The sequence below is a fragment of the Oncorhynchus mykiss genome, chromosome 13 (assembly GCF_013265735.2).
Source record: "Oncorhynchus mykiss isolate Arlee chromosome 13, USDA_OmykA_1.1, whole genome shotgun sequence".
NCBI lineage: Eukaryota > Metazoa > Chordata > Actinopteri > Salmoniformes > Salmonidae > Oncorhynchus > Oncorhynchus mykiss.
In genome coordinates this window covers 64,710,473-64,781,892 of record NC_048577.1, presented here as the reverse complement: position 1 = coordinate 64,781,892, position 71,420 = coordinate 64,710,473, and the positions used below count along the sequence as shown (strand labels likewise).

General features: G+C 42.1%; 5 protein-coding genes and 3 pseudogenes across 11 annotated transcripts in view; all 8 read right to left on the bottom strand.

The window, feature by feature from the left end:
• LOC118938354 (zinc finger protein OZF-like) overlaps positions 1-5,940 on the bottom strand; it is a 12,125-nt gene extending 6,185 nt beyond the window's left edge. Inside the window, exon 1 of one of the 2 annotated variants that reach the window (XM_036941937.1) lies at positions 5,689-5,940. Coding sequence is in view for 1 of the 2 variants with exons in the window: in XM_036941936.1 (XP_036797831.1) it covers positions 524-532 (9 nt within the window). In the remaining variant the exon portion in view is untranslated. Of the gene's footprint in view, positions 1-523; positions 800-5,688 lie in introns of those variants that run through there. The other variant, XM_036941936.1, reaches the window with a different exon arrangement.
• A 2,058-nt stretch (positions 5,941-7,998) lies between these two features.
• On the bottom strand, positions 7,999-13,529 carry LOC110485290 (zinc finger protein 85-like). Its single transcript, XM_036941943.1, has 3 exons — positions 12,318-13,529; positions 9,572-9,755; positions 7,999-9,170 (listed from the first exon to the last, which is right to left on the bottom strand). The coding sequence occupies exons 1-3, from the start codon at positions 12,324-12,326 to the stop codon at positions 8,119-8,121; spliced, it is 1,245 nt and encodes a 414-aa protein (XP_036797838.1). The 5' UTR covers positions 12,327-13,529; the 3' UTR covers positions 7,999-8,118.
• Positions 13,530-18,306: 4,777 nt separating this feature from the next.
• Positions 18,307-23,569, bottom strand: LOC118938355 (zinc finger protein 2 homolog). 2 transcript variants are annotated; one of them, XM_036941947.1, is made up of 3 exons: positions 23,249-23,539; positions 19,990-20,170; positions 18,307-19,170 (listed from the first exon to the last, which is right to left on the bottom strand). In XM_036941947.1, exons 1-3 carry the CDS (start codon positions 23,255-23,257, stop codon positions 18,671-18,673), a joined length of 690 nt encoding a protein of 229 aa, XP_036797842.1. In that variant the 5' UTR covers positions 23,258-23,539; the 3' UTR covers positions 18,307-18,670. The 2 variants fall into 2 exon arrangements, with proteins under 2 accessions (XP_036797842.1, XP_036797843.1); XM_036941948.1 differs by having other exon boundaries at positions 18,844-19,170; positions 19,976-20,170; positions 23,249-23,569.
• Positions 23,570-25,519: 1,950 nt separating this feature from the next.
• Positions 25,520-32,922, bottom strand: LOC118938352 (annotated as a pseudogene).
• Positions 32,923-37,687: 4,765 nt separating this feature from the next.
• Positions 37,688-43,779, bottom strand: LOC110511878 (zinc finger protein 2 homolog). 3 transcript variants are annotated; one of them, XM_036941918.1, is made up of 4 exons: positions 43,493-43,779; positions 40,462-40,642; positions 38,796-39,642; positions 37,688-38,711 (listed from the first exon to the last, which is right to left on the bottom strand). In XM_036941918.1, exons 1-4 carry the CDS (start codon positions 43,499-43,501, stop codon positions 38,039-38,041), a joined length of 1,710 nt encoding a protein of 569 aa, XP_036797813.1. In that variant the 5' UTR covers positions 43,502-43,779; the 3' UTR covers positions 37,688-38,038. The 3 variants fall into 3 exon arrangements, with proteins under 3 accessions (XP_036797813.1, XP_036797811.1, XP_036797812.1); XM_036941916.1 differs by having other exon boundaries at positions 37,688-39,642; XM_036941917.1 differs by lacking the exon at positions 43,493-43,779 and adding an exon at positions 43,364-43,407 and having other exon boundaries at positions 37,688-39,642.
• A 1,981-nt stretch (positions 43,780-45,760) lies between these two features.
• Positions 45,761-53,182, bottom strand: LOC118938353 (annotated as a pseudogene).
• A 4,765-nt stretch (positions 53,183-57,947) lies between these two features.
• LOC118936398 (zinc finger protein 2 homolog) lies at positions 57,948-64,039 on the bottom strand. 3 transcript variants are annotated; one of them, XM_036941921.1, is made up of 4 exons: positions 63,753-64,039; positions 60,722-60,902; positions 59,056-59,902; positions 57,948-58,971 (listed from the first exon to the last, which is right to left on the bottom strand). In XM_036941921.1, the coding sequence occupies exons 1-4, from the start codon at positions 63,759-63,761 to the stop codon at positions 58,299-58,301; spliced, it is 1,710 nt and encodes a 569-aa protein (XP_036797816.1). In that variant the 5' UTR covers positions 63,762-64,039; the 3' UTR covers positions 57,948-58,298. The 3 variants fall into 3 exon arrangements, with proteins under 3 accessions (XP_036797816.1, XP_036797814.1, XP_036797815.1); XM_036941919.1 differs by having other exon boundaries at positions 57,948-59,902; XM_036941920.1 differs by lacking the exon at positions 63,753-64,039 and adding an exon at positions 63,624-63,667 and having other exon boundaries at positions 57,948-59,902.
• A 1,970-nt stretch (positions 64,040-66,009) lies between these two features.
• Positions 66,010-71,420, bottom strand: part of LOC110514160 — a 209,545-nt pseudogene continuing 204,134 nt past the window's right edge.

The following is a 71,420-nucleotide window of genomic DNA, read 5'->3' as shown; positions in this document are numbered from 1 at the left end:
ATGGCCAATACATAGCATCAGCAATACAGAGTTTATATAAATCACTGGTGTGGCCTCTCAATGGCCAATACATATCATCAGCAATACAGAGTTTATATAAATCACTGGTGTGGCCTCTCAATGGCCAATACATATCATCAGCAATACAGAGTTTATATAAATCACTGGTGTAGCCTCTCATTGGCCAATACATATCATCAGCAATACAGAGTTTATATGCATCATTGGTGTAGCCTCTCAATGGCCAATACATAGCATCAGCAATACAGAGTTTATATTCATCACTGGTGTAGTCTATGCTTAATTATTTCTCCATGGTGCTGACTTAACCTGCTAAACATTGCTTGTATCATCAATATGTGTGCGATTGACTAGTGGGCTACTTTGCTGAAATAACCACCCTGGTTTCTTTTGTCTAGACGTTCAAGTGGAACGCATAGATGTGGAAGGTCAAAGGAAACGAGACCTAGACATTGTATACACCACAGTAAGGAAACTGTTGATAACAGTCAACCAAACTTACCCGATCCATTTTGGAAGCGATTCTTTCTTCAAATAAAAAAACATGAAAGTAAAGGTGTACGGTAGAGTTACGTTCCTTATCAAAGCGTTCAGATAAAGAACAGTTAGACCAGCGCAATCAAACGTCCTTTTAAATATCAAAACTGGATTTAAGTTGTCACAAACAAACGTCTCATTGAGACTAATTTTTACATCAGAACGACCCCGTGGAATTTTATTTGGTTTGAAAACTCGATAGACGGCAACAAAGTACTTCCTGTTGATGCTTTTCAGCTTCTTCTGTGGTGTTTGAGGTGCCGCCACCTACTGTACTCACCTTCAAGCGGGTGAGGCGGTTCAGGGAGTATAATTTATTGCTAGAAAATAACTGTTTGTATTCCCTCATATATAGTATGTTAAATCAATGACAAATGTAGACGATTTTTGGTATAATCAGTATGTAATTAATCTATTTAAACTGTAAATTATTAGATGCATCACTTGGTCAATGATAGTAAATGCATTTTGTCCACGTGTGGTCTTATTGTTGGCAAATACAATAAAAATCACAAATCCTAAGGTATTTATATAAACAACTAAACTAGCTTGCAGCCTCTGACTGGCTGTGGTTTGCTGGAAGGTGGCAGGCTGAATATGAGATTAGAGAAATTCCTTGTTATTGTCTTTCAAACGGCAAGATGGCTTTCTATGGTTTATTTATTATGGATCCCCATTACTTCCTGCCAAGGCAGCAGCTACTCTTCCTGGGGTAAAGCAACATTAAGGCAGTTATATACAATTTAAAATATTACATGACAATTCATACCACTTTTCACAACACATTGTGTTCACACTATGATGTGATTTTCAATTGCATATGATGTCAAACACTTATCATCAAGACAGTATCATGCTTTTAAAACTCACTTCACTGTGAAAATACATTTGAAGAAAGAAATTCAACAGCAGGTTGTTTCAAAGCCCAACACAACAAAATGGACAGCCTTTAAGGTGATGATTATTTCAAAACATCTATATGCATATTAGAGTTATGAGTCCAAGCCAAACCCCCCCCCCCCCCCCCAAAAAAAAACGGTATAAAATGATGATTGTGCCTTTATACAATACTTAGCCTACCACATATTACACACGGCAGACAAACGTGAAAATAAATGTTAAAAATAAACATTTAAGATCTCTTGTGTGTTTGAGTGTGAATTGTATTATTATGCATAATAGATGAACTGATCACCTTATGCTACATTCCAACATCTGTGAGGAAATGTATAGACCTAGGCGATGCGGTTGGTTCATTGATAGTGCAGGGCGGCTTACAGTTAGCCTACAATTATAGTGAATTTGTTTTTAGTAGGGACTTTTTTCTATTCATATTTTTCTTTAATAGGATGACACATTGTATTTACTTTGCCACCATGGCCTTTTTGCCTTTACCTCCCTTATCTCACCTCATTTGCTCACATCGTATATAGACTTGTTTCTACTGTATTATTGACTGTATGTTTGTTTTACTCCATGTGTAACTCTGTGTCGTTGCATGTCGAACTGCTTTGCTTTATCTTGGCCAGGTCGCAGTTGTAAATGAGAACTTGTTCTCAACTTGCCTACCTGGTTAAATAAAGGTGTTCTCAACTAGCCTACCTGGTTAAATAAAGGTGTTCTCAACTAGCCTACCTGGTTAAATAAAGGTGTTCTCAACTAGCCTACCTGGTTAAATAAAGGTGAAATAAATAAATAAAATAAAAATTCCCTTTAGCTATACAGAATATCTCAGTCCCATATGTTTCCATCTCCTCCTCTCTCTCCTTTATTCCTTTCCTGAGCGCCTTCTTCCTTCTTGATGTTCCCCAACAGATTTCACTTGGTTTCCCAAATGAAGCATTGGGTAGCTACAGGAACAGGGTTGGAGAGCCCATGGCATACAGTGTTTGGGGGGGGGGGGATAACTCCTGTTGCGCAGAGAGCACATGCTCCTCAAACAGTGGTTGATGTGTGGAGTGAAATAAGTGTTTTTATATTTATTTCTCAGCTGCTCATATTAAGCACATGCTCTGCAAAAAAGAAAGAAAGTAGCCTACCTGGTCGGTGTGCTGCCACCATTTGCTGTTCAAGTGTGTAAGGATGACATGTCTGTTTCCCCCCGTTCCTGTTCATTTGATAATGGGCCATTCTAAATCAGAACCAATTTTACACATTAGTAAAGAAAATATTAAATTGAGAATAGTCTGTTGGGTGGAAATCTGACCACTTGATGTGAGAACAGCTGTGCAGCCTGAGGCAAGGAACAGAGCACAAGCTTCTTTCTTCTTTTTTGTAACTGCCCAAAATCATCAACAGGCTACAGTCACATTGTTCCATCCCATATATGTTTGGATTTCAAATACATTCTAGAAGGTTTATCAATTCAGTTCAATTTGCTTTATTGGCATGATGTAACAATGTACATATTGCCAAAGCCTATTTTGGATATTTACAATATAAAAAATGAGAATCAAAATGGTCAACAGGACAACAGTAACAACAATAACCAAGGGTCAAAATAACCATACATTCAACAATAACAATAAGCATACAGTAGAGGACATGTGTAGGTTGACTGGTCTGTCAGACACTGTCCCTCATCTTGTGGCAGGCAACGATGTAGTGCGCTGCCAACCCACAGCTCTCTGTGTCCTCTCCCAACAGGACGGGTAGCCTACTCTCATCAGAGGGGTCTTTAAAGCCTTGAATAAGGGTTTCAAATGTGGGGAAATGACGCACTAATTGTTTTATATTTTTGACATTTTGTCAGGAAATGCAGCTCCGTCTCAGGTTCTGCTGTTGTGCAGTGGTTGCACAGCCTTTCCTCTACAGGGAGCCAGGTTTTCCTGTGTCTACCCTTCTCAATGGCAGGCTGTGTTCACTGAGCCTGTACTTTGTCAAGGTTTTGATCAGTAACTATGGTCAAATATTTAGCCACGGTGTACTGTCGATTTAGGGCCAGATAGCACTGCATTTTGTTTTGCTTTGTGCTTGTTTTTCCCAATAACAATGTAGTTCTGTTTTGACTGTGTTGTAATTTGGTTTATTCTGATTGATTGGATGTTCTGGTCCTGAGGCTTCAGTGTGTTAGTAGAACAGGTTTGTGAACTCAGCTCCAGGACCAGCTGGATGAAGGGACTGAGGCTTCAGTGTGTTAGTAGAACAGGTTAGTGAACTGAGCCCCAGGACCAGCTGGATGAGGGGACTCTTTTCTTTGCTCAGCTCTTGGCATTTATCATTTACAACTAAAGTTGCCAAATAACTCCAAATGTAGCATATAGGACCGGTTTCAAATGAACACTTTTACGCTCAAGATGGCCGCTCCAGAATGGGAAAAATATCCTATTTTATTCAGCTAAGATCAATTATATTCTTCTTACTATAAAAATTATTTACAGTAAAAGAACGACATGGGCCTTAAGTATATTTTGTCAGCTAAATGAACAAGCCTACAGCCTTTTCCAGCAGCATACCACACTGCGTCTGAAGCTAAGCAGCTTTGGTCCTAGTTGGTCCCTGGATGGAAGACTGGATACTGCTGGAAGTGGTGTTGGGAGGCCAGTAGGAGGCACTCTTTCCTCTGGTCTAAAAAAAATATCCCAATGCCCCAGGGAAGTGATTTGGGACATTGCCCTGTGTAGTGGGACATCAGCTGACTGGAGTAAGCTAGCTATTTACAGAGGCTAGCTGCTGGATTTTGGACAAGCAAGCTAATAGCAGCTATATTGTTGATGACCAGTTTAGATAACCTCAGAATTTATAATTCTCAGAAATTCTACAAAAAAAGGAACTCATTGTTGGTTCCTAACGTAATGCATGGAATGTGCATGTGAGCCATACATTATGAATTGTAATCAAATCTGTTGCACCTACAAAACTTAGTCAATCCATTTTTTATGGTAGCTATATGCTGGTTTTAATCTGACTTCTAGACTTTGAGCTTGGTGGGCGCAGAAAATACTCTGAAAACTCACCCAGGGAAAGTTGGTTTTCTATTTCAGACATTCGCCAAAAGCCATTTAAAATGGCAAATTTCAATAACTAATGCATTGATCGTCATAGAAACAAAAATAGATATGGTGTATTCTATAAATGTCTAGCATACTTTTACAACCTTTGTTTTGATCTGATATAAATACATAATCTATAAAATGCCATTTAAAGTGGTATAAATCAATAACTAATTTGATACAGGCCCTCTATCAAATCAAAACTGGAATTTCTACTCAAAGCAAAGGTTGTAAAAGTATACTGGACATTTCTAGAATAAATCATACCTAGCTTGATGATTGTCATAATCAGTGAAAACGTTGATTTATATAGATTTTATGTATCTATATCCAATTTAAACTGTAATGTTTACTCAAAAGGTTGTAAAAGTATGCTAGACATTTCTAGAATAAATCATATCAATTTGATGATTCTGTGGCAAACGGTGAATGAGATTTATACAATTTTAAATGGCTTTTGGAGAATGTCTGTCCGAATGTGTGAATATAAACTCCCAACTTTCCCTTGGTGAAAACTCAATCGCTAAAGACCCTACTAGAAATCCGGTATATGGTACTCCGTAACCGCTGGACAGATCATGATGTGGGGAGTGTGTTGTGTATCTCCAATCAAGTTCATTTGCGAGATTTCGTCGACATTGGCGTCATAATGGCTTTGATATGATGGTAGGGAGATTGTACTTTATCATTGAGCTTCAACCAATGTATACTCAGCGTGACTACAACATAATGGAATAGAACTAAATAATATGAAAAATGTTGCAAAAGTGAGACGTAACATGCATCATTGGTGTAGCCTCTCAATGGCCAATACATAGCATCAGCAATACAGAGTTTATATAAATCACTGGTGTAGCCTCTCAATGGCCAATACATTTAATCAGCAAACCAGGATTTATAAAACATCACTGGTGTAGCCTATGCTTAATTATTTCTCCATGGTTCTGACTTGACCTGCCGGTTGCGCATTGCGTGTATCAATCTGTGTTCGATTGGCTACTTTGATGAAATTACCACCATAGTTTATTTTGTCTAGCTGTTCAAGTGGAACGCATGGATGTGGAAGATCAAAGAAAACTAGACCTAGACGTTGTATACACCACAGTAAGGACACTGTTCATAAGTCAACCAAACTTACCCGATCCATCGTGGAAGCAATTATTTCTTCAACGTTTCTTAAAATAAAAAACATGAAACTAAATGTGTACGGTAGTTACTTCGTCACGGCGTTCAGATAAAGAACAGTTAGACCAGCGCAATCAAACGTCCTTTTAAATATCAAAACTGGATTTAAGTCCTGACAAACAAACGTCTCATGTAGACTAATCTTACATCAGAAAAATCCTGTAGAATTGTATTTGGTTTGAAAACTAGATAGAGGATGGTCACAAAGAACTTCCTGTTGATGCTTTTCAGCTTCTTCTGTGGTGTTTAAAAGGTGCCGCCACCTACTGTACATAGTCATCAACACCTCTCTTCAAGTGGGTGAGGCGGTTTAGGGAGTCATTATGCTAGAAAATAACTGTTTGTATTATATCATGAATCTATTGAAACTGTAAATTACATGTTTCACTGTTTTAGAATCATCCTGAATGATAGTGAATGCATTATGTCCACGTGTGGTTGTATTGTTTTTATATCTGCAAATAAAATCTAAAATCACAAATCTAAGGTATTTATAGAAACAACAAAAACAGCTTGGTTAGAGAAATTCTTTGCTATTGTCTTTCAAATGAGCTCATGGTTAGATGCCTTTATAGGGCGTGACCACAGACCACAAGTGACCACAGGAATCAGAGGTTAGTTTGTTTAATATGGTTTGCAACCCGGAGTTTACACTTACAGCAATTTACAAACAAGACACTCAGTTCTCAAGATGGTGTTCTCTTTATATCCCCTACTATGGTTCACCCCGCCCAGGGTGACATCTCTTAACTTTAACACAATATAAACTAATAATTAATAGTTGCTAATACAAAGATGTTTCTGCTAGACGGAGTTCAGCTTATTGTTATTTGCAGATTCCCAATCCTCCTCCTACTTGCCTGACCGAGCCCCCTGTCTCATTGACTATAAGAACTACAGATGAATTGTTAATTTTAAAATATTAAATCAATGTATGTCTATACATTTTTTCCCAATCCTCCTTCTTCTTGCCCCCCCTGTCTCATTTATTTTTTTCCTTTATTTAACCATGCAAGTCAGTTAGGAACAAATTCTTATTTTGAATGACGGCCTAGGAACAGTGGGTTAACTGCCTATTCAGGGGCAGTTAGACAGATTTGTACCTTGTCAGCTCGGGGGTTTGAACTTGCAACTTTTCGGTTACTAGTCCAACGCTCTAACCACTAGGCTACCCTGCCGCCCCATTGAATGTAAGAACTACCGATGAATTGTTATTTCATTTTTTTTTATATCATCAATGTATGTGTCTATAACTGTGTGCTTGTTTGTGTACGAGTACAAGGGCTTAGGTTTGTGTGTGTGGGTTTGTTATTGGTGGAGGGTGGTATGTGCATTAACATTGGTGAAGTAACACATTAAACATTGGTTTAGGTGTTATTACATGATCGGTTTAAGTAATTACGTTATTCATTAACAAAAGTTGTTACCTGATACCAATAACTTATTACATTAAGTGGAAAAGGTTATTAGACAACATTTTATCATATTAACCAACAAGATGTTACATTTACCGGCTTTATTACATTATAAATCTAAAAGTTATTACATAGATCTTGCCTTAAACTCATGGAAATAATTATCCAATATATTATGGATTAGATTTAGGATCATTTTAATCAATACAGATTTATAAAATACACCATTTAAGTGATAACATCTTGTTTAGAAGATAATGGATTGAATGTATTGATCAATTGAATACATGAATATACACCTATTGTTGAAATATTATTCTACATAATGACATTTAATAATAGTATTATCATGAGTACATGAAAGAAGATACAATTATCACCACCCCCCCCCCCCCCCCCCCCCCACACACACAAGTTCCCTATAACATTTCCTATGATAACATTTATCCATTTAGATCATTGTGTGATATTACATAGACACAGGGGAGACCTGATCCTAGATCAGAGCTGCATATGATGCTGCACAGAGGTTACCATGGTGATCAGACTGAGGCAACTGTTTAAGAATGGGAGATGGATATGACTGTTCACTAGATGTTTTCTACTGATCCTGCATTGCTTGCTGTTTGGGGTTTTAGGCTGGGTTTCTGTACAGCACTTTGAGATATCAGCTGATGTAAGAAGGGCTATATAAATACATTTGATTTGATCCTTTTATTTAGGGATCTGGAAACGGTGCCAGAAGGAAGGGAGATGAAACACAGCTATAAGGCTTCTCTCCAGTGTGTATTCGCTGGTGTGAATTCAGGTTATCTAATTACAGCAAGTTTGTGCTTTCTGTTTTTTTCTCATTGGCCCTAAATAAACAGAGCTCTTCCCACCTAGACAGACCAAAGGCTCCTTCTCCAGTGTGTGTTCACTGGTGTGAATAAAGGGTCCATAACTGACTGAAACGCTTCCCACACTGATCACAGATATAAGGCTTCTTTCTCACCAGCGTGTGTTAGCTTGTGTGAATTCAGGGCTGAGGACTGAGTAAAGTTCTTTCCACAATGATCACAGCTATAAGGCTTCTCTCCTGTGTGTATCCGCTGGTGTCTAGTTAGATTGTCTGATTGAGCAAAGCTCTTCCCACACTGATAACAGCTATAAGGCTTCTCTCCTGTGTGTATTCGCTGGTGTCTAGTTAGTTTTTCTGATACAGCAAAGCTCTTTCCACACTGATCACAGCTATAAGGCTTCTCTCCAGTGTGTGTTCTCTTGTGTACAGTCAGGGTGGAAGCTAGAGCAAAGTTCTTCCCACATAGACAGACATAGGTTCTCTCTCCAGTGTGTGTTACCTGGTGTCTAATCAGGGAGGAAACTACAGCAAAGCTCTTTCCACACTGATCACAACTATAAGGTTTCTCTCCTGTGTGTATGCGCTGGTGTATAGTTAGTGTTTCTGATACAGCAAAGCTCTTCCCACACTGATCACAGCTATAAGGCTTCACCCCAGTGTGTATTAGCTGGTGTCTAGTCAGGGAGGGAAGTACAGCAAAGCTCTTCCCACACTGATCACAGCTATAAGGATTCTCTCCAGTGTGCATTAGCTGGTGTGTAGTCAGGTGGCCTGACTGATTGAAGCTCTTTCCACACTGATCACAGCTATAAGGTTTCTCTCCTGTGTGTACACGCTGGTGTACAGTTAAGGCTCCTGCACTAACAAAGCTTTTCCCACAATCAAGACAGGGGTAAGGCTTCTCCCCTGTATGAATTCTTACATTAGATTTGAAGGTGTTAGATGCAGCAAAACTCTTCCCACACTGATCACAGTGAATAATGAAGCCACTCTGGCTTGTAAAACTCTTCCCACAGTCAGAGCAGCAGTGGTGAGGTTTCTTCCCTGTACGTCCCTGCTGGTGTTTCTTGAGATGTTCTGATCTGGAGAGACTCTTCTCTGTCTCCTCAGCAACATGTTGTTGAGGCTCCCCAGACGATAAGCCCCTCCCACTAAGAGAACGATGGTTAAGGGTGTCCCCTGTAAAATAAAGACCTTGAATAGTTAGTATTTGTATATGGACCCATATTTCCAAAACTTTATTTTTATTTTTTATTGTTTTATTATTTAGCAGACGCTCTTATCAAGACCATTTTACAGGAGCAATTAGGGTTTAGTACCTTGCTCAAGGGCACAGACAGATGTTTCACCTTGTCGCCTCAGAGATTGGAACAAGCAACCTTTTGATTAGTGTCCCAACACTCTTAACCACGAGCCTACCTGCTGCCCTTATCATCAAACAATTTATTAGGTACATTCCCCTCCATACACGAAACTGGATCAACAATTTACTGGCCACTGAGTGTTTACTGTTTATCAATCAATTAACAGAAGATGCAGAATCAGGTTGTAGTCTAATCCACACCCCCCATTGTTCTTACTTGATGAAATCAGATCTCCATCTCCCTCCTCGTGTCCTTCTCTCACAGTTCCACTCTGCCCTGGTGTTTTCCTGCAGTCGACCAGCAGCACAGAAACCCTCTTCAGATCCAGCAGTAAGGCACTACCAGGAGAGTTGTGACCAGGGGACTCCGGCAGGGTGGAGGGGGACGGACTAGCTCTGTCCTGGTGACCACAGGAAGTATTGTACATTGAATATCATTAGACCAAACATTTGATTACTTTAGTCTAAATCTCTGATTGATGGCTGCATCCTTATAATACCTCCTTTCTCCTGAAGTGTGTAACCGTTGTTGTGGAATAATCTGAATTAGTTGGTAAAATAGATAAGATGTTTTATATTCATCATATGTTTGTAAATTACTTCTCATCAAGAATGTTATTTTTGTATAATACTGTGGCAGGGTTGCAGTATCTGTTCTATGTCAAGACTAAGTTGTTTGGGCTAGAGTGAGGGGAGAGGTCAAAGTATCACCATGTGTAAACATATATTTTGCTCCACTGTGTCTGTGTGCCAGTTCACACAGACACAGTGGCAGTGTCTGGAATCATTCTATCCTCTCCGTGAGCTTGTCCAGGATTGGTTGTATTTAGAGTTGGTTGTATCTAAATGACAATTTGATATATGCCTGTTGATATGGAGGATTGGTTCTGGGTTTGAGTAAGGAGACAAAGCTGAACGATTTATTATGTCTATGCTGTCTGACTATGTGTGTTCTTTGCTATTAAAGGATCTCAGTTGCAATGTAGTGGGGGCTCTCGGGGAATTCATTGAGAGACACTGAATTGCCTGAGAGTCACAGGGTTGTGATAAAGCTCATATAATTAAAGATGGACTTTGATAACTAACTCTGACATGATTTGGTAAATAGAGGAAATTTCCACGACACCGTTCACTACTTTCCACAAATGTCTTGTATATTTCACTTTGGCAAATTTTTCAAAATGGAATTGGAATATTTTTTACAAAAATGTAAAAACGTATAAAACTTGATGGTAGAACAAAGAGCAGAACAGAAACGAAAAGCTCCACCCCCTCTTTCAAGATGTAGATGTCGCCTCCCCTTCCAACGTGTGAAAGATGGTAACACCTGCTAAATCATGTTGTTCAAATAACCAGTGATGAAAAACCTAAACACCAGAACTACTGCTGCTAGTTATCCCACTTGGAGAATGTTGAGAAAAATGTCAGTCTTATAGTTTCAGTATCCTTATACAGTACATACATAGAATAAACCATCAGTTATGGGGGTATTGTAACATGTAGTAGAAACCTACAGTAAAAAGGTATGGGTGTAGCCTGGTGCAATTTCTGCCCCATGTAACATTGCTCAAGATCCACTTGTCTTATTACTGTAACAGCATCCACATTTAAAACCGTCAATATTCAGAACATGAGTGTAATAAACTGTAATTTACCACCCAAGTATTTCAGCAGTACATTGTACACTACATAATTTCTGTACGTAAACTTGACACTTTATAATTTTGCTTACGTAATTCAGTTTTTAGCAGTTTGATTAAATGATAGTTAAATGTATTGTTAACAAATGACAGGAACATCGTTGTACTTACAGTTACGAAAATCTACAACATACTTATGACAATTGTACCAAAGAGAGAAAAAAACAGTATTTGATTGGTGGAGTCATGTGATACTGGGAGTATCCACCATATGTTTCATAACAGCCATTTCCTTTCAAATCAGTGAAGGGAAGTGAGCAAGTGCACAGTTAGGGAGGAAGGAAAGATAACTAGGGATTCCTTAACATATTATGTAGGTAGAAGTGGAGCTAGCGTGAGGGCCATGGGTGTGACTGTTCCTGCAGATACACTCAAACCCAGTGAAAGTTGCACCCCTGGTTTTTGGTATCTTTTAGTTGTCACTAAATTAGATGATGTTGAAGTTGAAATGAGGCTTGAATAGTGGAGGCAGCGCCTGTTTTCTTTTTCGACTTGCGGTAACTCTAAATCAATAGTTGTTTAATATTCAGAAAACATTCACTTGCTCGACCATTCTGAAGGTCATGTAACTGTTACATGCAACATTAACCGGACATATGTTGCTCTCTGGTTTTATGATGTAACAAAGGTCTGGTTGAATGTATTCTGCCACTGTCATCTTGTCTCAGCTGAGTCAAGGCATATGAACTAACACGTTATAACAACGCAATGATCACAACATGTAAAATAGCTATTTTTCTGGCTTTCTTCCCAGGTGATTTTTACCTACACACCACTACTGCAAGTTGTAACTTTGCCCTCATTATTTCTCCATGGTTCTGACTTGACCTGCTCGTTGCGCATTGCCTTGTATCAATCTGTGTGTTTTAGGCTAGTAGGCTACTTTGCTGAAGGACAAAATATCCCACGTGTTTATTACCACCATTGTTTATGAAACAGTATAACTTTAGACCGTCCCCTCGCCCATACCCGGGCGCGAACCAGGGACTCTCTGCACACCCACGAAGCATCGTTACCCACAAAAGCCGCGGCCCTAGCAGAGCAAGGGGAACTACTACTTCAATGTCTCAGAGCAAGTGACGTCACCGATTGAAACGCTATTTAGCGCACACACCGCTAACTAAGCTAGCCGTTTCACATCCGTTACATTTATTTTGTCCGGCTGTTCAAATGGAACGAATGGATATGGAAGATCAAAGATGATTAAACTAGACATGTTATACACCACAGTAGGAAAACTGTTAGTAAGTCGACATAACTTACCTGAACCATCGTTGAAGCCGTTCTTTCTTCAGCGTTTCTTCAAATAAAAAACGTGACAGTAAATCTGTAGCTAGCCTACACTAGTTACTTTCTTTGTTACCGCGTTCAGATAAAGCTAGACCAGAGCAAACGTTAATTTAAATATCAACACTCGACTAACGTTGACAAATATATGTCTGATGTAGCCTAATCTTACTTCAGAAAGATCCTGGATATGATTGTAATCTATTAAAGTCAATAAAACGTCCAACACCCTATTCACCAAAAATCCTGTTGTCGTCTACCTCTATCCCAGAGTCTGTTGGAACAACGTCCTCTTCCGAGATTCCAGATAGTTTTAATTGTCTGAGGTGTGGCCTAAAAAATACCAAATTACAAGCTATACGTGCTGCGAAGCATGCAGCATTTACAGCAATGCAACCTCCGAAGTAGTCAGTGTGTTACAAGCATTTCGCTACACCCGCTATAACATCTGCTAAACACAAGTATGTGACCAAAAAAAATGGATTGATTTATAATTCTTCCGCTTTACAGACCAGATCCAGAGATGTTGAGAAGGAAGTGGTCTTCTTCTTCTTTAGTGTTATGGCGGTCCGCAAAACAATGACTATAGGTGCACGCCCCCACCTAGTGTATCGGCTGTGTATCAGCCTACTATTCTGTAGTATGAATTCATTACACTTTGTGAAAAACCAACTAACCCTACACCCATTAAAACCTCATCATTATTCCACTACTTTGGCCCTCTAATTCAACACCAGGCCAGCATCCTGGGAGGACAGGATATTATCCTTCAAAACACCTTGTAAATATGCAGTAAAATATTATACACCCAAGTACTTCTCAACAGCTGCCACCACAACATCTATCCAATGTGATTTACATTCTATTCCTGCGGTACGGTTGACAACCATGGCCATGAACTTGGCCAAAACTTACTGAAGCATGTTATTCCTGTCACTCTCTATTGACCTCGGCCTAATTACAGGGATCCTCTCAGGATCCCTCACCCTGGACCCATCTTCCTCTACTACTCTCTTCACTGCCTCAGCATACAACACCTTCTGCACTACTGTGATCCTGGTAACCTCAACCTGTCTTTCTCTCACTGGACACATCTGATCTCCAGCACCATGTGTACCCCTACCGTTTATACACACAACGTTTTACATCAATACTACACATTCCTTTCTATCAGGTCCTCCTGCACACTTCTCACATCTAGGAATCTCCCTGATACACACTGCTGGAAGGAAGTAGTCAAGGAAGGGAGTTTGTGTTTATACAGGAAGTACCGCCCCCACTTACCGTCAACCAATCATTTCAATGTCGAGCTATACGAGCTCGCCAGCTTGTAGTCTTGAAACTCGGAAATGAGATACATTTGGCTCGTTCATCCATCCCAATGGGGAAAATGTTTTGTTTTGGAATAAATACCGAAAATAAGATAAGCACAGGCTTGAGGTGATCTTATACGTTTGTTCTATGAGATAATAGCAGTCAGTTAATATGAAGTTTATGAATTATGAAGCCTTCTGTGCTTTTTTTGTCACAAATTCTTCAAAATTAACAAGAAGTGACGTCAGCTGATAAATATTGTAGAACAAAATGTATAAGATATCCTAAACCTGTGTTTATAACGGTCCATATTTTCGGCAGTTATCCAAACACCCTACATAAACGCCATTACATTTTCCCCATAGGCTTTGTCCAATGAACCATGGCAAAATTAGTACCTATTGCTATTTCTCTCTTTAGAGCCCCACAGTGTACTCGTCATAATACCCATAAAACCTAGTGCTCGAACAGGGAAATGGTTCCAACTGTTTTCCACCATTCATTTTTCCCATAGGCTTACCCTGGGGAGACATTTTGATTACCATGTAACTCTCTCTCAGACAAGGTGACTTGATCAGTATAGTCAGCTATATTTATTCTCAAATGCTGATGCAAGGCAATGATCTTCACCTTTTCCTAATGTGTATTTTGGTCCTGTGTCATCCAACCGACAACACATTACATTATCAAAGTATGTTTGTCTATTTTATGTTTCTATCTGAAAATATTTTTCACTCCTACAGTCTTCTGACGTTGACATCAGAGTCCTCTAAGACATGTAGTGACCTCTCTGAGGAGTGGTGGTCGGGGTGGAGGTGGTAGCCCATTATGGGGTGGGGGTCCAGTCGAGGGTTCTCCCCACCTGAGGCAAGGCATTTTTTTAAAGGTCATTTTTACGATGTTTCAGAACCACATGTCAAACAAAGTTAAAAATGTATAATTTTCTTTTTAAAGCAATGACAGGTAATTCTGATATATTTCCTAGAGGTCAAATATCAACTTTCTGTCAATCTGAACATTCTGAAGATGTGTCTGATGGACAGCTATGACTCTAATATTCCCAATGATATATGATTAAAGGGTAAACATGAGTAATAACCTGATGTACTGTATGCTGACGTTGTCATAGGGGTTTTACCCAATGGGAAAATGGAAAGGGATGGAGGGATGAATAGAAATAGTGATAAACACACAGAAAGGTACCATTGCTGCAATGATAGAACACATTTTACACTTTAGGAACATATACATTGTCATCCCAAGTGAGCCTGAACAAGCCCCCTGGCTCATTGACAACAAGGTCTACAAATAAATTCTGTTAATTTTTTTAATCAATGTGTATTATTATTATTATAACTTTATTTCAACAAGGAACACGGACAGACCTCTTTTACAGCTGGGCCCTACGTATACATGTCTATACATACAGTTTAGGTACAATGATTAATAAACTAAACAAGACAAACAAAACCATCACAGATAACACACATTATTACATTCACACGCAGGTTATTCCCCTACCAGCAAAATAACTTGTATTACCCAAGTGTGTGTGTGTGTGTGTGTGTGTGTGTGAGAGAGTGATTGTACAGGTGTGTGTGTGTGTGTGAGAGAGTGATTGTACAGGTGTGTGTGTGTGTGTGAGAGAGAGAGTGATTGTACAGGTGTGTGTGAGAGAGAGAGTGATTGTACAGGTGTGTGTGTGTGAGAGAGTGATTGTACAAGTGTGTGTGTGTGAGAGAGAGAGTGATTGTACAGGTGTGTGTGTGTGTGTGTGTGTGTGTGAGAGTGATTGTACAGGTGTGTACATGTCAATAATTCCATGATTTTACTTTTAGACGGGTGTATTGTTAGATATTACTGCACTGTTGGAGCTAGGAACACCAGCATTTACAATTGTATCTTTGTCAAATAAGCACCAAAAGGGGTCAAACAAAGCTAGCTAGATTACGGGAGTATCCGGAAACCCTGTGTCTGTCTGTCACAAAATGTAGGTGCTAACCTTTTGTGACAGCATGCCTTTTCCTTTTGGACTAAAACTATAAGAATATTCAGAGTTATGAAAACTGGTTGTTTTGCAAAATGTTGAATTAATAATATGGCTACTAATAATGGAACAGCTAAATCAAAGTTTAAGTATAGAGACTTGACGATATTCTTGCAAAATTATGTATTATGAATGCAAACGTTTCCTTCAAGATTTGCACAAATGTACCTGGGTGACTTCACACTAAATGTCATGTAGAACGCTCAAACGTCAAGTTATCCGTCTGAAAATGTGCGCACACACTGCTTCCATCTTGTGGACACCATCGGAATTACAACCAGAGTGATGGCTAAAACTGGGACCTTTCTCTTGCATTTCAAAGATGGTGGTAGAAAAAAAACAGGTTGTTTTTTTCTTAGCATTTTCTTCTATCAGATCTATTGTGATATATTCTCATACATTCAATTCACATTTCCACAAAGTTCAAAGTGTTTCCTTTCAAATGGTACCAAGAATATGCATATTACTGCTACAGGCAGTATGTCATTTTGGCAAAAATTGAAAAAAAAACCCTAAGAAGTTTTAATTAATGACTCCAACCTGTATGTAAACTTACGACTTCAACTGTACCAGTTTTATTACATTATAAATCTAAAAGTTATTACATAGCCTATTACATAGCCTTTGCATTTGCATTGCCTTGATCCAATGTATAATTGATTAAATTTAATAAATTACAGGATATCACACTTGAAAATAGGGGCCTTCATTCTCAGATATATTCACATTTTATAGGGCTTTTGGTTACCTTTTGTAAAGTGCTTGGTGATGCCAAATGTCTTTCTGACATGCTCCAATCAAGCTCTCTTGACCTAGCAAGGGCTGTGGATCTAGTAGGTGCCCTTACAGACACATTGCAGGACTACAGAGGATTGAGTGTGTTGCGGATTAGTGAAGTGGAGATGTTGTTTCCTACCTTCACCACCTGGGGGCGGCCCGTCAGGAAGTCCAGGACCCAATTGCACAGGGTGGGGTTGATGATGAGGGTTGAATGCTGAGCTGTAGTCAATGTGTTCATTCTTATTAGTATTCCTCTTGTTCAGATGGGACAGAGCGGTGTGATAGTATCGTCTGTATCGTCTGTGGACCTATTGGGGCGGTATTATTATGTTTTTTTTATTTTTATTTTTTTTATTTTACCCCTTTTTTCTCCCCAATTTCGCTACAACTCCCGTACGGGCTCGGGAGAGACGAAGGTTGAAAGTCATGCGTCCTCCGATACACAACCCAACCAGCCGCACTGCTTCTTAACACAGCGCGCCTCCAACCCGGAAGCCAGCCGCACCGGAGGATACACCGTTCACCTGGCAACCTTGGTTAGCGCGCACTTCGCCCGGCCCACAGGAGTTGCTGGTGCGCGATGAGACAAGGACATCCCTACCGACCAAGCCCTCCCTAACCCGGACGACGCTAGGCCAATTGTGCGTCGCCCCACGGACCTCCCGGTCGCGGCCGGTTACGACAGAGCCTGGGCGCGAACCTTATAAACTCACTCACCGAATCAGCGTATAAATCAATATTATTTTCTGAGGCTACCTGGTACATGTCCCAGTCCACGCGATCAAAACAATGTTGAAGCGTGAGTTACGCTTGGTCAGACCAGCGTTGAATAGTCCTCGTCAGGAGATACATCCTGTTTGAGTTTCTGCCTTTAGGAAGGCAGGAGCAAAATGGAGTCGTGGTCAGATTTGCCGAACGGAGGGCAGGGGAGGGCCTTGTATGCATCGCGGAAGTTAGAGTAGCAGTGATCCAGTGTATTGCCCTCACGAGTGCTACAATCAATATGCTGATAGAATTTAGGTAGCCGTGTTCTCAAATTTGCTTTGTTAATTGAAATACACAGCTACAATAAATGCAGCCTTAGGATATATCGTTTCCAGTTTGCAAAGAATCCAGTGAAGTTCCTTGAGGGTCGTCGTGGTATCGGCTTGAGGGGGGATATACATGGAGGTGACAATAACAGACAAGAATTATCTTGGGAGATAATACGGTTGGCATTTGATTGTGAGGAATTCTAGGTCAGGTGAACAAACGGACTTGAGTTCTTGTATGTTGTTACGATTACACCATGAGTCGTTAATCATGAAACAACCAACCTGCCCTTCATCTTCCCAGAGATGTTTATTTCTGTTAGCGTGACGCATAAAGAATCCCGGTGGCTGTACGGACTCCGACAACATATCCCGAGAGAGCCATGTTTCCGTGAAACAGAGTATGTTACAGTCCCTGATGTCTCTCTGGAAAGCAACCCTTGCCCTAATTTCGTCTACCTTGTTGTCTAGAGACTGGACTTTAGTGAGTAATATACTCGGAAGCTGTGGGTGGTGTGCACACCACCGAATTCTGACCAGAAGGCCGCTCCGTCTACCACTTCTGCGGTGACGTTGTTTTGGGTCGGCCTCTGGAATCAGATCGAATGCCCTGGGTGGTGGTGCGAACAAAGGATCCACATCGGGAAAGTTGTATTCCTGGTCGAATTGTTGGTAAGTTGACGTAACTCTGATATCCAATAGTTCTTCCCGGCTGGACTAGAAGAGAGGCGACCCTTTCTGTTGGCACCATCTTGCTCACACAAGAAAACTATAACATTAAAGTGAACTCTTGTTTATAAGATATTGGATTGGATTTATTGATTAATTGAATACATGAATATACACCTATTGTTGAAACATTCTACATAATGAGATGTAATAATAGTATCATGAGTATATGAACGACGATACAATTATCAATATCCCCCCCCCCCCCCCCCCCACACACACAATATTACATTTTCTATGATAACATTTATCCATTTAGATCCCAATGTGTGATATTACAAAGACACAGGGGAGACCTGATCCTAGATCAGAGCTGCATATTATGCTCCACAGAGGTTACCATGGTGATCAGACTAAGTCAACTGTTTAAGAATGGGAGATGGATATGTTTTCTATAGAGCCTTTAATTTAGGGATCTATAACTGATGTCAGGTATAGGATGGAGATGAAATATGGCACGTTTTTGATTTCTGGTGTTTTTTAATTTGCCCTAAATGAGTAAAACTCTTTCCACATAGACAGACATAGGGTTTCTCTCTAGTGTGTGTTCGCTGGTGTGAATTCAGGGTCCCTGACTCAGCAAAGCTCTTTCCACACTGATCACAGCTATAAGGCTTCTCTCCTGTGTGTACACTCTGGTGTATGGTTAGGGATCCTGCACTAGCAAAGTGTTTCCCACAATCAAGACAGGGGTAAGGCTTCTCCCCTGTATGAATTCTCAGATGATATTTGAAGGTGTAATATGTAGTGAAACTCTTCCCACAGTCAGAGCAGCTGTGGTGAGATTTCTTCCCTGTACGTCTGTGCTGGTGTTTGAGGTGTTCTGATTGGGAGACACTCTTCTCTGCCTCGTCAGCAACATGTTGTTGTTGAAGCTCCCCAGATGATAAGTCCCTCCCGCTGAGAGAGCGACGGTTAGGAGAGTCCCCTGTGAAACAGACATTGAATAACTAAGTTTTGGAAATATGGGTCCATAAACAAACATCAACAATATATCATTATACACTCAGTGGACAGTTTATTAGGTACACTCCCCAGTTCATGAAAATAGGTCACTCCTACAGACAGTGAGTCACCTGGCTATGGCTTGCTATATAAAGCAGACAGACAGGCAGAGACATTAAGTTCCTGTTTGATTGAACATCAGAATGGGTAAAACAAGTGACCTAAGCGACTGAGCGAGGTATGATCGCCGGTGCCAGGCGCGCCGGATCCAGAATCTCAGAAACAGACACTCTCCTGGACTTTTCACACACGACAGTGTCCAGCGTTTACCAAGAATGGTGCCTCAAAAAAGCAAACATCCAGTCAGCAGCAGTCCTGTTGGTGAAAACAGCTCATTGACAAAAGAGGTCGCAGGAGAATGGCAAGAATCGTGCAAGCTGACAGGCGGGCCACAAACAGACAAATAACGGCACAGTGTATCTGAACATTGTTGCTGACCAAACCCAATAGAGTATCTTTGGGATGAGATGGAACGGGCTGTTGACAGGATGAATTAGCAGCAGTCTGCAGCAACTGCGTGTTGCCATTGCGTCAGCATGAACCAACATCCCCGTGGTACGTTTTTAAGACACCTTGTAGAATCCAGGCTCCGGATAATTCAGGCTGTTTTGGAGGCAAAGGCTGACCCGATCCGGTACTAGATTGGTGTACCTAATAAACTGAGTATATATTGTTTATCAATGAATTAACAGAAGTTGCAGAATCAGATTGTAGTTTCATCCACACACCCCATTGTTCTTACTTGATGAAATCAAATCTCCCTCCTCCTCGTGTCCTTCTCTCACAGTTCCACTCTGCCCTGGTGTTTTCCTGCAGTCGACCAGCCACACAGACACCCTCTTCAGATCCAGCAGTAAGGCGTTACCAGGAGAGTTGTGACCAGGGGACTCCGGCAGGGTGGAGGGGGACGGGCTAGCTCTGTCCTGGAGACCACAGGAAGTATTGTACATAGAACATCATCAGACGAAACATTTGATTATTGTATTCTATATCTGACTGGTGCATCCTTATAATACCTCCTTTCTCCTGAAGTGTGTAACCAACCGTTCACTACTTTCCACAAATGTACCATTTTTTTCCCTAATCACTTTTTCAAAATGGAAGTGGTCCTTGTAATGCCCCTCTGTCTTATGTTCAGAACCTTTGATTGAGCGTTCATTGGAGTTGAACACATCGTTCACCACTGAGTTAGTCTTGGTTAACCCAGAACTAATGTCTCACGTAATTGGTCAGCCGCTCTATTCAGTTCTGGGTTAATACGTTTTAGGAGAGATGATGAAACGAGGAGGACGCCAACACCTGCCAAATCGTGATTTGTCAAAATAACCAGAGGAAAACCTAAACACCTGACCTACTGCTGCTCATTATGATGTATTTTCTTAACCTTTATTTAACTAGGCAAGTCAGTTAAGAACACATTTTTAGTTTCAATGACGGCCTAAGAACAGTGGGTTAACTGCCTTGTTCAGGGGCAGAACAACAGATTTTTACCTTGTCAGCTCGGGGACAAGGGGGTTATATCGGGGGTTATATCCTTCCTGTATGGCCCTGTCCGGGGGTGTCCTCGGATGGGGCCACAGTGTCTCCTGACCCCTCTTGTCTCAGCCTCCAGTATTTATGCTGCAGTAGTTTATGTGTCGGGGGGGGCTAGGGTCAGTTTGTTATATCTGGAGTACTTCTCCTGTCCTATTCGGTGTCCTGTGTGAATCTAAGTGTGCGTTCTCTAATTCTCTCCTTCTCTCTTTCTTTCTCTCTCTCAGAGGACCTGAGCCCTAGGACCATGCCCCAGGACTACCTGACATGATGACTCCTTGCAGGTCCCCAGTCCACCTGGCCGTGCTGCTGCTCCAGTTTCAACTGTTCTGCCTTATTATTATTCGACCATGCTGGTCATTTATGAACATTTGAACATCTTGGCCATGTTCTGTTATAATCTCCACCCGGCACAGCCAGAAGAGGACTGGCCATCCCACATATGCTCTCTCTAATTCTCTCTTTCTTTCTCTCTCTCGGAGGACCTGAGCCCTAGGACCATGCCCCAGGAATACCTGACATGATGACTCCTTGCTGTCCCCAGTCCACCTGACCGTGCTGCTGCTCCAGTTTAAACTGTTCTGCCTTATTATTATTCGACCATGCTGGTCATTTATGAACATTTGAACATCTTGGCCATGTTCTGTTATAATCTCCACCCGGCACAGCCAGAAGAGGACTGGCCATCCCACATATGCTCTCTCTAATTCTCTCTTTCTTTCTCTCTCTCGGAGGACCTGAGCCCTAGGACCATGCCCCAGGAATACCTGACATGATGACTCCTTGCTGTCCCCAGTCCACCTGACCGTGCTGCTGCTCCAGTTTCAACTGTTCTGCCTTATTATTATTCGACCGTGCTGGTCATTTATGAACATTTGAACATCTTGGCCATGTTCTGTTATAATCTCCACCCGGCACAGCCAGAAGAGGACTGGCCACCCCACATAGCCTGGTTCCTCTCTAGGTTTCTTCCTAGGTTTTGGACTTTCTAGGGAGTTTTTCCTAGCCACCGTGCTTCTACACCTGCATTGCTTGCTGTTTTTTGGGTTTTAGGCTGGGTTTCTGTACAGCACTTTGAGATATCAGCTGATGTACGAAGGGCTATATAAATACATTTGATTTGATCAGTCAGGAAGTTAAAGCTTGGTCGCAAATGGGTCTTCCAAATGGACAATGACCCCAAGCATACTTCCAAAGTTGTGGCAAAATAGCTTAAGGACAACAAGTCAAGGTATTGGAGTGGCCATCACAAAGCGCTGACCTCAATCCTATAGAAAATTTGTGGGCAGAACTGAAAAAGTGTGTGCGAGCAAGGAGGCCAACAAACCTGATTCAGTTACACCAGCTCTGTCAGGTGGAATGGGCCAAAATTCACTCAACTTATTGTGGGAAGCTTGTGGAAGGCTACCTGAAACGTTTGACCCACGTTAAACAAGTTAAAGGCAATGCTACCAAATACTAATTGAGGGTATGTAAACTTCTGACCCACTGGGAATGTGATTAAATAAATAAAAGCTGATAAATCATTCTCTCTACTATTATTCTGAAATTTCACATTCTTAAATAAAGTGGTGATCCTAACTGACCTAAAACTGGGAATTTTTACTGGGATTAAATGTCAGGAATTGTGAAAGACTGAGTTCAAATGTATTTGGATAAGGTGGATGTAAACTTCCGACTTCAACTGTTTCAAAACAATCCAGATGTCTTTGTTCCAATGTTTTTTCAAGTTCTAATGTAAAAAACGATTACTCTGAATATCACACATGGACATTTCCTATGGGCGGATATGGAATCACTCAATATCCTGTGATAGGCCTATGTGGACATCTTATTTTCTCAATAGGACGACAAATAATGACAGTAGGCCTACATTGTATATTTTAAGCTCTAGACTGAGGTCCAATTCAGGGTCTTGATATGCTAAATAAGGACAATTTCTGATGCTTATTTGCGCGGAGGATATGCTCAATAATTTGACTAAAATTAACTCCATATCATTCGTCGACACTAGCTATCATTGTTGTGTTACTTCCGCATAAAGACGCGCGCAAACACAAGCTAACAGCACCGTAACTGGTAGCCTAGCAACAGAAATCACCTATTTTTAATGGTCGTTTTCTTTATTTGGGCGCAACAAATTAGTGTATAAACCCTGTGTGATCGAACTGACATCTGAAGAAACAATTTGAGGTGTTCAAAGAAGTTAACCGATACATAATTGGTGTAGGCGATGCCTAATTATTTCTCCCTGGTTCTGACTTGACCTGCTTGTTGCGCATTGCCTTGTATCATCCATCTGTGTGCGATGAGCTAGTAGGCTACTTGGCTGAAATTACCACCATGGTTTCTTTTCTCCTGCTGTTCAAATCGAACTCATGGATGTGGAAGATCACACGTGAAAACTGGACATAGACATTTAAAACACCACCATAGGTATACTATTAATAAAAGTCAACCAAACTTACCCGGTCCATCGTGGAAGCTGACGTTACTGTATTCTTTATAAAAAATAAACAACGACACTAAATGTGTATGCTACAGTTACTTTCTTAGTCACAGCGTTCAGATAAAGAAAAGCTCGACCACAACTTTATAAATATGAAAACTACATTTAAGTTGTGACAAATGAACGTCTCATTTAGACTAATCTTACATTAGAAACATCCTGCAAATCCTGTGGAAATGTGTTTGGTTTGAAAACTAGATAGAGGATGGTAACAAAGTACTTCCTGTTGATGCTTTCCGGCTTCTTCTGTGGTGTTTAAAAGGTGCCGCCACCTACTGTATATAGTCATCAACACCTCTCTTCAAGTGGGTGAGGCGGTTTAGGGAGTCATTATGCTAGAAAATAACTGTTTGTATTATATCATGAATCTATTGAAACTGTACATGTTTCACTGTTTTAGAATCATCCTGAATGATAGTAAATGCATTATGTCCACGTGTGGTTGTATTGTTTTTATATTTGCAAATAAAATCTAAAATCACAAATCTAAGGTATTTATAGAAACAACAAAAACAGCTCGGTTAGAGAAATTCTTTGCTGTTGTCTTTCAAATGAGCTCATGGCTAGATGCCCTAGCGTGACCACAGGAATCAGAGGTTAGTTTGTTTAATATGGTTTGCAACCCGGAGTATACACTTACAGCAATTTATAAACAAGACACTCAGTTCTCAAGATGGTGTGTTCTCTTTATATCCCCTCGCAGGGTGACATCCCTTAACTTTAACACAATATAAACTAATCATTAATAGTTGCTAATACAAAGATGTTTCTGCTAGGCGGAGTTCAGATTATTGTTATTTGCAGTTTCCCAATCCTCCTCCTACTTGCCTGACCAAGCCCCCTGTCTCATTTATTTTTTTCCTTTATTTAACCACCAGTTAAGAACAAATTGTTATTTTCAATGACAGCCTAGGAACAGTGGGTTAACTGCCTGTTCAAGGGCAGTTAGACAGATTTGTACCTTCTCAGCTCGGGGGTTTGAACTTGCAACCTTCCGGTTACTAGTCCAACGCTCTAACCACTAGGCTACCCTGCCGCCCCATTGAATATAAGAACTACCGATGAATTGTTATTTCATTATTTATTTTTTTATCAATGTATGTGTCTATAACTGTGTGCTTGTTTGTGTAAGAGTACAAGAGCATAGGTTTGTGTGTGTGGGTTTGTTATTGGTGGAGGGTGGTATGTGCATTAACATTGGTGAAGTAACACATTAAACATTGGTTTAGGTGTTATTACATGGTCGGTTTAAGTTATTACGTTATTCATAAAAAAAAATTGTTACCTGATACCAATAACTTAGACAACATTTTATCATATTAACCAACAAGATATTACATTTACCAGCTTTATTACGTTATAAATCTAAAAGTTATTACATTAACCGTTGTTACAAGACACAGTATACATAGATCTTGTCTTGAACTCATGGAAATAATTATCCAATATATTATGGATTAGATTTAGGATCATTTTAATCAATTTAGATATATAAAATACACCATTTAAGTGATAACTTCTTGTTTAGAAGATAATTGGATTGAATGTATTGATCAATTGAATACATGAATATACACCTATTGTTGAAATATTATTCTACATAATGACATTTAATAATAATAGTATTATCATGAGTACATGAAAGAAGATACAAAATTATCAACCCCCCCCCCACACACACACACAAGTTCCCTATAACATTTCCTATGATAACATTTATCCATTTAGATCAATGTGTGATATTACAAAGACACAGGGGAGACCTGATCCTAGATCAGAGCTGCATATTATGCTGCACAGAGGTTACCATGGTGATCAGACTGAGGCAACTGTTTAAGAATGGGAGATGGATATGACTGTTCACTAGATGTTTTCTACTGATCCTGCATTGCTTGCTGTCTGGGGTTTTAGGCTGGGTTTCTGTACAGCACTTTGAGATATCAGCTGATGTAAGAAGGGCTATATAAATACATTTGATTTGATCCTTTTATTTAGGGATCTGGAACCGGTGCCAGAAGGAAGGGAGATGAAACACAGCTATAAGGCTTCTCTCCAGTGTGTATTCGCTGGTGTGAATTCAGGTTATCTAATTACAGCAAGTTTGTGCTTTCTGTTTTTTTCTCATTGGCCCAAAATAAACAGAGCTTCACTGGTGTGAATAAAGGGTCCATAACTGACTGAAACGCTTCTCACACTGATCACAGCTATAAGGCTTCTTTCTCACCAGTGTGTGTTTGCTTGTGTGATTTCAGGGCTCCTGACTGATTAAAGCTCTTTCCACAATGATCACAGCTAATAAGATTTCTCTCCAGTGTGTGTTCGCTGGTGTGTAGACAGGGAGGAAAATACAGCAAAGCTCTTTCCACACTGATCACAGCTATAAGGCTTCTCTCCAGTGTGTGTTCTGTGGTGTGCAGTCAGGTGGGAAGCTAGAGCAAAGCTCTTCCCACACTGATAACAGCTATACGGCTTCTCTCCAGTGTGTGTTCTGTGGTGTGTAGTCAGGGTGGAAGCTAGAGCAAAGCTCTTCCCACACTGATAACAGCTATAAGGCTTCTCTCCAGTGTGTATCCGCTGGTGTGAATACAGGTTATCTGATTGAGCAAAGCTCTTTCCACAATGATCACAGCTATAAGGCTTCTCTCCTGTGTGTATCCGCTGGTGTCTAGTTAGTTTTTCTGATTGAGCAAAGCTCTTTCCACAATGATCACATCTATAAGGTTTCTCTCCTGTGTGTATCCGCTGGTGTCTAGTTAGTTTTTCTGATACAGCAAAGCTCTTCCCACACTGATCACAGCTATAAGGCTTCACTCCAGTGTGAGTTCGCTGGTGTGTAATCAGGGTGGAAGCTACAGCAAAGCTCTTCCCACACTGACCACAGCTGTAAGGCTTTTCTCCAGTGTGAGTTCGCTGGTGTGTAGTCAGGGAGGAAACTATAACAAAGCTCTTCCCACACTGACCACAGCTGTAAGGCTTTTCTCCAGTGTGAGTTTGCTGGTGTGCAGTCAGGGAGGAAACTCCAGCAAAGCTCTTTCCACACTGACCACAGTTATAAGGCTTCTCTCCAGTGTGTATTCGCTGGTGTCTAGTTAGTCTATCTGATACAGCAAAGCTCTTCCCACACTGATCACAACTATAAGGCTTCTCTCCTGTGTGTGTTCGCTTGTGTGTAGTCAGGCTGCCTGAATGTTTGAAGCTCTTTCCACACTGATCACAGCTATAAGGTTTCTCTCCTGTGTGTGTTCGCTGGTGTATAATCAGGGCGGAAGCTGCAGCAAAGCTCTTCCCACACTGACCACAGCTATAAGGCTTCTCTCCAGTGTGAGTTTGCTGGTGTGCAGTCAGGGAGGAAACTCCAGCAAAGCTCTTTCCACATTGACCACAGTTATAAGGCTTCTCTCCAGTGTGTATTCGCTGGTGTCTAGTTAGTGTTTCTGATACAGCAAAGCTCTTCCCACACTGATCACAACTATAAGGCTTCTCTCCTGTGTGTGTTCGCTGGTGTGTAGTCAGGTTGCCTGAATGATTGAAGCTCTTCCCACACTGATCACAGCTATAAGGTTTCTCTCCTGTGTGTACACGCTGGTGTACAGTTAAGGCTCCTGCACTAACAAAGCTTTTCCCACAATCAAGGCAGGGGTAAGGCTTCTCCCCTGTATGAATTCTTACATTAGATTTGAAGGTGTTAGATGCAGCAAAACTCTTCCCACACTGATCACAGTGAATAATGAAGCCACTCTGGCTTGTGAAACTCTTCCCACAGTCAGAGCAGCAGTGGTGAGGTTTCTTCCCTGTATGTCCCTGCTGGTGTTTCGTGGGGTGTTCTAATCTGGAGAGACTCTTCTCTGTCTCGTCAGCAACAGGATGTTGTTGAGGCTCCCCAGATGATAAGCCCCTCCCGCTGAGAGAACAACAGTGTATGTCCCCTGTGAAACAAAGACATTGAATAACTAGGTTTTGGAAATACAGGTCTATAAATAGTATTATTTTTGTAAAAAGTATTTGTTATTTAGCAGACGCTCTTATCCAAAGCGACTTACAGGAGCAATCAGGGTTAAGTACCCTGCCCAAGAGCAGACAGATGGTTTTACCTTGTTGGCTCAGAGATTCAAACCAGCAACCTTGCGATTACTGGCCTTAACCACTAGGCTAACTGCCTCCCTCTTCAATAAATACACTATGGTCAGTTTATTAGGAACACCTCCATTCACAAAACTGGATCGACAATTTACAGGCCACTGAGTGTTTACTGTTTATCAATCAATTAACAGAAGTTGCAGAAGCAGATTGTGTTCTAATATACCCCCCCCCCCCCCCCCCCATTGTTCTTACTTGATGAAATCAGATCTCCCTCCTCGTGTCCTTCTCTCACAGTTCCACTCTGCCCTGGTGTTTTCCTGCAGTCGACCAGCAGCACAGAAATCCTCTTCAGATCCAGCAGTAAGGCGCTACCAGGAGAGTTGTGACCAGGGGACTCCGGCAGGGTGGAGGGGGACGGACTAGCTCTGTCCTGGTGACCACAGGAAGTATTGTACATAGAATATCATTAGACCAAACATTTGATTAGTCTAAATCTCTGATTGATTGGTGCATCCTTATAATACCTCCTTTCTCCTGAAGTGTGTAACCGTTCACTACTTTCCACAAATGTCTTGTATATTTCACTTTGGCAAATGTTTCTAAATAGAATTGGAATATTTTTTACAAAATTTAAAAACGTATAAAACTTGATGGTAGAACAAAGAGCAGAACAGAAACGAAAAGCTCCACCCCCTCTTTCAAGATGTAGATGTCGCCTCCCTTTCCAAGGTGTGAAAGATGGTAACACCTGCTAAATCATGTTGTTCAAATAACCAGTGATGAAAAATCTAAACACCAGAACTACTGCTGCTAGTTATCCCACTTGGAGCATGTTGAGAAAAATGTCAGTCTCATAGTTTCAGTATCCTTACACAGTACATACATAGAAGAAACCATCAGATATAGGGGTATTGTGGCATGTTGTGACGGCCCTGAATTTTTCTGAACCGTCTCAGTGCTTCTCCTTCCAATAGGGTGCTTTCCCTTTAATTGCCAATTAAATAGCCAGCATCAGCTGCGCAAAAGTGGGGTTGTGATGGAGACGTGAATGAGGATGTGTTCAACCCTCAGTTCTGAAGCTTCTCTATTCCGGTTGTTTTGTTGCGGTTAAACGTGTGTTTTGTAGCCTAATAGAGTTTACCCAGGATCGGATCCACTCTTTGTGTCCGTGGACTACACCTCTCCGTTTTTCGTGGCCTTTCTCCGCTGGAGATCTGTTGGCGGATTGGATTGTCTGACTGACCGACTGACTACAACCTTTTTGTATACGGTATTTCATTTGTTTTGATGTGAGGTATACTGTGATGATTTATGTAGTTAGTTGTAGTTGAGGACTTAGTAAGAGTTGATACGCTTCAAAGTTCTGTGGTAAAATAATTGTTATATTGATTGTATGATTAATACTGGGTTTACGCTACACTTGAATGAACGGACAAACATCGCGTGACTAAGGTCACGGGAGTTCCCTGAACTCCTTTACCGGGCTGGACTCTTTACGCCCGAGGTACAGGACATTTCTGGAGGAACCAGAACTCATTGTGATATTATTATATGTGTGTGTGTAATCATTGGTGTTGCTAATACAACCCACGCAAAATAATATAGTTGTTTTTTGAAGTTCTTTCCAATGTTTTAAGGGTTTATGAAAAGTTGATTTCCATGACTTTAACATAAGTCCTTTGTATTGGGTGTAGACTTGACGGACCAGATGGGACTCATTCCCTCCCAAACCAAAAGGAGAAACCAATGTTTTCTCTGGTAGGCACAACCTACCTGGCACCCCTATAAATAATAACCTCAAGTCAAAACCGTTACATAAAAAATGGCACCCCAGATGGGACAGCTCAACATTGAGAACTAACCAAAGCAAATCTTTTGTGTGGAATTAAAACAATGGATTCACCCCAAGATAATGTGCTCATCCATGTCATACCTGTCAATGGGAATATACAGGGCCATTCTGACCATCAAGCTGACAATACAAATCATAATGTGAATGGAGATAATGGAGTTGATTTGGGCCAGAGCCCTAGGAATCTGAATGCTCGGTCTGGACCACAGGCCACAGGAGGTCTAACCAGTTACTCACTTATTGACATGGATCTGTGTGGAAGTACTGAGCTAGCCCTCCCTCTGACACCCAACCTTCCTCCATTGTCTGGTTTATCTCCAGAGGTTGTAGTCTTACAACTTCAAGGTGACATCCTTGATATTCGTCGGACTCAACAACATCTCCAAACTCTTATCCACCATAATTTCCAATGTCTGAGGGAAGAGCAACAACAGAGTGCCATGGAATTCAGAAACTCACTGAGCACTCGAACCCACATGCTGACAGAGCTCAGTGAGAGTGGAAGACGGGAAATGACTGGTGCCATGGACAGGCAGTTTGACTACCAACGAAACCAACTCACTGCCACTCTCCAATGGCGCCTGCAACATCATCACACTGAGGTCCTCAAGGACGTTAATTCTGTTTTTTTCTCCCATGGTTAACACTGTAGACCACTTGCAGACAGAACTCTCTAATTGTGTTAAAATGTTGGATGACGTGTCTGTGGACATGGCCTCCATTAGGCACAACTCCTTACACAGAGTTTCTCTGGTGTCCACTTCAGTTCAGACCACTGAGGGCCAAGCTGGCACCTCTGAACAGCCAAGACCAGAGTATCTGTGACTTTGCATACGGTTACCACTCCCTGTGCAGAAGGTGGAAACCTGGCATTGAGGAGGAAGAGGTAATTAAATTGATCTTGAAGAACATCAACCCACTACTAGCCAGTCAACTCCGAGAACGAGTCACCACTGTCGATGGACTGGTTCGCTTGGGACAGCAGTTTGAGAAGGACAGAGAATGCCAACAGCAATATGACCAGAGAAAGAAACAGACACCCTAACAGTTACCCAAGACAGACTATCAACAACAGCTAGAGTCTCCAGCCAAGACCCCTCTCATGTTCTGTTGGAGATGTAGCCAAAAGGGACATTCTTCAGCTACATGTCCAAGACCGTATCAAGTAAACCCTTCCAGAAACCACAAATCACAACAGGCCAACACACCTAACTATTTTCACAGGAATCACCATCCTACTCTGGGTGCTTTAACCAGAGCTGAAACCCCAAGAGTCACTGCCTACGCCCCCCCATCGACATCCCCTTCCTTTCAGTTAATACCGCACCAACTGGTGTTACCCCTGTCCATAGGCCCATGGACAGGAAGAGCCATCTTGGATACCGGGTCATCCTACACACTGCTCAATGAGAAACTGTGGAAGGAGGTTAAAGACCCACAATACAACTTGAAGCCGTGGACAGAAGGTCCACTCTATCTGGCTGATGGTGAGGCTAGACGACCACTTGGATGGAGTGAGGTAGAGTTCCGCCTGTGTAACAGCTCCTATGTGATTCCTTCGGTTATCCTACAAACCAAGAACCTTGCTTTTCCTGTCGTGTTGGGAATTGATTTCATGTACTTCAGTGGTGTCCAGATTGATATAGTGGAGGAAGCACCTGTTTCCTTTTCGACTTGCGGTAACTCTAAATCAATAGTTGTTTAGTATTCAGAAAACATTCACTTGCTCGACCATTCTGAAGGTCATGTAACTGTTACATGCAACATTTCTTGTGAACTTAACAGGACAGATGTTGCTCTCTAGTTTTATGATGTAACAAAGGTCTGGTTGAATGTATTCTGCCACTGTCTTCTTGTCTCAGCTGAGTCAAGGCATATGAACTAACAGGTTATAACAACGCAATGATCACAACATGTAAAATAGCTATTTTTCTGGCTTTCTTCCCTGGTGATTTTTACCTACACACCACTACTGCAAGTTGTAACTTTGCCCTCATTATTTCTCCATGGTTCTGACTTTACCTGCTCGTTGCGCATTGCCTTGTATCAATCTGTGTGTTTTAGGCTAGTAGGCTACTTTGCTGAAGGACAAAATATCCCACGTGTTTATTACCACCATTGTTTATGAAACAGTATAACTTTAGACCGTCCCCTCGCCCATACCCGGGCGCGAACCAGGGACTCTCTGCACACCCACGAAGCATCGTTACCCACAAAAGCCGCGGCCCTAGCAGAGCAAGGGGAACTACTACTTCAATGTCTCAGAGCAAGTGACGTCACCGATTGAAACGCTATTTAGCGCACACACCGCTAACTAAGCTAGCCGTTTCACATCCGTTACATTTATTTTGTTCAAATGGAACGAATGGATATGGAAGATCAAATATGATTAAACTAGACATGTTATACACCACAGTAGGAAAACTGTTAATAAGTCGACATAACTTACCCGATCCATCGTTGAAGCCGTTCTTTCTTCTGCGTTTCTTCAAATAAAAAACGTGACAGTAAATCTGTAGCTAGCCTACACTAGTTACTTTCTTTGTTACCGCGTTCAGATAAAGCTAGACCAGAACAAACGTTAATATAAATATCAACACTCGATTTACGTTGTGACAAATATATGTCTGATGTAGCCTAATCTTACTTCAGAAAGATCCTGGATATGATTGTAATCTATTAAAGTCAATAAAACGTCCAACACCCTATTCACCAAAAATCCTGTTGTCGTCTACCTCTACCCCAGAGTCTGTTGGAACAACGTCCTCTTCCGAGATTCCAGATAGTTTTAATTGTCTGAGGTGTGGCCTAAAAAATACCAAATTACAAGCTATACGTGCTGCGAAGCATGCAGCATTTACAGCAATGCAACCTCCGAAGTAGTCAGTGTGTTACAAGCATTTCGCTACACCCGCTATAACATCTGCTAAACACAAGTATGTGACCAAAAAAAATGGATTGATTTATAATTCTTCCGCTTTACAGACCAGATCCAGAGATGTTGAGAAGGAAGTGGTCTTCTTCTTCTTTAGTGTTATGGCGGTCAGCAAAACAATGACTATTGGTGCACTTCCCCACCTAGTGTGTTGGCTGTGTATCAGCCTACTATTCTGTAGTATGAATTCATTACACTTTGTGAAAAACCAACTAACCCTACACCCATTAAAACCTCATCATTATTCCACTACTTTGGCCCTCTAATTCAACACCAGGCCAGCATCCTGGGAGGACAGGATATTATCCTTCAAAACACCTTGTAAATATGCAGTAAAATATTATACACCCAAGTACTTCTCAACAGCTGCCACCACAACATCTATCCAATGTGATTTACATTCTATTCCTGCGGTACGGTTGACAACCATGGCCATGAACTTGGCCAAAACTTACTGAAGCATGTTATTCCTGTCACTCTCTATTGACCTCGGCCTAATTACAGGGATCCTCTCAGGATCCCTCACCCTGGACCCATCTTCCTCTACTACTCTCTTCACTGCCTCAGCATACAACACCTTCTGCACTACTGTGATCCTGGTAACCTCAACCTGTCTTTCTCTCACTGGACACATCTGATCTCCAGCACCATGTGTACCCCTACCGTTTATACACACAACGTTTTACATCAATACTACACATTCCTTTCTCTCAGGTCCTCCTGCACACTTCTCACATCTAGAAATCTCCCTGATACACACTGCTGGAAGGAAGTAGTCAAGGAAGGGAGTTGTGTTTATACAGGAAGTACCGCCCCCACTTACCGTCAACCAATCATTTCAATGTCGAGCTATACGAGCTCGCCAGCTTGTAGTCTTGAAACTCGGAAATGAGATACATTTGGCTCGTTCATCCATCCCAATGGGGAAAATGTTTGGTTTTGGAATAAATACTGAAAATAAGATTAGCACAGGCTTGAGGTCTTATACGTTTTGTTCTATGAGATAATAGCAGTCAGTTAATATGAACTTTATATTTTATGAAGCCTTCTGTGCTTTTTTTGTTACAAATTCTTCAAAATTAACAAGAAGTGACGTCAGCTGATAAATATTGTAGAACAAAATCTAATAAGATCTCCTAAACCTGTGTTTACAACGGTCCATATTTTCGGCATTTATCCAAACACCCTACATAAACGCCATTACATTTTCCCCATAGGCTTTGTCCAATGAACCATGGCAAAATTAGTACCTATTGCTATTTTTCTCCTTAGAGCCCCACAGTGTACTCGTCATAATACCCATAAAACCTAGTGCTCGAACAGGGAAATGGTTCCAACTGTTTTCCACCATTCATTTTTCCCATAGGGGATTTCCCATAGGCTTACCCTGGGGAGACATTTTGATTTCCATGTAACTCTCTCTCAGACAAGGTGACTTGATCAGTATAGTCAGCTATATTTATTCTCAAATGCTGATGCAAGGCAATGATCTTCACCTTTTCCTAATGTGTATTTTGGTCCTGTGTCATCCAACCGACAACACATTACATTATCAAAGTATGTTTGTCTATTTTATGTTTCTATCTGAAAATATTTTTCACTCCTACAGTCTTCTGACGTTGACATCAGAGTCCTCTAAGACATGTAGTGACCTCTCTGAGGAGTGGTGGTCGGGGTGGAGGTGGTAGCCCATTATGGTGTGGGGGTCCAGTCGAGGGTTCTCCCCGCCTGAGGCAAGGCATTTTTTAAAAGGTCATTTTTACGATGTTTCAGAACCACATGTCAAACAAAGTTAAAAATGTATAATTTTCTTTTTAAAGCAATGACAGGTAATTCTGATATATTTCCTAGAGGTCAAATATCAACTTTCTGTCAATCTGAACATTCTGAAGATGTGTCTGATGGACAGCTATGAATCTAATATTTCCAATGATATATGATTAAAGGGTAAACATGAGTAATAACCTGATGTACTGTATGCTGACGTTGTCATAGGGGTTTTACCCTATGGGAAAACTGAAAGGGATGGAGGGATGAATAGAAATAGTGATAAACACACAGAAAGGTACCATTGCTGCAATGATAGAACACATTTTACACTTTAGGAACATATACATTGTCACCCCAAGTGAGCCTGAACAAGCCCCCTGGCTCATTGACAACAAGGTCTACAAATAAATTATGTTAATTTTTTTAATCAATGTGTATTATTATTATTATAACTTTATTTCAACAAGGAACACGGACAGACCTCTTTTACAGCTGGGCCCTACGTATACATGTCTATACATACAGTTTAGGTACAATGATTAATAAACTAAACAAGACAAACAAAACCATCACAGATAACACACATTATTACATTCACACGCAGGTTATTCCCCTACCAGCAAAATAACTTGTATTACCCAAGTGTGTGTGTGTGTGTGTGTGTGTGTGTGTGTGAGAGAGTGATTGTACAGGTGTGTGTGTGTGTGTGAGAGAGTGATTGTACAGGTGTGTGTGTGTGTGTGAGAGAGTGATTGTACAGGTGTGTGTGTGTGTGTGAGAGAGAGAGTGATTGTACAGGTGTGTGTGAGAGAGAGAGTGATTGTACAGGTGTGTGTGTGTGAGAGAGAGAGTGATTGTACAGGTGTGTGTGTGTGTGTGTGTGTGTGTGAGAGAGTGATTGTACAGGTGTGTGTGTACATGTCAATAATTCCATGATTTTACTTTTAGACGGGTGTATTGTTAGATATTACTGCACTGTTGGAGCTAGGAACACCAGCATTTACAATTGTATCTTTGTCAAATAAGCACCAAAAGGGGTCAAACAAAGCTAGCTAGATTACGGGAGTATCCGGAAACCCTGTGTCTGTCTGTCACAAAATGTAGGTGCTAACCTTTTGTGACAGCATGCCTTTTCCTTTTGGACTAAAACTATAAGAATATTCAGAGTTATGAAAACTGGTTGTTTTGCAAAATGTTGAATTAATAATATGGCTACTAATAATGGAACAGCTAAATCAAAGTTTAAGTATAGAGACTTGACGATATTCTTGCAAAATTATGTATTATGAATGCAAACGTTTCCTTCAAGATTTGCACAAATGTACCTGGGTGACTTCACACTAAATGTCATGTAGAACGCTCAAACGTCAAGTTATCCGTCTGAAAATGTGCGCACACACTGCTTCCATCTTGTGGACACCATCGGAATTACAACCAGAGTGATGGCTAAAACTGGGACCTTTCTCTTGCATTTCAAAGATGGTGGTAGAAAAAAAACAGGTTGTTTTTTTCTTAGCATTTTCTTCTATCAGATCTATTGTGATATATTCTCATACATTCAATTCACATTTCCACAAAGTTCAAAGTGTTTCCTTTCAAATGGTACCAAGAATATGCATATTACTGCTACAGGCAGTATGTCATTTTGGCAAAAATTGAAAAAAAAACCCTAAGAAGTTTTAATTAATGACTCCAACCTGTATGTAAACTTACGACTTCAACTGTACCAGTTTTATTACATTATAAATCTAAAAGTTATTACATAGCCTATTACATAGCCTTTGCATTTGCATTGCCTTGATCCAATGTATAATTGATTAAATTTAATAAATTACAGGATATCACACTTGAAAATAGGGGCCTTCATTCTCAGATATATTCACATTTTATAGGGCTTTTGGTTACCTTTTGTAAAGTGCTTGGTGATGCCAAATGTCTTTCTGACATGCTCCAATCAAGCTCTCTTGACCTAGCAAGGGCTGTGGATCTAGTAGGTGCCCTTACAGACACATTGCAGGACTACAGAGGATTGAGTGTGTTGCGGATTAGTGAAGTGGAGATGTTGTTTCCTACCTTCACCACCTGGGGGCGGCCCGTCAGGAAGTCCAGGACCCAATTGCACAGGGTGGGGTTGATGATGAGGGTTGAATGCTGAGCTGTAGTCAATGTGTTCATTCTTATTAGTATTCCTCTTGTTCAGATGGGACAGAGCGGTGTGATAGTATCGTCTGTATCGTCTGTGGACCTATTGGGGCGGTATTATTATGTTTTTTTTATTTTTATTTTTTTATTTTACCCCTTTTTTCTCCCCAATTTCGCTACAACTCCCGTACGGGCTCGGGAGAGACGAAGGTTGAAAGTCATGCGTCCTCCGATACACAACCCAACCAGCCGCACTGCTTCTTAACACAGCGCGCCTCCAACCCGGAAGCCAGCCGCACCGGAGGATACACCGTTCACCTGGCAACCTTGGTTAGCGCGCACTTCGCCCGGCCCACAGGAGTTGCTGGTGCGCGATGAGACAAGGACATCCCTACCGATCAAAGCCCTCCCTAACCCGGACGACGCTAGGCCAATTGTGCGTCGCCCCACGGACCTCCCGGTCGCGGCCGGTTACGACAGAGCCTGGGCGCGAACCTTATAAACTCACTCACCGAATCAGCGTATAAATCAATATTATTTTCTGAGGCTACCTGGTACATGTCCCAGTCCACGCGATCAAAACAATGTTGAAGCATGAGTTACGCTTGGTCAGACCAGCGTTGAATAGTCCTCGTCAGGAGATACATCCTGTTTGAGTTTCTGCCTTTAGGAAGGCAGGAGCAAAATGGAGTCGTGGTCAGATTTGCCGAACGGAGGGCAGGGGAGGGCCTTGTATGCATCGCGGAAGTTAGAGTAGCAGTGATCCAGTGTATTGCCCTCACGAGTGCTACAATCAATATGCTGATAGAATTTAGGTAGCCGTGTTCTCAAATTTGCTTTGTTAATTGAAATACACAGCTACAATAAATGCAGCCTTAGGATATATCGTTTCCAGTTTGCAAAGAATCCAGTGAAGTTCCTTGAGGGTCGTCGTGGTATCGGCTTGAGGGGGGATATACATGGAGGTGACAATAACAGACAAGAATTATCTTGGGAGATAATACGGTTGGCATTTGATTGTGAGGAATTCTAGGTCAGGTGAACAAACGGACTTGAGTTCTTGTATGTTGTTACGATTACACCATGAGTCGTTAATCATGAAACAACCAACCTGCCCTTCATCTTCCCAGAGATGTTTATTTCTGTTAGCGTGACGCATAAAGAATCCCGGTGGCTGTACGGACTCCGACAACATATCCCGAGAGAGCCATGTTTCCGTGAAACCGAGTATGTTACAGTCCCTGATGTCTCTCTGGAAAGCAACCCTTGCCCTAATTTCGTCTACCTTGTTGTCTAGAGACTGGACTTTAGTGAGTAATATACTCGGAAGCTGTGGGTGGTGTGCACACCACCGAATTCTGACCAGAAGGCCGCTCCGTCTACCACTTCTGCGGTGACGTTGTTTTGGGTCGGCCTCTGGAATCAGATCGAATGCCCTGGGTGGTGGTGCGAACAAAGGATCCACATCGGGAAAGTTGTATTCCTGGTCGAATTGTTGGTAAGTTGACGTAACTCTGATATCCAATAGTTCTTCCCGGCTGGACTAGAAGAGAGGCGACCCTTTCTGTTGGCACCATCTTGCTCACACAAGAAAACTATAACATTAAAGTGAACTCTTGTTTATAAGATATTGGATTGGATTTATTGATTAATTGAATACATGAATATACACCTATTGTTGAAACATTCTACATAATGAGATGTAATAATAGTATCATGAGTATATGAACGACGATACAATTATCAATATCCCCCCCCCCCCCCCCCCACACACACAATATGACATTTTCTATGATAACATTTATCCATTTAGATCCCAATGTGTGATATTACAAAGACACAGGGGAGACCTGATCCTAGATCAGAGCTGCATATTATGCTCCACAGAGGTTACCATGGTGATCAGACTAAGTCAACTGTTTAAGAATGGGAGATGGATATGTTTTCTATAGAGCCTTTAATTTAGGGATCTATAACCACTGTCGGGTATAGGATGGAGATGAAATATGGCACGTTTTTGATTTCTGGTGTTTTTTTATTTGCCCTAAAAGAGAAAAACTCTTTCCACATAGACAGACATAGGGTTTCTCTCTAGTGTGTGTTCGCTGGTGTGAATTCAGGGTCCCTGACTCAGCAAAGCTCTTTCCACACTGATCACAGCTATAAGGCTTCTCTCCAGTGTGTGTTCGCTGGTGTTTAGTCAGGATGGAAGCTCGAGCAAAGCTCTTTCCACACTGATCACAGCTATAAGGCTTCTCTCCTGTGTGTGTTCGCTGGTGTATAGTTAGTTTATCTGATTGAGCAAAGCTCTTCCCACACTGATCACAGCTATATGGCTTCTCTCCAGTGTGTATGCGCTGATGTTTATTCAAGGTGGAAACCACAGCAAAGCTCTTTCCACACAGATTACAGCTATATGGCTTCTCTCCAGTGTGAATGCGCTGGTGTTTATTCAAGGTGGAAGCTACAGCAAAGCTCTTCCCACACTGATCACAGCTATAAGGCTTCTCTCCTGTGTGTACACTCTGGTGTATGGTTAGGGATCCTGCACTAGCAAAGTGTTTCCCACAATCAAGACAGGGGTAAGGCTTCTCCCCTGTATGAATTCTCAGATGATATTTGAAGGTGTAATATGTAGCAAACCTCTTCCCACATTGATCACAGCTGTAAGGCTTTTCTTCGGTGTGTGTTACCTGGTGTCTAGTTAGGTTGGAAGCTTGAGCAAACCTCTTCCCACATTGATCACAGCTGTAAGGCTTCTCTTCTGTGTGTGTTACCTGGTGTCTAGTTAGGTTGGAAGCTTGAGCAAACCTCTTCCCACATTGATCACAGCTGTAAGGCTTCTCTCCCGTGTGTGTTACCTGGTGTGCTGTCAGGTTGCCTGAGTGATTGAAGCTCTTCCCACACTGATCACAGCTGTAAGGCTTCTCTCCCGTGTGTGTTACCTGGTGTGCTGTCAGGTTGCCTGACTGATTGAAGCTCTTTCCACACTGACCACAGCTATAAGGCTTCTCTCCAGTGTGTGTTACCCGGTGTGTAGTCAGCTGTCCAGACCGAGCAAAGCTCTTCCCACACTGATCACAGCTATAAGGCTTCTCTCCAGTGTGTGTTACCTGGTGTGCTGTCAGGTTGCCTGAGTGATTGAAGCTCTTCCCACACTGATCACAGCTGTAAGGCTTCTCTCCCGTGTGTGTTACCTGGTGTGCTGTCAGGTTGCCTGGCTGATTGAAGCTCTTTCCACACTGACCACAGCTATAAGGCTTCTCTCCAGTGTGTGTTACCCGGTGTGTAGTCAGCTGTCCAGACCGAGCAAAGCTCTTCCCACACTGACAACAGCGATAAGGCTTCTCTCCGGTGTGAATACGCAGGTGAATTATGAAGGACCTCCGTGTAGTGAAACTCTTCCCACAGTCAGAGCAGCTGTGGTGAGATTTCTTCCCTGTACGTCTGTGCTGGTGTTTGAGGTGTTCTGATTGGGAGACACTCTTCTCTGCCTCGTCAGCAACATGTTGTTGTTGAAGCTCCCCAGATGATAAGTCCCTCCCGCTGAGAGAGCGACGGTTAGGAGAGTCCCCTGTGAAACAGACATTGAATAACTAAGTTTTGGAAATATGGGTCCATAAACAAACATCAACAATATATCATTATACACTCAGTGGACAGTTTATTAGGTACACTCCCCAGTTCATGAAAATAGGTCACTCCTACAGACAGTGAGTCACGTGGCTATGGCTTGCTATATAAAGCAGACAGACAGGCAGAGACATTAAGTTCCTGTTTGATTGAACATCAGAATGGGTAAAACAAGTGACCTAAGCGACTGAGCGAGGTATGATCGCCGGTGCCAGGCGGGCCGGATCCAGAATCTCAGAAACAGACACTCTCCTGGACTTTTCACACACGACAGTGTCCAGCGTTTACCAAGAATGGTGCCTCAAAAAAGCAAACATCCAGTCAGCAGCAGTCCTGTTGGTGAAAACAGCTCATTGACAAAAGAGGTCGCAGGAGAATGGCAAGAATCGTGCAAGCTGACAGGCGGGCCACAAACAGACAAATAACGGCACAGTGTATCTGAACATTGTTGCTGACCAAACCCAATAGAGTATCTTTGGGATGAGATGGAACGGGCTGTTGACAGGATGAATTAGCAGCAGTCTGCAGCAACTGCGTGTTGCCATTGCGTCAGCATGAACCAACATCCCCGTGGTACGTTTTTAAGACACCTTGTAGAATCCAGGCTCCGGATAATTCAGGCTGTTTTGGAGGCAAAGGCTGACCCGATCCGGTACTAGATTGGTGTACCTAATAAACTGAGTATATATTGTTTATCAATGAATTAACAGAAGTTGCAGAATCAGATTGTAGTTTCATCCACACACCCCATTGTTCTTACTTGATGAAATCAAATCTCCCTCCTCCTCGTGTCCTTCTCTCACAGTTCCACTCTGCCCTGGTGTTTTCCTGCAGTCGACCAGCCACACAGACACCCTCTTCAGATCCAGCAGTAAGGCGTTACCAGGAGAGTTGTGACCAGGGGACTCCGGCAGGGTGGAGGGGGACGGGCTAGCTCTGTCCTGGAGACCACAGGAAGTATTGTACATAGAACATCATCAGACGAAACATTTGATTATTGTATTCTATATCTGACTGGTGCATCCTTATAATACCTCCTTTCTCCTGAAGTGTGTAACCAACCGTTCACTACTTTCCACAAATGTACCATTTTTTTCCCTAATCACTTTTTCAAAATGGAAGTGGTCCTTGTAATGCCCCTCTGTCTTATGTTCAGAACCTTTGATTGAGCGTTCATTGGAGTTGAACACATCGTTCACCACTGAGTTAGTCTTGGTTAACCCAGAACTAATGTCTCACGTAATTGGTCAGCCGCTCTATTCAGTTCTGGGTTAATACGTTTTAGGAGAGATGATGAAACGAGGAGGACGCCAACACCTGCCAAATCGTGATTTGTCAAAATAACCAGAGGAAAACCTAAACACCTGACCTACTGCTGCTCATTATGATGTATTTTCTTAACCTTTATTTAACTAGGCAAGTCAGTTAAGAACACATTTTTAGTTTCAATGACGGCCTAAGAACAGTGGGTTAACTGCCTTGTTCAGGGGCAGAACAACAGATTTTTACCTTGTCAGCTCGGGGACAAGGGGGTTATATCGGGGGTTATATCCTTCCTGTATGGCCCTGTCCGGGGGTGTCCTCGGATGGGGCCACAGTGTCTCCTGACCCCTCTTGTCTCAGCCTCCAGTATTTATGCTGCAGTAGTTTATGTGTCGGGGGGGGCTAGGGTCAGTTTGTTATATCTGGAGTACTTCTCCTGTCCTATTCGGTGTCCTGTGTGAATCTAAGTGTGCGTTCTCTAATTCTCTCCTTCTCTCTTTCTTTCTCTCTCTCAGAGGACCTGAGCCCTAGGACCATGCCCCAGGACTACCTGACATGATGACTCCTTGCTGTCCCCAGTCCACCTGGCCGTGCTGCTGCTCCAGTTTCAACTGTTCTGCCTTATTATTATTCGACCATGCTGGTCATTTATGAACATTTGAACATCTTGGCCATGTTCTGTTATAATCTCCACCCGGCACAGCCAGAAGAGGACTGGCCATCCCACATATGCTCTCTCTAATTCTCTCTTTCTTTCTCTCTCTCGGAGGACCTGAGCCCTAGGACCATGCCCCAGGAATACCTGACATGATGACTCCTTGCTGTCCCCAGTCCACCTGACCGTGCTGCTGCTCCAGTTTCAACTGTTCTGCCTTATTATTATTATTCGACCGTGCTGGTCATTTATGAACATTTGAACATCTTGGCCATGTTCTGTTATAATCTCCACCCGGCACAGCCAGAAGAGGACTGGCCACCCCACATAGCCTGGTTCCTCTCTAGGTTTCTTCCTAGGTTTTGGACTTTCTAGGGAGTTTTTCCTAGCCACCGTGCTTCTACACCTGCATTGCTTGCTGTTTTTTGGGTTTTAGGCTGGGTTTCTGTACAGCACTTTGAGATATCAGCTGATGTACGAAGGGCTATATAAATACATTTGATTTGATCAGTCAGGAAGTTAAAGCTTGGTCGCAAATGGGTCTTCCAAATGGACAATGACCCCAAGCATACTTCCAAAGTTGTGGCAAAATAGCTTAAGGACAACAAGTCAAGGTATTGGAGTGGCCATCACAAAGCGCTGACCTCAATCCTATAGAAAATTTGTGGGCAGAACTGAAAAAGTGTGTGCGAGCAAGGAGGCCAACAAACCTGATTCAGTTACACCAGCTCTGTCAGGTGGAATGGGCCAAAATTCACTCAACTTATTGTGGGAAGCTTGTGGAAGGCTACCTGAAACGTTTGACCCACGTTAAACAAGTTAAAGGCAATGCTACCAAATACTAATTGAGGGTATGTAAACTTCTGACCCACTGGGAATGTGATGAAAAGCTGATAAATCATTCTCTCTACTATTATTCTGAAATTTCACATTCTTAAATAAAGTGGTGATCCTAACTGACCTAAAACTGGGAATTTTTACTGGGATTAAATGTCAGGAATTGTGAAAGACTGAGTTCAAATGTATTTGGATAAGGTGGATGTAAACTTCCGACTTCAACTGTATCAAAACAATCCAGATGTCTTTGTTCCAATGTTTTTTCAAGTTCTAATGTCAAAAACGATATATCAAAACTATTTTCTTTTAGACATATGATATTGTGATTATTCTGAATATCACACATGGACATTTCCTATGGGCGGATATGGAATCACTCAATATCCTGTGATAGGCCTCTTATTTTCTCAATAGGACGACAAATAATGACAGTAGGCCTACATTGTATATTTTAAGCTCTAGACTGAGGTCCAATTCAGGGTCTTGATATGCTAAATAAGGACAATTTCTGATGCTTATTTGCGCGGAGGATATGCTCAATAATTTGACTAAAATTAACTCCATATCATTCGTCGACACTAGCTATCATTGTTGTGTTACTTCCGCATAAAGACGCGCGCAAACACAAGCTAACAGCACCGTAACTGGTAGCCTAGCAACAGAAATCACCTATTTTTAATGGTCGTTTTCTTTATTTGGGCGCAACAAATTAGTGTATAAACGCTGTGTGATCGAATTGACATCTGAAGAAACAATTTGAGGTGTTCAAAGAAGTTAACCGATACATAATTGGTGTAGGCGATGCCTAATTATTTCTCCCTGGTTCTGACTTGACCTGCTTGTTGCGCATTGCCTTGTATCATCCATCTGTGTGCGATGAGCTAGTAGGCTACTTGGCTGAAATTACCACCATGGTTTCTTTTCTCCTGCTGTTCAAATCGAACTCATGGATGTGGAAGATCACACGTGAAAACTGGACATAGACATTTAAAACACCACCATAGGTATACTATTAATAAAAGTCAACCAAACTTACCCGGTCCATCGTGGAAGCTGACGTTACTGTATTCTTTATAAAAAATAAACGACACTAAATGTGTATGCTACAGTTACTTTCTTAGTCACAGCGTTCAGATAAAGAAAAGCTCGACCACAACTTTATAAATATGAAAACTACATTTAAGTTGTGACAAATGAACGTCTCATTTAGACTAATCTTACATTAGAAACATCCTGCAAATCCTGTGGAAATGTGTTTGGTTTGAAAACTAGATAGAGGATGGTAACAAAGTACTTCCTGTTGATGCTTTCCGGCTTCTTCTGTGGTGTTTAAAAGGTGCCGCCACCTACTGTATATAGTCATCAACACCTCTCTTCAAGTGGGTGAGGCGGTTTAGGGAGTCATTATGCTAGAAAATAACTGTTTGTATTATATCATGAATCTATTTAAACTGTACATGTTTCACTGTTTTAGAATCATCCTGAATGATAGTAAATGCATTATGTCCACGTGTGGTTGTATTGTTTTTATATTTGCAAATAAAATCTAAAATCACAAATCTAAGGTATTTATAGAAACAACAAAAACAGCTTGGTTAGAGAAATTCTTTGCTGTTGTCTTTCAAATGAGCTCATGGCTAGATGCCCTAGCGTGACCACAGGAATCAGAGGTTAGTTTGTTTAATATGGTTTGCAACCCGGAGTTTACACTTACAGCAATTTATAAACAAGACACTCAGTTCTCAAGATGGTGTGTTCTCTTTATATCCCCTCGCAGGGTGACATCCCTTAACTTTAACACAATATAAACTAATCATTAATAGTTGCTAATACAAAGATGTTTCTGCTAGGCGGAGTTCAGATTATTGTTATTTGCAGTTTCCCAATCCTCCTCCTACTTGCCTGACCAAGCCCCCTGTCTCATTTATTTTTTTCCTTTATTTAACCACCAGTTAAGAACAAATTGTTATTTTCAATGACAGCCTAGGAACAGTGGGTTAACTGCCTGTTCAAGGGCAGTTAGACAGATTTGTACCTTCTCAGCTCGGGGGTTTGAACTTGCAACCTTCCGGTTACTAGTCCAACGCTCTAACCACTAGGCTACCCTGCCGCCCCATTGAATATAAGAACTACCGATGAATTGTTATTTCATTATTTATTTTTTTATCAATGTATGTGTCTATAACTGTGTGCTTGTTTGTGTAAGAGTACAAGAGCATAGGTTTGTGTGTGTGGGTTTGTTATTGGTGGAGGGTGGTATGTGCATTAACATTGGTGAAGTAACACATTAAACATTGGTTTAGGTGTTATTACATGGTCGGTTTAAGTTATTACGTTATTCATAAAAAAAAATTGTTACCTGATACCAATAACTTAGACAACATTTTATCATATTAACCAACAAGATATTACATTTACCAGCTTTATTACGTTATAAATCTAAAAGTTATTACATTAACCGTTGTTACAAGACACAGTATACATAGATCTTGTCTTGAACTCATGGAAATAATTATCCAATATATTATGGATTAGATTTAGGATCATTTTAATCAATTTAGATATATAAAATACACCATTTAAGTGATAACTTCTTGTTTAGAAGATAATTGGATTGAATGTATTGATCAATTGAATACATGAATATACACCTATTGTTGAAATATTATTCTACATAATGACATTTAATAATAATAGTATTATCATGAGTACATGAAAGAAGATACAAAATTATCAACCCCCCCCCCACACACACACACAAGTTCCCTATAACATTTCCTATGATAACATTTATCCATTTAGATCAATGTGTGATATTACAAAGACACAGGGGAGACCTGATCCTAGATCAGAGCTGCATATTATGCTGCACAGAGGTTACCATGGTGATCAGACTGAGGCAACTGTTTAAGAATGGGAGATGGATATGACTGTTCACTAGATGTTTTCTACTGATCCTGCATTGCTTGCTGTCTGGGGTTTTAGGCTGGGTTTCTGTACAGCACTTTGAGATATCAGCTGATGTAAGAAGGGCTATATAAATACATTTGATTTGATCCTTTTATTTAGGGATCTGGAACCGGTGCCAGAAGGAAGGGAGATGAAACACAGCTATAAGGCTTCTCTCCAGTGTGTATTCGCTGGTGTGAATTCAGGTTATCTAATTACAGCAAGTTTGTGCTTTCTGTTTTTTTCTCATTGGCCCAAAATAAACAGAGCTTCACTGGTGTGAATAAAGGGTCCATAACTGACTGAAACGCTTCTCACACTGATCACAGCTATAAGGCTTCTTTCTCACCAGTGTGTGTTTGCTTGTGTGATTTCAGGGCTCCTGACTGATTAAAGCTCTTTCCACAATGATCACAGCTAATAAGATTTCTCTCCAGTGTGTGTTCGCTGGTGTGTAGACAGGGAGGAAAATACAGCAAAGCTCTTTCCACACTGATCACAGCTATAAGGCTTCTCTCCAGTGTGTGTTCTGTGGTGTGCAGTCAGGTGGGAAGCTAGAGCAAAGCTCTTCCCACACTGATAACAGCTATACGGCTTCTCTCCAGTGTGTGTTCTGTGGTGTGTAGTCAGGGTGGAAGCTAGAGCAAAGCTCTTCCCACACTGATAACAGCTATAAGGCTTCTCTCCAGTGTGTATCCGCTGGTGTGAATACAGGTTATCTGATTGAGCAAAGCTCTTTCCACAATGATCACAGCTATAAGGCTTCTCTCCTGTGTGTATCCGCTGGTGTCTAGTTAGTTTTTCTGATTGAGCAAAGCTCTTTCCACAATGATCACATCTATAAGGTTTCTCTCCTGTGTGTATCCGCTGGTGTCTAGTTAGTTTTTCTGATACAGCAAAGCTCTTCCCACACTGATCACAGCTATAAGGCTTCACTCCAGTGTGAGTTCGCTGGTGTGTAATCAGGGTGGAAGCTACAGCAAAGCTCTTCCCACACTGACCACAGCTGTAAGGCTTTTCTCCAGTGTGAGTTCGCTGGTGTGTAGTCAGGGAGGAAACTATAACAAAGCTCTTCCCACACTGACCACAGCTGTAAGGCTTTTCTCCAGTGTGAGTTTGCTGGTGTGCAGTCAGGGAGGAAACTCCAGCAAAGCTCTTTCCACACTGACCACAGTTATAAGGCTTCTCTCCAGTGTGTATTCGCTGGTGTCTAGTTAGTCTATCTGATACAGCAAAGCTCTTCCCACACTGATCACAACTATAAGGCTTCTCTCCTGTGTGTGTTCGCTTGTGTGTAGTCAGGCTGCCTGAATGTTTGAAGCTCTTTCCACACTGATCACAGCTATAAGGTTTCTCTCCTGTGTGTGTTCGCTGGTGTATAATCAGGGCGGAAGCTGCAGCAAAGCTCTTCCCACACTGACCACAGCTATAAGGCTTCTCTCCAGTGTGAGTTTGCTGGTGTGCAGTCAGGGAGGAAACTCCAGCAAAGCTCTTTCCACATTGACCACAGTTATAAGGCTTCTCTCCAGTGTGTATTCGCTGGTGTCTAGTTAGTGTTTCTGATACAGCAAAGCTCTTCCCACACTGATCACAACTATAAGGCTTCTCTCCTGTGTGTGTTCGCTGGTGTGTAGTCAGGTTGCCTGAATGATTGAAGCTCTTCCCACACTGATCACAGCTATAAGGTTTCTCTCCTGTGTGTACACGCTGGTGTACAGTTAAGGCTCCTGCACTAACAAAGCTTTTCCCACAATCAAGGCAGGGGTAAGGCTTCTCCCCTGTATGAATTCTTACATTAGATTTGAAGGTGTTAGATGCAGCAAAACTCTTCCCACACTGATCACAGTGAATAATGAAGCCACTCTGGCTTGTGAAACTCTTCCCACAGTCAGAGCAGCAGTGGTGAGGTTTCTTCCCTGTATGTCCCTGCTGGTGTTTCGTGGGGTGTTCTAATCTGGAGAGACTCTTCTCTGTCTCGTCAGCAACAGGATGTTGTTGAGGCTCCCCAGATGATAAGCCCCTCCCGCTGAGAGAACAACAGTGTATGTCCCCTGTGAAACAAAGACATTGAATAACTAGGTTTTGGAAATACAGGTCTATAAATAGTATTATTTTTGTAAAAAGTATTTGTTATTTAGCAGACGCTCTTATCCAAAGCGACTTACAGGAGCAATCAGGGTTAAGTACCCTGCCCAAGAGCAGACAGATGGTTTTACCTTGTTGGCTCAGAGATTCAAACCAGCAACCTTGCGATTACTGGCCTTAACCACTAGGCTAACTGCCTCCCTCTTCAATAAATACACTATGGTCAGTTTATTAGGAACACCTCCATTCACAAAACTGGATCGACAATTTACAGGCCACTGAGTGTTTACTGTTTATCAATCAATTAACAGAAGTTGCAGAAGCAGATTGTGTTCTAATATACCCCCCCCCCCCCCCCCCCCCCCCCCCCCCCCCCCCCCATTGTTCTTACTTGATGAAATCAGATCTCCCTCCTCGTGTCCTTCTCTCACAGTTCCACTCTGCCCTGGTGTTTTCCTGCAGTCGACCAGCAGCACAGAAATCCTCTTCAGATCCAGCAGTAAGGCGCTACCAGGAGAGTTGTGACCAGGGGACTCCGGCAGGGTGGAGGGGGACGGACTAGCTCTGTCCTGGTGACCACAGGAAGTATTGTACATAGAATATCATTAGACCAAACATTTGATTAGTCTAAATCTCTGATTGATTGGTGCATCCTTATAATACCTCCTTTCTCCTGAAGTGTGTAACCGTTCACTACTTTCCACAAATGTCTTGTATATTTCACTTTGGCAAATGTTTCTAAATAGAATTGGAATATTTTTTACAAAATTTAAAAACGTATAAAACTTGATGGTAGAACAAAGAGCAGAACAGAAACGAAAAGCTCCACCCCCTCTTTCAAGATGTAGATGTCGCCTCCCTTTCCAAGGTGTGAAAGATGGTAACACCTGCTAAATCATGTTGTTCAAATAACCAGTGATGAAAAATCTAAACACCAGAACTACTGCTGCTAGTTATCCCACTTGGAGCATGTTGAGAAAAATGTCAGTCTCATAGTTTCAGTATCCTTACACAGTACATACATAGAAGAAACCATCAGATATAGGGGTATTGTGGCATGTTGTGACGGCCCTGAATTTTTCTGAACCGTCTCAGTGCTTCTCCTTCCAATAGGGTGCTTTCCCTTTAATTGCCAATTAAATAGCCAGCATCAGCTGCGCAAAAGTGGGGTTGTGATGGAGACGTGAATGAGGATGTGTTCAACCCTCAGTTCTGAAGCTTCTCTATTCCGGTTGTTTTGTTGCGGTTAAACGTGTGTTTTGTAGCCTAATAGAGTTTACCCAGGATCGGATCCACTCTTTGTGTCCGTGGACTACACCTCTCCGTTTTTCGTGGCCTTTCTCCGCTGGAGATCTGTTGGCGGATTGGATTGTCTGACTGACCGACTGACTACAACCTTTTTGTATACGGTATTTCATTTGTTTTGATGTGAGGTATACTGTGATGATTTATGTAGTTAGTTGTAGTTGAGGACTTAGTAAGAGTTGATACGCTTCAAAGTTCTGTGGTAAAATAATTGTTATATTGATTGTATGATTAATACTGGGTTTACGCTACACTTGAATGAACGGACAAACATCGCGTGACTAAGGTCACGGGAGTTCCCTGAACTCCTTTACCGGGCTGGACTCTTTACGCCCGAGGTACAGGACATTTCTGGAGGAACCAGAACTCATTGTGATATTATTATATGTGTGTGTGTAATCATTGGTGTTGCTAATACAACCCACGCAAAATAATATAGTTGTTTTTTGAAGTTCTTTCCAATGTTTTAAGGGTTTATGAAAAGTTGATTTCCATGACTTTAACATAAGTCCTTTGTATTGGGTGTAGACTTGACGGACCAGATGGGACTCATTCCCTCCCAAACCAAAAGGAGAAACCAATGTTTTCTCTGGTAGGCACAACCTACCTGGCACCCCTATAAATAATAACCTCAAGTCAAAACCGTTACATAAAAAATGGCACCCCAGATGGGACAGCTCAACATTGAGAACTAACCAAAGCAAATCTTTTGTGTGGAATTAAAACAATGGATTCACCCCAAGATAATGTGCTCATCCATGTCATACCTGTCAATGGGAATATACAGGGCCATTCTGACCATCAAGCTGACAATACAAATCATAATGTGAATGGAGATAATGGAGTTGATTTGGGCCAGAGCCCTAGGAATCTGAATGCTCGGTCTGGACCACAGGCCACAGGAGGTCTAACCAGTTACTCACTTATTGACATGGATCTGTGTGGAAGTACTGAGCTAGCCCTCCCTCTGACACCCAACCTTCCTCCATTGTCTGGTTTATCTCCAGAGGTTGTAGTCTTACAACTTCAAGGTGACATCCTTGATATTCGTCGGACTCAACAACATCTCCAAACTCTTATCCACCATAATTTCCAATGTCTGAGGGAAGAGCAACAACAGAGTGCCATGGAATTCAGAAACTCACTGAGCACTCGAACCCACATGCTGACAGAGCTCAGTGAGAGTGGAAGACGGGAAATGACTGGTGCCATGGACAGGCAGTTTGACTACCAACGAAACCAACTCACTGCCACTCTCCAATGGCGCCTGCAACATCATCACACTGAGGTCCTCAAGGACGTTAATTCTGTTTTTTTCTCCCATGGTTAACACTGTAGACCACTTGCAGACAGAACTCTCTAATTGTGTTAAAATGTTGGATGACGTGTCTGTGGACATGGCCTCCATTAGGCACAACTCCTTACACAGAGTTTCTCTGGTGTCCACTTCAGTTCAGACCACTGAGGGCCAAGCTGGCACCTCTGAACAGCCAAGACCAGAGTATCTGTGACTTTGCATACGGTTACCACTCCCTGTGCAGAAGGTGGAAACCTGGCATTGAGGAGGAAGAGGTAATTAAATTGATCTTGAAGAACATCAACCCACTACTAGCCAGTCAACTCCGAGAACGAGTCACCACTGTCGATGGACTGGTTCGCTTGGGACAGCAGTTTGAGAAGGACAGAGAATGCCAACAGCAATATGACCAGAGAAAGAAACAGACACCCTAACAGTTACCCAAGACAGACTATCAACAACAGCTAGAGTCTCCAGCCAAGACCCCTCTCATGTTCTGTTGGAGATGTAGCCAAAAGGGACATTCTTCAGCTACATGTCCAAGACCGTATCAAGTAAACCCTTCCAGAAACCACAAATCACAACAGGCCAACACACCTAACTATTTTCACAGGAATCACCATCCTACTCTGGGTGCTTTAACCAGAGCTGAAACCCCAAGAGTCACTGCCTACGCCCCCCCATCGACATCCCCTTCCTTTCAGTTAATACCGCACCAACTGGTGTTACCCCTGTCCATAGGCCCATGGACAGGAAGAGCCATCTTGGATACCGGGTCATCCTACACACTGCTCAATGAGAAACTGTGGAAGGAGGTTAAAGACCCACAATACAACTTGAAGCCGTGGACAGAAGGTCCACTCTATCTGGCTGATGGTGAGGCTAGACGACCACTTGGATGGAGTGAGGTAGAGTTCCGCCTGTGTAACAGCTCCTATGTGATTCCTTCGGTTATCCTACAAACCAAGAACCTTGCTTTTCCTGTCGTGTTGGGAATTGATTTCATGTACTTCAGTGGTGTCCAGATTGATATAGTGGAGGAAGCACCTGTTTCCTTTTCGACTTGCGGTAACTCTAAATCAATAGTTGTTTAGTATTCAGAAAACATTCACTTGCTCGACCATTCTGAAGGTCATGTAACTGTTACATGCAACATTTCTTGTGAACTTAACAGGACAGATGTTGCTCTCTAGTTTTATGATGTAACAAAGGTCTGGTTGAATGTATTCTGCCACTGTCTTCTTGTCTCAGCTGAGTCAAGGCATATGAACTAACAGGTTATAACAACGCAATGATCACAACATGTAAAATAGCTATTTTTCTGGCTTTCTTCCCTGGTGATTTTTACCTACACACCACTACTGCAAGTTGTAACTTTGCCCTCATTATTTCTCCATGGTTCTGACTTTACCTGCTCGTTGCGCATTGCCTTGTATCAATCTGTGTGTTTTAGGCTAGTAGGCTACTTTGCTGAAGGACAAAATATCCCACGTGTTTATTACCACCATTGTTTATGAAACAGTATAACTTTAGACCGTCCCCTCGCCCATACCCGGGCGCGAACCAGGGACTCTCTGCACACCCACGAAGCATCGTTACCCACAAAAGCCGCGGCCCTAGCAGAGCAAGGGGAACTACTACTTCAATGTCTCAGAGCAAGTGACGTCACCGATTGAAACGCTATTTAGCGCACACACCGCTAACTAAGCTAGCCGTTTCACATCCGTTACATTTATTTTGTTCAAATGGAACGAATGGATATGGAAGATCAAATATGATTAAACTAGACATGTTATACACCACAGTAGGAAAACTGTTAATAAGTCGACATAACTTACCCGATCCATCGTTGAAGCCGTTCTTTCTTCTGCGTTTCTTCAAATAAAAAACGTGACAGTAAATCTGTAGCTAGCCTACACTAGTTACTTTCTTTGTTACCGCGTTCAGATAAAGCTAGACCAGAACAAACGTTAATATAAATATCAACACTCGATTTACGTTGTGACAAATATATGTCTGATGTAGCCTAATCTTACTTCAGAAAGATCCTGGATATGATTGTAATCTATTAAAGTCAATAAAACGTCCAACACCCTATTCACCAAAAATCCTGTTGTCGTCTACCTCTACCCCAGAGTCTGTTGGAACAACGTCCTCTTCCGAGATTCCAGATAGTTTTAATTGTCTGAGGTGTGGCCTAAAAAATACCAAATTACAAGCTATACGTGCTGCGAAGCATGCAGCATTTACAGCAATGCAACCTCCGAAGTAGTCAGTGTGTTACAAGCATTTCGCTACACCCGCTATAACATCTGCTAAACACAAGTATGTGACCAAAAAAAATGGATTGATTTATAATTCTTCCGCTTTACAGACCAGATCCAGAGATGTTGAGAAGGAAGTGGTCTTCTTCTTCTTTAGTGTTATGGCGGTCAGCAAAACAATGACTATTGGTGCACTTCCCCACCTAGTGTGTTGGCTGTGTATCAGCCTACTATTCTGTAGTATGAATTCATTACACTTTGTGAAAAACCAACTAACCCTACACCCATTAAAACCTCATCATTATTCCACTACTTTGGCCCTCTAATTCAACACCAGGCCAGCATCCTGGGAGGACAGGATATTATCCTTCAAAACACCTTGTAAATATGCAGTAAAATATTATACACCCAAGTACTTCTCAACAGCTGCCACCACAACATCTATCCAATGTGATTTACATTCTATTCCTGCGGTACGGTTGACAACCATGGCCATGAACTTGGCCAAAACTTACTGAAGCATGTTATTCCTGTCACTCTCTATTGACCTCGGCCTAATTACAGGGATCCTCTCAGGATCCCTCACCCTGGACCCATCTTCCTCTACTACTCTCTTCACTGCCTCAGCATACAACACCTTCTGCACTACTGTGATCCTGGTAACCTCAACCTGTCTTTCTCTCACTGGACACATCTGATCTCCAGCACCATGTGTACCCCTACCGTTTATACACACAACGTTTTACATCAATACTACACATTCCTTTCTCTCAGGTCCTCCTGCACACTTCTCACATCTAGAAATCTCCCTGATACACACTGCTGGAAGGAAGTAGTCAAGGAAGGGAGTTGTGTTTATACAGGAAGTACCGCCCCCACTTACCGTCAACCAATCATTTCAATGTCGAGCTATACGAGCTCGCCAGCTTGTAGTCTTGAAACTCGGAAATGAGATACATTTGGCTCGTTCATCCATCCCAATGGGGAAAATGTTTGGTTTTGGAATAAATACTGAAAATAAGATTAGCACAGGCTTGAGGTCTTATACGTTTTGTTCTATGAGATAATAGCAGTCAGTTAATATGAACTTTATATTTTATGAAGCCTTCTGTGCTTTTTTTGTTACAAATTCTTCAAAATTAACAAGAAGTGACGTCAGCTGATAAATATTGTAGAACAAAATCTAATAAGATCTCCTAAACCTGTGTTTACAACGGTCCATATTTTCGGCATTTATCCAAACACCCTACATAAACGCCATTACATTTTCCCCATAGGCTTTGTCCAATGAACCATGGCAAAATTAGTACCTATTGCTATTTTTCTCCTTAGAGCCCCACAGTGTACTCGTCATAATACCCATAAAACCTAGTGCTCGAACAGGGAAATGGTTCCAACTGTTTTCCACCATTCATTTTTCCCATAGGGGATTTCCCATAGGCTTACCCTGGGGAGACATTTTGATTTCCATGTAACTCTCTCTCAGACAAGGTGACTTGATCAGTATAGTCAGCTATATTTATTCTCAAATGCTGATGCAAGGCAATGATCTTCACCTTTTCCTAATGTGTATTTTGGTCCTGTGTCATCCAACCGACAACACATTACATTATCAAAGTATGTTTGTCTATTTTATGTTTCTATCTGAAAATATTTTTCACTCCTACAGTCTTCTGACGTTGACATCAGAGTCCTCTAAGACATGTAGTGACCTCTCTGAGGAGTGGTGGTCGGGGTGGAGGTGGTAGCCCATTATGGTGTGGGGGTCCAGTCGAGGGTTCTCCCCGCCTGAGGCAAGGCATTTTTTAAAAGGTCATTTTTACGATGTTTCAGAACCACATGTCAAACAAAGTTAAAAATGTATAATTTTCTTTTTAAAGCAATGACAGGTAATTCTGATATATTTCCTAGAGGTCAAATATCAACTTTCTGTCAATCTGAACATTCTGAAGATGTGTCTGATGGACAGCTATGAATCTAATATTTCCAATGATATATGATTAAAGGGTAAACATGAGTAATAACCTGATGTACTGTATGCTGACGTTGTCATAGGGGTTTTACCCTATGGGAAAACTGAAAGGGATGGAGGGATGAATAGAAATAGTGATAAACACACAGAAAGGTACCATTGCTGCAATGATAGAACACATTTTACACTTTAGGAACATATACATTGTCACCCCAAGTGAGCCTGAACAAGCCCCCTGGCTCATTGACAACAAGGTCTACAAATAAATTATGTTAATTTTTTTAATCAATGTGTATTATTATTATTATAACTTTATTTCAACAAGGAACACGGACAGACCTCTTTTACAGCTGGGCCCTACGTATACATGTCTATACATACAGTTTAGGTACAATGATTAATAAACTAAACAAGACAAACAAAACCATCACAGATAACACACATTATTACATTCACACGCAGGTTATTCCCCTACCAGCAAAATAACTTGTATTACCCAAGTGTGTGTGTGTGTGTGTGTGTGTGTGTGTGTGAGAGAGTGATTGTACAGGTGTGTGTGTGTGTGTGAGAGAGTGATTGTACAGGTGTGTGTGTGTGTGTGAGAGAGTGATTGTACAGGTGTGTGTGTGTGTGTGAGAGAGAGAGTGATTGTACAGGTGTGTGTGAGAGAGAGAGTGATTGTACAGGTGTGTGTGTGTGAGAGAGAGAGTGATTGTACAGGTGTGTGTGTGTGTGTGTGTGTGTGTGAGAGAGTGATTGTACAGGTGTGTGTGTACATGTCAATAATTCCATGATTTTACTTTTAGACGGGTGTATTGTTAGATATTACTGCACTGTTGGAGCTAGGAACACCAGCATTTACAATTGTATCTTTGTCAAATAAGCACCAAAAGGGGTCAAACAAAGCTAGCTAGATTACGGGAGTATCCGGAAACCCTGTGTCTGTCTGTCACAAAATGTAGGTGCTAACCTTTTGTGACAGCATGCCTTTTCCTTTTGGACTAAAACTATAAGAATATTCAGAGTTATGAAAACTGGTTGTTTTGCAAAATGTTGAATTAATAATATGGCTACTAATAATGGAACAGCTAAATCAAAGTTTAAGTATAGAGACTTGACGATATTCTTGCAAAATTATGTATTATGAATGCAAACGTTTCCTTCAAGATTTGCACAAATGTACCTGGGTGACTTCACACTAAATGTCATGTAGAACGCTCAAACGTCAAGTTATCCGTCTGAAAATGTGCGCACACACTGCTTCCATCTTGTGGACACCATCGGAATTACAACCAGAGTGATGGCTAAAACTGGGACCTTTCTCTTGCATTTCAAAGATGGTGGTAGAAAAAAAACAGGTTGTTTTTTTCTTAGCATTTTCTTCTATCAGATCTATTGTGATATATTCTCATACATTCAATTCACATTTCCACAAAGTTCAAAGTGTTTCCTTTCAAATGGTACCAAGAATATGCATATTACTGCTACAGGCAGTATGTCATTTTGGCAAAAATTGAAAAAAAACCCTAAGAAGTTTTAATTAATGACTCCAACCTGTATGTAAACTTACGACTTCAACTGTACCAGTTTTATTACATTATAAATCTAAAAGTTATTACATAGCCTATTACATAGCCTTTGCATTTGCATTGCCTTGATCCAATGTATAATTGATTAAATTTAATAAATTACAGGATATCACACTTGAAAATAGGGGCCTTCATTCTCAGATATATTCACATTTTATAGGGCTTTTGGTTACCTTTTGTAAAGTGCTTGGTGATGCCAAATGTCTTTCTGACATGCTCCAATCAAGCTCTCTTGACCTAGCAAGGGCTGTGGATCTAGTAGGTGCCCTTACAGACACATTGCAGGACTACAGAGGATTGAGTGTGTTGCGGATTAGTGAAGTGGAGATGTTGTTTCCTACCTTCACCACCTGGGGGCGGCCCGTCAGGAAGTCCAGGACCCAATTGCACAGGGTGGGGTTGATGATGAGGGTTGAATGCTGAGCTGTAGTCAATGTGTTCATTCTTATTAGTATTCCTCTTGTTCAGATGGGACAGAGCGGTGTGATAGTATCGTCTGTATCGTCTGTGGACCTATTGGGGCGGTATTATTATGTTTTTTTTATTTTTATTTTTTTTATTTTACCCCTTTTTTCTCCCCAATTTCGCTACAACTCCCGTACGGGCTCGGGAGAGACGAAGGTTGAAAGTCATGCGTCCTCCGATACACAACCCAACCAGCCGCACTGCTTCTTAACACAGCGCGCCTCCAACCCGGAAGCCAGCCGCACCGGAGGATACACCGTTCACCTGGCAACCTTGGTTAGCGCGCACTTCGCCCGGCCCACAGGAGTTGCTGGTGCGCGATGAGACAAGGACATCCCTACCGATCAAAGCCCTCCCTAACCCGGACGACGCTAGGCCAATTGTGCGTCGCCCCACGGACCTCCCGGTCGCGGCCGGTTACGACAGAGCCTGGGCGCGAACCTTATAAACTCACTCACCGAATCAGCGTATAAATCAATATTATTTTCTGAGGCTACCTGGTACATGTCCCAGTCCACGCGATCAAAACAATGTTGAAGCATGAGTTACGCTTGGTCAGACCAGCGTTGAATAGTCCTCGTCAGGAGATACATCCTGTTTGAGTTTCTGCCTTTAGGAAGGCAGGAGCAAAATGGAGTCGTGGTCAGATTTGCCGAACGGAGGGCAGGGGAGGGCCTTGTATGCATCGCGGAAGTTAGAGTAGCAGTGATCCAGTGTATTGCCCTCACGAGTGCTACAATCAATATGCTGATAGAATTTAGGTAGCCGTGTTCTCAAATTTGCTTTGTTAATTGAAATACACAGCTACAATAAATGCAGCCTTAGGATATATCGTTTCCAGTTTGCAAAGAATCCAGTGAAGTTCCTTGAGGGTCGTCGTGGTATCGGCTTGAGGGGGGATATACATGGAGGTGACAATAACAGACAAGAATTATCTTGGGAGATAATACGGTTGGCATTTGATTGTGAGGAATTCTAGGTCAGGTGAACAAACGGACTTGAGTTCTTGTATGTTGTTACGATTACACCATGAGTCGTTAATCATGAAACAACCAACCTGCCCTTCATCTTCCCAGAGATGTTTATTTCTGTTAGCGTGACGCATAAAGAATCCCGGTGGCTGTACGGACTCCGACAACATATCCCGAGAGAGCCATGTTTCCGTGAAACCGAGTATGTTACAGTCCCTGATGTCTCTCTGGAAAGCAACCCTTGCCCTAATTTCGTCTACCTTGTTGTCTAGAGACTGGACTTTAGTGAGTAATATACTCGGAAGCTGTGGGTGGTGTGCACACCACCGAATTCTGACCAGAAGGCCGCTCCGTCTACCACTTCTGCGGTGACGTTGTTTTGGGTCGGCCTCTGGAATCAGATCGAATGCCCTGGGTGGTGGTGCGAACAAAGGATCCACATCGGGAAAGTTGTATTCCTGGTCGAATTGTTGGTAAGTTGACGTAACTCTGATATCCAATAGTTCTTCCCGGCTGGACTAGAAGAGAGGCGACCCTTTCTGTTGGCACCATCTTGCTCACACAAGAAAACTATAACATTAAAGTGAACTCTTGTTTATAAGATATTGGATTGGATTTATTGATTAATTGAATACATGAATATACACCTATTGTTGAAACATTCTACATAATGAGATGTAATAATAGTATCATGAGTATATGAACGACGATACAATTATCAATATCCCCCCCCCCCCCCCCCCACACACACAATATGACATTTTCTATGATAACATTTATCCATTTAGATCCCAATGTGTGATATTACAAAGACACAGGGGAGACCTGATCCTAGATCAGAGCTGCATATTATGCTCCACAGAGGTTACCATGGTGATCAGACTAAGTCAACTGTTTAAGAATGGGAGATGGATATGTTTTCTATAGAGCCTTTAATTTAGGGATCTATAACCACTGTCGGGTATAGGATGGAGATGAAATATGGCACGTTTTTGATTTCTGGTGTTTTTTTATTTGCCCTAAAAGAGAAAAACTCTTTCCACATAGACAGACATAGGGTTTCTCTCTAGTGTGTGTTCGCTGGTGTGAATTCAGGGTCCCTGACTCAGCAAAGCTCTTTCCACACTGATCACAGCTATAAGGCTTCTCTCCAGTGTGTGTTCGCTGGTGTTTAGTCAGGATGGAAGCTCGAGCAAAGCTCTTTCCACACTGATCACAGCTATAAGGCTTCTCTCCTGTGTGTGTTCGCTGGTGTATAGTTAGTTTATCTGATTGAGCAAAGCTCTTCCCACACTGATCACAGCTATATGGCTTCTCTCCAGTGTGTATGCGCTGATGTTTATTCAAGGTGGAAACCACAGCAAAGCTCTTTCCACACAGATTACAGCTATATGGCTTCTCTCCAGTGTGAATGCGCTGGTGTTTATTCAAGGTGGAAGCTACAGCAAAGCTCTTCCCACACTGATCACAGCTATAAGGCTTCTCTCCTGTGTGTACACTCTGGTGTATGGTTAGGGATCCTGCACTAGCAAAGTGTTTCCCACAATCAAGACAGGGGTAAGGCTTCTCCCCTGTATGAATTCTCAGATGATATTTGAAGGTGTAATATGTAGCAAACCTCTTCCCACATTGATCACAGCTGTAAGGCTTTTCTTCGGTGTGTGTTACCTGGTGTCTAGTTAGGTTGGAAGCTTGAGCAAACCTCTTCCCACATTGATCACAGCTGTAAGGCTTCTCTTCTGTGTGTGTTACCTGGTGTCTAGTTAGGTTGGAAGCTTGAGCAAACCTCTTCCCACATTGATCACAGCTGTAAGGCTTCTCTCCCGTGTGTGTTACCTGGTGTGCTGTCAGGTTGCCTGAGTGATTGAAGCTCTTCCCACACTGATCACAGCTGTAAGGCTTCTCTCCCGTGTGTGTTACCTGGTGTGCTGTCAGGTTGCCTGACTGATTGAAGCTCTTTCCACACTGACCACAGCTATAAGGCTTCTCTCCAGTGTGTGTTACCCGGTGTGTAGTCAGCTGTCCAGACCGAGCAAAGCTCTTCCCACACTGATCACAGCTATAAGGCTTCTCTCCAGTGTGTGTTACCTGGTGTGCTGTCAGGTTGCCTGAGTGATTGAAGCTCTTCCCACACTGATCACAGCTGTAAGGCTTCTCTCCCGTGTGTGTTACCTGGTGTGCTGTCAGGTTGCCTGGCTGATTGAAGCTCTTTCCACACTGACCACAGCTATAAGGCTTCTCTCCAGTGTGTGTTACCCGGTGTGTAGTCAGCTGTCCAGACCGAGCAAAGCTCTTCCCACACTGACAACAGCGATAAGGCTTCTCTCCGGTGTGAATACGCAGGTGAATTATGAAGGACCTCCGTGTAGTGAAACTCTTCCCACAGTCAGAGCAGCTGTGGTGAGATTTCTTCCCTGTACGTCTGTGCTGGTGTTTGAGGTGTTCTGATTGGGAGACACTCTTCTCTGCCTCGTCAGCAACATGTTGTTGTTGAAGCTCCCCAGATGATAAGTCCCTCCCGCTGAGAGAGCGACGGTTAGGAGAGTCCCCTGTGAAACAGACATTGAATAACTAAGTTTTGGAAATATGGGTCCATAAACAAACATCAACAATATATCATTATACACTCAGTGGACAGTTTATTAGGTACACTCCCCAGTTCATGAAAATAGGTCACTCCTACAGACAGTGAGTCACGTGGCTATGGCTTGCTATATAAAGCAGACAGACAGGCAGAGACATTAAGTTCCTGTTTGATTGAACATCAGAATGGGTAAAACAAGTGACCTAAGCGACTGAGCGAGGTATGATCGCCGGTGCCAGGCGGGCCGGATCCAGAATCTCAGAAACAGACACTCTCCTGGACTTTTCACACACGACAGTGTCCAGCGTTTACCAAGAATGGTGCCTCAAAAAAGCAAACATCCAGTCAGCAGCAGTCCTGTTGGTGAAAACAGCTCATTGACAAAAGAGGTCGCAGGAGAATGGCAAGAATCGTGCAAGCTGACAGGCGGGCCACAAACAGACAAATAACGGCACAGTGTATCTGAACATTGTTGCTGACCAAACCCAATAGAGTATCTTTGGGATGAGATGGAACGGGCTGTTGACAGGATGAATTAGCAGCAGTCTGCAGCAACTGCGTGTTGCCATTGCGTCAGCATGAACCAACATCCCCGTGGTACGTTTTTAAGACACCTTGTAGAATCCAGGCTCCGGATAATTCAGGCTGTTTTGGAGGCAAAGGCTGACCCGATCCGGTACTAGATTGGTGTACCTAATAAACTGAGTATATATTGTTTATCAATGAATTAACAGAAGTTGCAGAATCAGATTGTAGTTTCATCCACACACCCCATTGTTCTTACTTGATGAAATCAAATCTCCCTCCTCCTCGTGTCCTTCTCTCACAGTTCCACTCTGCCCTGGTGTTTTCCTGCAGTCGACCAGCCACACAGACACCCTCTTCAGATCCAGCAGTAAGGCGTTACCAGGAGAGTTGTGACCAGGGGACTCCGGCAGGGTGGAGGGGGACGGGCTAGCTCTGTCCTGGAGACCACAGGAAGTATTGTACATAGAACATCATCAGACGAAACATTTGATTATTGTATTCTATATCTGACTGGTGCATCCTTATAATACCTCCTTTCTCCTGAAGTGTGTAACCAACCGTTCACTACTTTCCACAAATGTACCATTTTTTTCCCTAATCACTTTTTCAAAATGGAAGTGGTCCTTGTAATGCCCCTCTGTCTTATGTTCAGAACCTTTGATTGAGCGTTCATTGGAGTTGAACACATCGTTCACCACTGAGTTAGTCTTGGTTAACCCAGAACTAATGTCTCACGTAATTGGTCAGCCGCTCTATTCAGTTCTGGGTTAATACGTTTTAGGAGAGATGATGAAACGAGGAGGACGCCAACACCTGCCAAATCGTGATTTGTCAAAATAACCAGAGGAAAACCTAAACACCTGACCTACTGCTGCTCATTATGATGTATTTTCTTAACCTTTATTTAACTAGGCAAGTCAGTTAAGAACACATTTTTAGTTTCAATGACGGCCTAAGAACAGTGGGTTAACTGCCTTGTTCAGGGGCAGAACAACAGATTTTTACCTTGTCAGCTCGGGGACAAGGGGGTTATATCGGGGGTTATATCCTTCCTGTATGGCCCTGTCCGGGGGTGTCCTCGGATGGGGCCACAGTGTCTCCTGACCCCTCTTGTCTCAGCCTCCAGTATTTATGCTGCAGTAGTTTATGTGTCGGGGGGGGCTAGGGTCAGTTTGTTATATCTGGAGTACTTCTCCTGTCCTATTCGGTGTCCTGTGTGAATCTAAGTGTGCGTTCTCTAATTCTCTCCTTCTCTCTTTCTTTCTCTCTCTCAGAGGACCTGAGCCCTAGGACCATGCCCCAGGACTACCTGACATGATGACTCCTTGCTGTCCCCAGTCCACCTGGCCGTGCTGCTGCTCCAGTTTCAACTGTTCTGCCTTATTATTATTCGACCATGCTGGTCATTTATGAACATTTGAACATCTTGGCCATGTTCTGTTATAATCTCCACCCGGCACAGCCAGAAGAGGACTGGCCATCCCACATATGCTCTCTCTAATTCTCTCTTTCTTTCTCTCTCTCGGAGGACCTGAGCCCTAGGACCATGCCCCAGGAATACCTGACATGATGACTCCTTGCTGTCCCCAGTCCACCTGACCGTGCTGCTGCTCCAGTTTCAACTGTTCTGCCTTATTATTATTATTCGACCGTGCTGGTCATTTATGAACATTTGAACATCTTGGCCATGTTCTGTTATAATCTCCACCCGGCACAGCCAGAAGAGGACTGGCCACCCCACATAGCCTGGTTCCTCTCTAGGTTTCTTCCTAGGTTTTGGACTTTCTAGGGAGTTTTTCCTAGCCACCGTGCTTCTACACCTGCATTGCTTGCTGTTTTTTGGGTTTTAGGCTGGGTTTCTGTACAGCACTTTGAGATATCAGCTGATGTACGAAGGGCTATATAAATACATTTGATTTGATCAGTCAGGAAGTTAAAGCTTGGTCGCAAATGGGTCTTCCAAATGGACAATGACCCCAAGCATACTTCCAAAGTTGTGGCAAAATAGCTTAAGGACAACAAGTCAAGGTATTGGAGTGGCCATCACAAAGCGCTGACCTCAATCCTATAGAAAATTTGTGGGCAGAACTGAAAAAGTGTGTGCGAGCAAGGAGGCCAACAAACCTGATTCAGTTACACCAGCTCTGTCAGGTGGAATGGGCCAAAATTCACTCAACTTATTGTGGGAAGCTTGTGGAAGGCTACCTGAAACGTTTGACCCACGTTAAACAAGTTAAAGGCAATGCTACCAAATACTAATTGAGGGTATGTAAACTTCTGACCCACTGGGAATGTGATGAAAAGCTGATAAATCATTCTCTCTACTATTATTCTGAAATTTCACATTCTTAAATAAAGTGGTGATCCTAACTGACCTAAAACTGGGAATTTTTACTGGGATTAAATGTCAGGAATTGTGAAAGACTGAGTTCAAATGTATTTGGATAAGGTGGATGTAAACTTCCGACTTCAACTGTATCAAAACAATCCAGATGTCTTTGTTCCAATGTTTTTTCAAGTTCTAATGTCAAAAACGATATATCAAAACTATTTTCTTTTAGACATATGATATTGTGATTATTCTGAATATCACACATGGACATTTCCTATGGGCGGATATGGAATCACTCAATATCCTGTGATAGGCCTCTTATTTTCTCAATAGGACGACAAATAATGACAGTAGGCCTACATTGTATATTTTAAGCTCTAGACTGAGGTCCAATTCAGGGTCTTGATATGCTAAATAAGGACAATTTCTGATGCTTATTTGCGCGGAGGATATGCTCAATAATTTGACTAAAATTAACTCCATATCATTCGTCGACACTAGCTATCATTGTTGTGTTACTTCCGCATAAAGACGCGCGCAAACACAAGCTAACAGCACCGTAACTGGTAGCCTAGCAACAGAAATCACCTATTTTTAATGGTCGTTTTCTTTATTTGGGCGCAACAAATTAGTGTATAAACGCTGTGTGATCGAATTGACATCTGAAGAAACAATTTGAGGTGTTCAAAGAAGTTAACCGATACATAATTGGTGTAGGCGATGCCTAATTATTTCTCCCTGGTTCTGACTTGACCTGCTTGTTGCGCATTGCCTTGTATCATCCATCTGTGTGCGATGAGCTAGTAGGCTACTTGGCTGAAATTACCACCATGGTTTCTTTTCTCCTGCTGTTCAAATCGAACTCATGGATGTGGAAGATCACACGTGAAAACTGGACATAGACATTTAAAACACCACCATAGGTATACTATTAATAAAAGTCAACCAAACTTACCCGGTCCATCGTGGAAGCTGACGTTACTGTATTCTTTATAAAAAATAAACGACACTAAATGTGTATGCTACAGTTACTTTCTTAGTCACAGCGTTCAGATAAAGAAAAGCTCGACCACAACTTTATAAATATGAAAACTACATTTAAGTTGTGACAAATGAACGTCTCATTTAGACTAATCTTACATTAGAAACATCCTGCAAATCCTGTGGAAATGTGTTTGGTTTGAAAACTAGATAGAGGATGGTAACAAAGTACTTCCTGTTGATGCTTTCCGGCTTCTTCTGTGGTGTTTAAAAGGTGCCGCCACCTACTGTATATAGTCATCAACACCTCTCTTCAAGTGGGTGAGGCGGTTTAGGGAGTCATTATGCTAGAAAATAACTGTTTGTATTATATCATGAATCTATTGAAACTGTACATGTTTCACTGTTTTAGAATCATCCTGAATGATAGTAAATGCATTATGTCCACGTGTGGTTGTATTGTTTTTATATTTGCAAATCAAATCTAAAATCACAAATCTAAGGTATTTATAGAAACAACAAAAACAGCTCGGTTAGAGAAATTCTTTGCTATTGTCTTTCAAATGAGCTCATGGCTAGATGCCCTAGCGTGACCACAGGAATCAGAGGTTAGTTTGTTTAATATGGTTTGCAACCCGGAGTTTACACTTACAGCAATTTATAAACAAGACACTCAGTTCTCAAGATGGTGTGTTCTCTTTATATCCCCTCGCAGGGTGACATCCCTTAACTTTAACACAATATAAACTAATCATTAAAAGTTGCTAATACAAAGATGTTTCTGCTAGGCGGAGTTCAGATTATTGTTATTTGCAGTTTCCCAATCCTCCTCCTTCTTGCCCGACCGAGCCCCCTGTCTCATTTATTTTTTTCCTTTATTTAACCACCAGTTAAGAACAAATTGTTATTTTCAATGACGGCCTAGGAACAGTGGGTTAACTGCCTGTTCAGGGGCAGTTAGACAGATTTGTACCTTGTCAGCTCGGGGGTTTGAACTTGCAACGCTCTAACCACTAGGCTACCCTGCCGCCCCATTGAATATAAGAACTACCGATGAATTGTTATTTCATTATTTATTTTTTTATCAATGTATGTGTCTATAACTGTGTGCTTGTTTGTGTAAGAGTACAAGAGCATAGGTTTGTGTGTGTGGGTTTGTTATTGGTGGAGGGTGGTATGTGCATTAACATTGGTGAAGTAACACATTGGTTTAGGTGTTATTACATGGTCGGTTTAAGTTATTACGTTATTCATTAAAAAAAAATGTTACCTGATACCAATAACTTAGACAACATTTTATCATATTAACCAACAAGATATTACATTTACCAGCTTTATTACGTTATAAATCTAAAAGTTATTACATTAACCGTTGTTACAAGACACAGTATACATAGATCTTGTCTTGAACTCATGGAAATAATTATCCAATATATTATGGATTAGATTTAGGATCATTTTAATCAATTTAGATATATAAAATACACCATTTAAGTGATAACTTCTTGTTTAGAAGATAATTGGATTGAATGTATTGATCAATTGAATACATGAATATACACCTATTGTTGAAATATTATTCTACATAATGACATTTAATAATAATAGTATTATCATGAGTACATGAAAGAAGATACAAAATTATCAACCCCCCCCCCCCCCCCCCCCCCCACACACACACACAAGTTCACTATAACATTTCCTATGATAACATTTATCCATTTAGATCAATGTGTGATATTACAAAGACACAGGGGAGACCTGATCCTAGATCAGAGCTGCATATTATGCTGCACAGAGGTTACCATGGTGATCAGACTGAGGCAACTGTTTAAGAATGGGAGATGGATATGACTGTTCACTAGATGTTTTCTACTGATCCTGCATTGCTTGCTGTTTGGGGTTTTAGGCTGGGTTTCTGTACAGCACTTTGAGATATCAGCTGATGTAAGAAGGGCTATAGAAATACATTTTATTTGATCCTTTTATTTAGGGATCTGGAAACGGTGCCAGAAGGAAGGGAGATGAAACACAGCTATAAGGCTTCTCTCCAGTGTGTATTCGCTGGTGTGAATTCAGGTTATCTAATTACAGCAAGTTTGTGCTTTCTGTTTTTTTCTCATTGGCCCAAAATAAACAGAGCTTCACTGGTGTGAATAAAGGGTCCATAACTGACTGAAACGCTTCTCACACTGATCACAGCTATAAGGCTTCTTTCTCACCAGTGTGTGTTTGCTTGTGTGATTTCAGGGCTCCTGACTGATTAAAGCTCTTTCCACAATGATCACAGCTAATAAGATTTCTCTCCTGTGTGTGTTCGCTGGTGTCTAGTCAGGGTGGAACCTGCAGCAAAGCTCTTCCCACACTGATCACAGCTATAAGGCTTCTCTCCAGTGTGTGTTCGCTGGTGTGTAGACAGGGAGGAAAATACAGCAAAGCTCTTTCCACACTGATCACAACTATAAGGCTTCACTCCTGTGTGTGTTCTGTGGTGTGCAGTCAGGTGGGAAGCTAGAGCAAAGCTCTTCCCACACTGATAACAGCTATACGGCTTCTCTCCAGTGTGTGTTCTGTGGTGTGTAGTCAGGGTGGAAGCTAGAGCAAAGCTCTTCCCACACTGATAACAGCTATAAGGCTTCTCTCCAGTGTGTATCCGCTGGTGTGAATACAGGTTATCTGATTGAGCAAAGCTCTTTCCACAATGATCACAGCTATAAGGCTTCTCTCCTGTGTGTATCCGCTGGTGTCTAGTTAGTTTTTCTGATTGAGCAAAGCTCTTTCCACAATGATCACATCTATAAGGTTTCTCTCCTGTGTGTATCCGCTGGTGTCTAGTTAGTTTTTCTGATACAGCAAAGCTCTTCCCACACTGATCACAGCTATAAGGCTTCACTCCAGTGTGAGTTCGCTGGTGTGTAATCAGGGTGGAAGCTACAGCAAAGCTCTTCCCACACTGACCACAGCTGTAAGGCTTTTCTCCAGTGTGAGTTCGCTGGTGTGTAGTCAGGGAGGAAACTATAACAAAGCTCTTCCCACACTGACCACAGCTGTAAGGCTTTTCTCCAGTGTGAGTTTGCTGGTGTGCAGTCAGGGAGGAAACTCCAGCAAAGCTCTTTCCACACTGACCACAGTTATAAGGCTTCTCTCCAGTGTGTATTCGCTGGTGTCTAGTTAGTCTATCTGATACAGCAAAGCTCTTCCCACACTGATCACAACTATAAGGCTTCTCTCCTGTGTGTGTTCGCTTGTGTGTAGTCAGGCTGCCTGAATGTTTGAAGCTCTTTCCACACTGATCACAGCTATAAGGTTTCTCTCCTGTGTGTGTTCGCTGGTGTATAATCAGGGTGGAAGCTGCAGCAAAGCTCTTCCCACACTGACCACAGCTATAAGGCTTCTCTCCAGTGTGAGTTTGCTGGTGTGCAGTCAGGGAGGAAACTCCAGCAAAGCTCTTTCCACATTGACCACAGTTATAAGGCTTCTCTCCAGTGTGTATTCGCTGGTGTCTAGTTAGTGTTTCTGATACAGCAAAGCTCTTCCCACACTGATCACAACTATAAGGCTTCTCTCCTGTGTGTGTTCGCTGGTGTGTAGTCAGGTTGCCTGAATGATTGAAGCTCTTCCCACACTGATCACAGCTATAAGGTTTCTCTCCTGTGTGTACACGCTGGTGTACAGTTAAGGCTCCTGCACTAACAAAGCTTTTCCCACAATCAAGGCAGGGGTAAGGCTTCTCCCCTGTATGAATTCTTACATTAGATTTGAAGGTGTTAGATGCAGCAAAACTCTTCCCACACTGATCACAGTGAATAATGAAGCCACTCTGGCTTGTGAAACTCTTCCCACAGTCAGAGCAGCAGTGGTGAGGTTTCTTCCCTGTATGTCCCTGCTGGTGTTTCGTGGGGTGTTCTAATCTGGAGAGACTCTTCTCTGTCTCGTCAGCAACAGGATGTTGTTGAGGCTCCCCAGATGATAAGCCCCTCCCGCTGAGAGAACAACAGTGTATGTCCCCTGTGAAACAAAGACATTGAATAACTAGGTTTTGGAAATACAGGTCTATAAATAGTATTATTTTTGTAAAAAGTATTTGTTATTTAGCAGACGCTCTTATCCAAAGCGACTTACAGGAGCAATCAGGGTTAAGTACCCTGCCCAAGAGCAGACAGATGGTTTTACCTTGTTGGCTCAGAGATTCAAACCAGCAACCTTGCGATTACTGGCCTTAACCACTAGGCTAACTGCCTCCCTCTTCAATAAATACACTATGGTCAGTTTATTAGGAACACCTCCATTCACAAAACTGGATCGACAATTTACAGGCCACTGAGTGTTTACTGTTTATCAATCAATTAACAGAAGTTGCAGAAGCAGATTGTGTTCTAATATACCCCCCCCCCCCCCCCCCCCCATTGTTCTTACTTGATGAAATCAGATCTCCCTCCTCGTGTCCTTCTCTCACAGTTCCACTCTGCCCTGGTGTTTTCCTGCAGTCGACCAGCAGCACAGAAATCCTCTTCAGATCCAGCAGTAAGGCGCTACCAGGAGAGTTGTGACCAGGGGACTCCGGCAGGGTGGAGGGGGACGGACTAGCTCTGTCCTGGTGACCACAGGAAGTATTGTACATAGAATATCATTAGACCAAACATTTGATTAGTCTAAATCTCTGATTGATTGGTGCATCCTTATAATACCTCCTTTCTCCTGAAGTGTGTAACCGTTCACTACTTTCCACAAATGTCTTGTATATTTCACTTTGGCAAATGTTTCTAAATAGAATTGGAATATTTTTTACAAAATTTAAAAACGTATAAAACTTGATGGTAGAACAAAGAGCAGAACAGAAACGAAAAGCTCCACCCCCTCTTTCAAGATGTAGATGTCGCCTCCCCTTCCAACGTGTGAAAGATGGTAACACCTGCTAAATCATGTTGTTCAAATAACCAGTGATGAAAAACCTAAACACCAGAACTACTGCTGCTAGTTATCCCACTTGGAGCATGTTGAGAAAAATGTCAGTCTCATAGTTTCAGTATCCTTACACAGTACATACATAGAAGAAACCATCAGATATAGGGGTATTGTGGCATGTTGTGACGGCCCTGAATTTTTCTGAACCGTCTCAGTGCTTCTCCTTCCAATAGGGTGCTTTCCCTTTAATTGCCAATTAAATAGCCAGCATCAGCTGCGCAAAAGTGGGGTTGTGATGGAGACGTGAATGAGGATGTGTTCAACCCTCAGTTCTGAAGCTTCTCTATTCCGGTTGTTTTGTTGCGGTTAAACGTGTGTTTTGTAGCCTAATAGAGTTTACCCAGGATCGGATCCACTCTTTGTGTCCGTGGACTACACCTCTCCGTTTTTCGTGGCCTTTCTCCGCTGGAGATCTGTTGGCGGATTGGATTGTCTGACTGACCGACTGACTACAACCTTTTTGTATACGGTATTTCATTTGTTTTGATGTGAGGTATACTGTGATGATTTATGTAGTTAGTTGTAGTTGAGGACTTAGTAAGAGTTGATACGCTTCAAAGTTCTGTGGTAAAATAATTGTTATATTGATTGTATGATTAATACTGGGTTTACGCTACACTTGAATGAACGGACAAACATCGCGTGACTAAGGTCACGGGAGTTCCCTGAACTCCTTTACCGGGCTGGACTCTTTACGCCCGAGGTACAGGACATTTCTGGAGGAACCAGAACTCATTGTGATATTATTATATGTGTGTGTGTAATCATTGGTGTTGCTAATACAACCCACGCAAAAGAATATAGTTGTTTTTTGAAGTTCTTTCCAATGTTTTAAGGGTTTATGAAAAGTTGATTTCCATGACTTTAACATAAGTCCTTTGTATTGGGTGTAGACTTGACGGACCAGATGGGACTCATTCCCTCCCAAACCAAAAGGAGAAACCAATGTTTTCTCTGGTAGGCACAACCTACCTGGCACCCCTATAAATAATAACCTCAAGTCAAAACTGTTACATAAAAAATGGCACCCCAGATGGGACAGCTCAACATTGAGAACTAACCAAAGCAAATCTTTTGTGTGGAATTAAAACAATGGATTCACCCCAAGATAATGTGCTCATCCATGTCATACCTGTCAATGGGAATACACAGGGCCATTCTGACCATCAAGCTGACAATACAAATCATAATGTGAATGGAGATAATGGAGTTGATTTGGGCCAGAGCCCTAGGAATCTGAATGCTCGGTCTGGACCACAGGCCACAGGAGGTCTAACCAGTTACTCACTTATTGACATGGATCTGTGTGGAAGTACTGAGCTAGCCCTCCCTCTGACACCCAACCTTCCTCCATTGTCTGGTTTATCTCCAGAGGTTGTAGTCTTACAACTTCAAGGTGACATCCTTGATATTCGTCGGACTCAACAACATCTCCAAACTCTTATCCACCATAATTTCCAATGTCTGAGGGAAGAGCAACAACAGAGTGCCATGGAATTCAGAAACTCACTGAGCACTCGAACCCACATGCTGACAGAGCTCAGTGAGAGTGGAAGACAGGAAATGACTGGTGCCATGGACAGGCAGTTTGACTACCAACGAAACCAACTCACTGCCACTCTCCAATGGCGCCTGCAACATCATCACACTGAGGTCCTCAAGGACGTTAATTCTGTTTTTTTCTCCCATGGTTAACACTGTAGACCACTTGCAGACAGAACTCTCTAATTGTGTTAAAATGTTGGATGACGTGTCTGTGGACATGGCCTCCATTAGGCACAACTCCTTACACAGAGTTTCTCTGGTGTCCACTTCAGTTCAGACCACTGAGGGCCAAGCTGGCACCTCTGAACAGCCAAGACCAGAGTATCTGTGACTTTGCATACGGTTACCACTCCCTGTGCAGAAGGTGGAAACCTGGCATTGAGGAGGAAGAGGTAATTAAATTGATCTTGAAGAACATCAACCCACTACTAGCCAGTCAACTCCGAGAACGAGTCACCACTGTCGATGGACTGGTTCGCTTGGGACAGCAGTTTGAGAAGGACAGAGAATGCCAACAGCAATATGACCAGAGAAAGAAACAGACACCCAAACAGTTACCCAAGACAGACTATCAACAACAGCCAGAGTCTCCAGCCAAGACCCCTCTCGTGTTCTGTTGGAGATGTAGCCAAAAGGGACATTCTTCAGCTACATGTCCAAGACCGTATCAAGTAAACCCTTCCAGAAACCACAAATCACAACAGGCCAACACACCTAACTATTTTCACAGGAATCACCATCCTACTCTGGGTGCTTTAACCAGAGCTGAAACCCCAAGAGTCACTGCCTACGCCCCCCCCATCGACATCCCCTTCCTTTCAGTTAATACCGCACCAACTGGTGTTACCCCTGTCCATAGGCCCATGGACAGGAAGAGCCATCTTGGATACCGGGTCATCCTACACACTGCTCAATGAGAAACTGTGGAAGGAGGTTAAAGACCCACAATACAACTTGAAGCCGTGGACAGAAGGTCCACTCTCTGGCTGATGGTGAGGCTAGACGACCACTTGGATGGAGTGAGGTAGAGTTCCGCCTGTGTAACAGCTCCTATGTGATTCCTTCGGTTATCCTACAAACCAAGAACCTTGCTTTTCCTGTCGTGTTGGGAATTGATTTCATGTACTTCAGT

What these genes read in the sequence shown, in the direction of transcription:
- LOC110485290 (XM_036941943.1), bottom strand. An exon ending in TGGAGATCTGATTTCATCAA is followed by an intron (nt 9,171 to 9,571) that starts GTAAGAACAATG and finishes TTTATTTTACAG; the next exon opens with GGGACACCCTTAACCATCGT.
- LOC118938355 (XM_036941947.1), bottom strand. An exon ending in GGGAGATTTGATTTCATCAA is followed by an intron (nt 19,171 to 19,989) that starts GTAAGAACAATG and finishes TCTGTTTCACAG; the next exon opens with GGGACTCTCCTAACCGTCGC.
- LOC110511878 (XM_036941916.1), bottom strand. An exon ending in GGGAGATTTGATTTCATCAA is followed by an intron (nt 39,643 to 40,461) that starts GTAAGAACAATG and finishes TCTGTTTCACAG; the next exon opens with GGGACTCTCCTAACCGTCGC.
- LOC118936398 (XM_036941919.1), bottom strand. An exon ending in GGGAGATTTGATTTCATCAA is followed by an intron (nt 59,903 to 60,721) that starts GTAAGAACAATG and finishes TCTGTTTCACAG; the next exon opens with GGGACTCTCCTAACCGTCGC.